This window comes from Podarcis tiliguerta (assembly GCF_965153285.1).
Source record: "Podarcis tiliguerta genome assembly, chromosome: 7".
Classification (NCBI taxonomy): Eukaryota; Metazoa; Chordata; class Lepidosauria; order Squamata; family Lacertidae; genus Podarcis; species Podarcis tiliguerta.
Window position 1 is genome coordinate 15,700,828 of NC_139540.1, and position 71,486 is coordinate 15,772,313.

Sequence of the window (71,486 nt, forward strand, 5' to 3'; positions counted from 1 at the left end):
ATCTTCCATCTTGCAATTCCGAACTGTTTCTAACTAAAACATTAAAAAAGAAAAGAGAAACGCTTTTCTTGTGCATCTTGAATTCCTCAGTAGCTTCAACCACCAGTTATTTGGGTCACTTTTTAATGGAGCTCAGAACATGTGTGCGTAGTGCGGAACATATAACGAAACGTCATTTTTATACAACACAAAAAAACAAAGTCAGTGTTTAGAGTTCTGGTTTTATAAATTTCTTTGTGAGCTTTCCAAACTTGTTTTTCACAAGATTGGTGTTTGTTTGTTTTTTAAAAAATAACCAGTCCAACATGCATATGCCGAGAGAGAGAGAGAGAGAGAGAGAGAGAGAGAGAGAGAGAGAGAAGGGCTGGAATTTTTAGAGATTATTTAAAAAAACAACAACCAAGCCTGGTATATGCACAATGAATTAAATATACAAATCAGGAAAATAAATGGCAAGTCAGTCCTCTGGTGGTGCATTAGCTGTGACAGCATTAATGGCAAGCACTCACCTTGGCAACTGAGGCATAAAAACGTAAGAAGAATCAAAGATCAACTGTGTGCTGTGTGAAAAAGCTCTTTCTTTTGCCTGTCTTGAACCTTCCTATCCACTGAGCTCCGTCCCATGGCTTGGAAACCTCCTATAAGTCCTCAAGTTTCTCATTGGCACAATGTGCCACAAGCACAAATGCTTCAGAAGCAGCAGGATTACGAGGCGGGAGAGTATTATTTAACTGGAGAGGCCTTGGCAGTTTATTTTCCTGGCACTCCCAGGCCAAACAGGAAATGCTTCTGCTGAACCATCCAGGCTGGAGGCAAAGCAGACGAAAAGGTTAATTCCCCTCTTCCTTTTGAGAAAGTCTCCCCGCAGCAGCTGTGGTTCAGTTAGTTGAGTCACAAATCCAGTTTGAACCTCCTGACAACAGAGCTCCCTCTCTCCTCACCCAACTTACTAGCCCAGGTTTAAGGCGTTTGTGACTCGAGTAAGGTACAAACGACTTCGCAAAACTTCAGAGCCGGCTTCAAGGCAAGAGGGAAACCTGAACGCACCAATCAAAGAGAGAGGGGGAGATTCTGTCTTCACCAATACAGTCATACCTCATGTTGCGTTTGCTTCAGGTTGAGCGTTTTCAGGTTGCATCCTGCGGCGACCCGGAAGTACTGGAAAGGGTTACTTCCGGGTTTCGCCGCTCGAGCATGCGCAGAAGCTCAAGATGACATCACAGACATGCACAGAAACGGCAAATCGCGACGCGCAGGCGCAGGTTGTGTTCCGCTCATGTTGCGAACGGGGTTCCGGAACGGATCCCGTTCGCAACCAGAGGTACCACTGTACATTTGGATCTCTTCGTCTCCTTTCCGGTACCCTTTCTCTGTGAAACATATGAAGCTGCCTGAGTCAGAGCAAAAAAAGTTAAAGGACCCCTGGACGGTTAAGTCCACTCAAAGGCGACTATGCGGTTGCGGCACTCATCTCGCTTTCAGGCCAAGGGAGCCGGTGTTTGTCCACAGACAGCCTTCCGGGTCTTGTGGCCGGCATGACTAAACCGCTACTGGCTCACGGAGGACCATGACGGAAACCAGAGCGCACGGAAACGCTGTTTACCTTCCCGCCAAAGCAGTACCTATTTATCTACTTGCACTGGTGTGCTTTCGAAATGCTAGGTTGGCAGGAGCTGGGACAGAGCAACGGGAGCTCAACCCACCGCAGGGATTCGAACCGCCAACCTTCTGATCAGCAAGCCCCAGAGGCTCAGTGGTTTATACCACACCGCCACCCGTGTCCCCTGAGTCAGAGCAGTGGTCCATCTAACTCAGTATTTTCTACACTGGCTGGCAGCAGCTCTCCCAAGATTTCAGTTGGGGGGTCTCTCCCAGCCATACATGGAGATATCGGGGATTGAACTTGGGACCTTCTACATGCAAAGCAGATGCTCTAGCACTGAGCCACAGCCCTTCCTTTGACTTGTGAAGCTGTTTATTGCTTAGGTCCCTGCTCCAGTCAATAGGACTCTGCCGCTTCCTCTCAAAATTGCACTCCAAACCCAATTACTACCTTTATCTTGTCTAGGCTGCCATGCCTAGACTGGATCCAGCCTGTTTCCTATCCAGAGCCCCTAATCCTCTACCAATTGCCCGTGTAGGTTGCATTTTCCCATTTCAACATTGGTTTCAGTCAGTGGCGATGCCTTCCTTTGGTTTGTGGTGTCTCGCAGCACAACAAAATGAGGCGATGCAAAGAAGTCAAACTGGAGACCTGGGATCAGTTCCATTCACATGATCTTTAAGAAACTTTCATTAGAAGAAAGCGTAAATGCCACACTTACAGAAAGCATAAATGGGTTAAGAACTTGCCCACCCAGGTGAAATAGTGCAAACATTTATATTCAAGGGAGAAATCTGCACAACGGTTGACCACAAATATACATTTTTTCCACACTGAGAACAATGCTTTAGAGGTGCTCTGCAATATAAATACATGTTGCTGAAACAAAATTTGTCAATGCAAGAAGCTATTGGCTTTCAAAATCTAAAGCTGTTTCTGATAAGTGCGGGAGACTGCAATATAAATTAGATCATATGAGTTTAGACATTGGCACTTTCCAGATCTTGCCTGCAAAAGTTGGAAAGGGGCTCCATATTGTTGCAGTAAGACACACAGGACCAGGAGAAGTAAGAAATAAAATCCAAGTTTATACAGCCCACACAGAGTTGAAACAATATGCCTGTTTTGTGCGTGGATCATATGAACTACAGTGCTAATCCATACAGGTATGTATTTTAAAACTGAATATAACTATTTCCCTTGAAGAAACACAAATTGTTTCAAAAAGGAATTTTGATACACAATTTAAATTCAGAGCTGTAAAAAATATTTATATTATCAGTCCAACAAATACCAGATAGAAAGAGCCCAACTTGAGATCTATTTGGTTATTGAATTAGCTAGTTGTCATGATTTCAAATCCAACCAATTAATATTCCTGGCTTGCCTTTTTTAAAAAAAGTACACTTCCATTCTCTGCTAATGTTAAAGCTTTGAGTACATTGCTTACCTAAATTTTTCCTCTTGGGCAAGAAATTTTTTCTCTAAAATGCTTTGAAGATTACAGGTGAAAAGTACAGTTTAAAAACTAAAGCTAGAGCCTTGTATAAGGACTGAATGAATATTAAAAGACTCCCCCACCCACCCACCTTTCCATAAATTACTTTCTTTTTAAAGTAATAAAAAAGGGGGAAATCAGCTTTCTGAAAAATATTACATTTACTGCCTGAATAGACATCAGTTCAAGAGCATTAGGAGAACCCACCTAGCATGGCTCCTGAGAAATGGTTAAATGATTTCAAGAGACTTTCACGGAAATCCCACATGGCGTTGGACAGATCTCTGGAATCCCAACACCTCAGAATGGAGCTGCCAGTTTGTGAAAAGAGCTAAAAGGGGCTCAGAGTGGTGGCACTTACAGATGTGAAGATCAAGGGAAACAGGGGAAAATTAATATGGGGTTGGATAAATTTCCTCCCTGGTTTTCCCACTGGAGAAACTGGAAATCTGGGGAAACATTGATAGAAAAGTTTACAACTTTACTCTTTCAGAATGGTAAGCTATTTTTATACTGTTTTAGAGGAATACTACTGAAGACCTCCTAGACTCAAGATTCAAAGGCAGCAGTTTGACACTATCCAATGGCCTCGAGAATTGACTGCAAAACCCAACTCGGGACCAAACCCAGGGAGTTGGTAACCCTAGTCCAGCACAGTCCCCACTGCACCTTTTGCCAACCTACAGATGTTGGGGAATGGCAACTGATAGGAGCTGGACCAAAACAACATCTGGAGGGAACCAGGTTGCCAAAGGATGCCGCACTGAAATAAATGGAGGTTGTGTTTAGCTGCTGATGTTGGCAGGCCTGCGAACACAGTTAGCTTTCAGGCGGATGCTCGGCGGGTTATCGTTTCATAGCTGCCTCCCTGTGTTTGCGTGTGTGCGAGAGACACAGCCCGTCTGCAGAGATGTTTGCTTTTCTTGCAAGCAGATGTTTAGCACCAAAAAAAGGAAGAAGTACGCAGTTGTCTGCCGACGATAACCCTATTCCATCACTCAACTTTATAATACTATCTGTAGCAGAGGGTAACGCTCCCGGGAAATCAGTTAACATAAGCAACTGAAAACTGGAGAAATAAACAAGCAAGTTTCCCCCCACCCTTGTCCAAATATATATATTATATATATTATATACACGCATATATAATTATGACATAGACTTCTTGTGTATGTTTGTGTGTGTCAACATCTTAGAAAAATATAAATGTGTTCCAAGCATCCTTTGCAACTCCACAAGTAGTACATCATTTGATCATCGGAACAAGTACGCAAACGAGACGGGATGCCCTTTAGCTGCCTTGTCGCTTCTAGTGCTATAGCTTCCATCTTCGTAGAGCCAGGGTAGTGCTGCACCCATAACACACAGTTGTTGCAAAGGCAAAGATCTGCAGAGGGAGGGAGGAAGCACCAGGTGAGTTTTCCTGTAGAAAATTGTCTGTTCCACTAGATTTCAAATTCCTCTTCCCTCCCAATCAGAAACTCAGATATATGAGCTAATCACCACATGGCTCCTTAAATCAAGGTTATGTTTGCCACAACGGAATGTCTAGGCACCTTTTTTGCAGTGAGATGATGATGATGATGATTATTATTATTATTACAGTCATACATTGGATCTCAAATGCCTTGGCTCCCAAACAAATCGACTCTTGAACGATCAAAACCCGGAAGTGAGTATTCCGGTTTTTGAACTATTTTTGGAAGCTGAACAATGCTTCAATGTACAATGAAATTGAAAAATCTACACAAGACATTCAAAAACCCCTAAAAACTCTGAAGCCCATTTTAAAATACAATATACTCCTATAGAGACTCCTTATACTGTGTTTAAAACCAGAATTGCATTTGGGTAGAAACTGTTTCTCAGGCGGCTAGTCCTGGTCTTCATAACCCTGTACCTTCTTCCAGAAGGCAGAAGCTGAAAGAGATCATTTCCGGGGTGCGCACTATCCTGCGCTATCTCTGCAGCTTTCTTAAGACACCTGGAAGCATAGATTTGATCCAAGGTGGGAAGAGTGCAGCCAGTTATTCTCTCTGCAGTCTTTACAATCCTGGACAGCATTGTTTTTCCCCTGACCGTGCAGCTCCCAAACCACACACAGAGACCATAAGTTAATACACTCTCCACAGTACAATGGTAAAATGTCATCAACAGGTCCTTTGAGAGATTGTTTTTCCGGAGGATTCTCAGAAAATATAACCTCTGCTGTGCTCTCTTCATCAGGTCTTTGCTGTTTTCTCCCCAGGTTAGGTCATCTCTCAACTCCATTCCCAGGAATCGAAACACCGAGACCTGTTCCGTATATTAATAATGGTTCCCCCGCCCATTATGTTTTATTGTAATTTTATTGGTGTTAGCTGCCCTGAGCCCAGCTCTGGCTGGGGAGGGTGGTGTATAAGTAAATTATTATTATTATTATTATTATTATTATTATTAGTGACCCCAACATTGACCACAGTGGCTTGCCCACCTCAGTGGCAGAGCTTCATGCTCTGGTACCGGGGGGGGGGGGAGAGAGAGCAGGCGGGGGCGGGGCTGGTCATGTCCTGGGGGCAGGGCATGCTGCCTGCAGGGGCGTGGCGCTCAGTGGGGGGGGGGAGGCAGCCGCGTGGCACCCTACCGGGATTGCGCTGCCGGGGTCAGTGCACGCCCCCTGCACTCCTCTTCCTCCGCCAGTGGCCCACCTCTTTCTCCAAGCTTTAGGCAGGAGCCTGCTCTCTTCCAACCCCAACCTCCCATTTCCCCTCATGTAAAAGGGCACTTAAAACATCATCACTTTAAAAGGAAATAGAATAGAATCATAGAATCATAGAATCATAGAGTTGGAAGAGACCACAAGGGCCATCGAGTCCAACCCCCTGCCAAGCAGGAAACACCATCAGAGCACTCCTGACATATGGTTGTCAAGCCTCTGCTTAAAGAACTCCAAAGAAGGAGACTCCACCACTCCTTGGCAGCAAATTCCACTGTCGAACAGCTTTTACTGTCAGGAAGTTCTTCCTAATGTTTAGGTGGAATCTTCTTTCTTGTAGTTTGGATCCATTGCTCCGTGTCCGCTTCTCTGGAGCAGCAGAAAACAACCTTTCTCCCTCCTCTATGTGACATCCTTTTATATATTTGAACGTGGCTATCATATCACCCCTTAACCTCCTCTTCTCCAGGCTAAACATGCCCAGCTCCCTTAGCCGTTCCTCATAAGGCATTGTTTCCAGGCCTTTGGCCATTTTGGTTGCCCTCCTCTGGACACGTTCCAGATAATAATGGGAAGAGCAACACATTTTTAAAGACCTGCAAAACTGCGCCAATTGGGTTGGTGGGATAGTAAAGTATTCCTCAGGTTTCACAAAGGAAAAGTGTGTGTGTGTGTGTGGAGAGAGAGAGAGAAATCTTGCTGAGAGATTCCCTGCACAACATGTTCTTTGATCTACCTGTTCATCAACGCCATTAAGGTGAGTCACCCTAAAATAATGTGGATGACATCAACTTTGGTTATATAAGTTTGGCATTAATTCTCCAAGGGTTAAAGGGAAAACGTAATCCAGGTTTCTTTCTAACGTTGGGACTGTGCTCCATAGATTGCTTAATGGCTTTGATGTCTCCCTAATGCCTTGGTAATAAAGCAGATCTATCTGAGCACCAGCCCCACCAAGTTCAAAGTGTATCCTTACGTAAGCATGCTTAGCAATGCAACCCAGGTTTTGTTCTTATAAAAAGATAACTAATCCCTGATTGTGAATGATATTCACACCTTTTGGGTCTCACAGGGCAGTGACTGAAGTGGATGTCCAAGCAGACATTGAGAATTTAGCCTTACTATACATTTTAGACAGGTTTAACTAGTCATGGATCCCTCCAAAGAATCTTGGGCGTTGTAGTCTGGTGAAATATTAGTATTCTCTAGTATGTCATTCTTAAAAACGTTGCAACAGGAGTAGTCTACACAGCACATTTCAGATGTTGTAGGACTCCAAGTCCCAGTGGCCAGGGATGATGGGAGTTGGACCACAACAGAATCTGGAGGACGCCATGTTGGCTACCCCTGACTTATAGCTTCCAGGGTTTCCTGGAGAGGAGAAATGATTACTAATCTGCATTGTGTGTTCTCAAAGGAAGCACATCAACTTTAGGGGTGGATTGAGGACTGGAGTACTATAGACGCCATAATGGGAGGGAGAAAGCTCAAGAGGACCCTTTGAAGAAACAAACAAGGAACAGGAGGAGAACCATGGATAGTCATGTGTCAGCGTTTGGCTGGCCAGACATCACCAGAAATGGCCCATGTGCCATGCTTGAATGAGGAAAGGGACCCAAGAAGGCTGGCTGGAGATTAGAGAAATGCTCCAGCCCTTCCCACAGCCTCTCAGGGGAAGGAGTGTGGCTCAGCGGAAAAACACATACTTTCCTCAGAGAAGGTCGCAGGTTTAATAGCTGGCACTTCCTGTTAAAGTGGTCGAGTTATAGGAAGCGGTGGGATAGATGCTGGAGGGTTGCTGCCTGTCCGAGCAAACTGCACTGGGCTTGATGGGCAAAGAGTATGAGCCAAAATAAGGCAGCTTCCTATGTAGCTAAGAGGGTCAGTCGCAACTCCTAAGGGGGCACAGCTCCTCTCCCTGCCCTGCCCCCAATTTAAGCACTGCAGAAGTGGCACAGGCAGCAGTAGTGAAGAGCAGTAGCTTGACCCATAGGGTAAGCTCAGCATCAATTCAGCTCCACATTATGGATTTCCTACTCACTCTTGCTCTGTTAACCTGTTTTGCAGCTTTGTAAACCACAGGCAAAACCACCAGGGTGTGGTGTTCTCTCTCTTTCTCTTTCCCTCCCTCCCTCTCATCCATAGCACTCACACTTGCCAAAAAAAAAAAAAGCCTGGTCATCACTAGTCAAGACTTCCCAAACAAGGAAGTGTCATAATCATGACACTATACAGCAGGGACGTCCAACTTCCAAGAGACTCACAGTATTTAAAAAAAAACTGGCAGTGATCTACCCATTGTCATTGGAGGATAGACCAGAGTGGTTGAGCTTTTTTTTGAGAAGCCAAGGTTGTTGAGGGATGCGGGTGGCGCTGTGGGTTAAACCACAGAGCCTAGGACTTGCCGATCAGAAGGTCAGAGGTTCGAATCCCCGCAACAGGGTGAGCTCCCATTGCTCAGTCCTAGCTCCTGCCAACCTAGCAGTTCGAAAGCACGTCAAAGTGCAAGTAGATAAATAGGTACCACTCCGGCGGGAAGGTAAACGGCGTTTCCATGTGCTGCTCTGGTTCGCCAGAAGTGGCTTAGTCATGTTGGCCACATGACCTGGAAGCTGTACGCTGGCTCCCTCGGCTAGTAAAGCGAGATGAGCGCCGCAACCCCAGAGTCATCCGCGACTGGACCTAATGGTCAGGGGTCCCTTTACCCTTTACCTTTACCAAGGTTGTTTTAGGAAGCAAAAATTGTTGAACTTTTTGGGTGGGCAGGGAGATCGACCTGGGGGGGTGGCGATCGACCTGGGACACCCCCGTGATCTACCAGTAGATTGCGATCTACCTGTTGGAAATGCCTACTATACAGCAACTAAGATTCTGACAGAGAGCAGAAAGAACCAGCTGCATGAGGAAAACCAGCAGCGCAAGCCATGGAGGGGTTGAACCCAGGTTTAGGCCTGGACTTCAAGCCTGAGCTGCAACCCCTCCAACCCAAGGCCTTCAAACTACCAGTGGCAGAGCGTGCTTTAACTGCGCCTAAAGCACATGTGTGTGCCCAGGGAGGGGGACGCGAAGGAACCTGTTGCATGACATACCAGCTCTCACCGCCAGAGCGACACCAGGCCTGTGCCACTTTGTGAAGCTTTGGAAAGCGGCTAGGAGAGGGCAGCCTGAGAAGAATGCCATGCGCCCCTTGCATGTGGCTTTGCCACCGAGGAGCTGGGATCGAAGGGCGCAAGGCTGTTGCGTCCTTTTCGCTCCGCCCTCCCTGAGCCAGCCCTGCTTTGATCAGATTCCAGCCTCGCAAGATAGAACAGGGCTGGCTCGGGGACAGCGGTGTGAGCAGCACACCTCCCCACCCCAAAAATGCACCTGGGAAATCGCCCTGGCAGCCTCCCCCCACCTGCAAACCACCAGAGACACCAACTTGTAAGTTGTTCTCCCCTGAGAAAGCTGCTCCTTGCACACTGAGCAACTCAAACTCCATGATGCCTTCTCAGCAGGTGATGCCCAAGAGCGCTTTCCAATAAATAATAATAATAATAATAATAATAATAATAATAATAATAATAATAATTTATTTATACCCCGCCCATCTAGCTGGGTTTCCCCAGCCACTCTGGGCGGCTTCCAACAAAACACTAAAATACAATAATTCATCAAATATTAAAAGCTTCCCTTTTAAACAGGGCTGCCTTCAGATGTCTTCTAAAAGTTTGTTAGTTATTTTTCTCTTTGACATCGGGTGGGAGGGCGTTCCACAGGGCGGGTGCCACTACCGAGAAGGCCCTCTGCTTGGTTCCCTGTAACATGGCTTCTCGCAGTGAGGGAACCGCAGGAAGGCCCTCAGCGCTGGACCTCAGTGTCCGGGCAGAACGATGGAGGTGGAGACGCTCCTTCAGGTATACTGGAGGCTCTCTACTTAAAGTGGGCAAAGCTTGGGTAGGGTACTCCCGGTGGAGTACAGGATCAGCTTGAAGGTGCTGGTTTTAACCTTTAAAGCCCATTACACCTAGGACCCTCATACCTACAGGACCGCCTCTCCTGGTATGCCCCACGGAGGACCTTACGGTCTGCAAATAACAACATCCTAAAGATTCCGGGCCCCAGAGAGAACAGATTGGCCTCAACCAGAGCCAGGGCCTTTTTGGCCGTGGCCCCGGCCTGGTGGAACACTCTCTCACAAGAGACTAGGGCCCTGTGGGATGTGACATCTTTCCGCAGGGCCTGCAAGACGGAGCTGTTCCGCCGGGCCTTTCGTCAGGGTTCAGTCTGTCTCATTTTCTCCTTGTATAAGAACAAGCACAAAGGAGGTTCCCAGCCCGCTCACAGGTGCTTATAATATCAGTGGAAACAGTTGGTAACAGCCTTCAATTTTAACTTGAAGATTGCCACTTGTCCAGTTTTAATCTTAATTTGTTTGAATTAATTGTGGGATGTATCTTAATTTATTGATAGCTTGTTTTTATACATTGCCTTACTTGTATGATGTTAGCCGCTCTAAGCCCGGCTTTGCCTGGGGAGGGTGGGATATAAATAAAAATTATTATTATTATTATTATTATTATTATTATTCCGGCCTGAAAAATATTAAATGTGGGCCTCCCCAGGGAAACCTCCAGGACAAAGAAGTAACTGCTCAGACACAGAACTTTAAAGCGTAGAGCACTGTCTAGGAACACAACACAAAAGGAAGCCTGAGTAAGCCCTCAAGGCATTGCAGTACAGTGGTACCTCGGGTTACAGACGCTTCAGGTTACAGACTCTGCTAACCCAGAAATAGTACCTTGGGTTAAGAACTTTGATTCAGGATGAGAACAGAAATTGCGGTGCGGCAGCAGCGGGAGGCCCCGTTAGCTAAAGTGGTGCTTCAAGTGAAGAACAGTTTCAGGTTAAGAATGGACCTCTGGAACAAATTAAGTTCTTAACCCGAGGTACCACTGTATCCCATCAGAGCCCTCTCATGGTCAGGAGAGGAAGACAGGTCCAAAGGAGAGAGAAGAAGAGGGAGAAACATGTCCCTTCTCCCCCTTTAAGGATGTGCCTTGATAATACTTACGGCAGCTGCGATGCTCAAGTTGTATTCGTGTTCACTTAGAAGCTTCTCAAAGCTAGTGGTACTGATGTTCCTGGTGGTGTCGAAATTGACGGTGTACTTCACCGGGTGAGAATGCAAAGAGGTGGTCGCCGCTTGCAGCAGAAAGGTCCCAAAATAGCAGACAAAGACACCTGCGTGGTAAATGAAATCCTGAAAAGGAACAAAAAATAAAAATAAAGAGTCTGTTCGAGTGGAACAATAAAATAAATAAAAGCAGGATTAATATTTGTTATTAAATTTATACCCCACCTCTGTTCCACAGAGCTCAAGGCAGAGGAACCTGCATCTTCCCCTCTCAATTTTATCCTCACAACCACTGAAAGGCTGAAAGACAAGGACTGGCCCAAGGTCACCCAGTGAGCTTCAGGACTTGAGCCTGCCAGGTCCTAGTCAGACACTCTAACCACTGCTCCACACAGCCTTTCTCTTTTGAAACGGGGAGGGCAACACACGTGGGTTTTTCCTTTCTGCAGTATGCTAATTCCTACCCACCCACCCCCCCACTCTGTATGCTCCATCTAGGGAAGCAAGAGGCATTATACACACATCTCAGTATTTTCCTGGGAAATACTGAAATTACAGAAGCCATCCCAGCTTCTGATTGGATGGCAGAATGTCCCAATTTCTCCCTCTCCAGCACTGCCACCGCCGAGTTCAGGAAGATCCTTCAGAGCTGTGCTCTCACATAAGCCAACTGATGCGCATGGGAGCCCAGCACTGAAAGGACCCATTTCCTGATTTTCATCAGAAGAATGTTGGAGGGTAATGTTATCAGGGTTCAAGGACACAACTCAGCCAAGCAAATACACTTAGGGGTCCAGTGAGGGCTGTGGCCTGGGGAGAATTCTAAGGGCCAGAGACAGCAGTCTAGAGGGCCACATTTGGCCCACAGACCCATAGTTTCCCAACCTTGAGTCATATGGTAGAAATAAAACAGGAATGAACTCAGGGCCTAACCCTGTGTTACAGGGGATGTTGACTGCTATCAGCCAATGTTCCTCTTGCAAAAGGAAAAATGGGATGTCACTGTGCTTAGGGTTTTGGTAGTTGCTCACTCCTGCAGCAGCTACCAAACAATATTGTCGGTAAATGCCAAATGTGTCCCAAATATTTTTCTCCCACCAGGGAAAAGATCAGGGATGGTGTAGGCTGGCAGATTTCCTCCTAACATTTAGCAAACTCCTCAGGTTTGCTTCTTTAGTTTCTCTCATATGAGTGAACAGCTGCTGTTCAACCCTACAGAGATAAAGTGATGTGTACTGCATTTGAGGTAGTTGGAAGGAGAGTGTGGCAAGATTTGTGGTTCCAGTGAGTGGAAACGCAGGCTGTGTGTGTGTGTGTAAATATGTACATAATGTGCCTCTGTGTGAAATCTCACAGAGAACCACTGCAATATCCTCTTTGAATATAAGGCCTTCCCTCCTCACACAAGCACCCACTCCGTCCATCATATAAAAGGGCATTCTCCTGGAGTATGATAGATGAAGCCACAAGGCGAGTCACAGAAATTCAATTACTGTTCCTGTCTTAGGAACACACAAGGGAACCAGGATCCTTTGAGGAAACAAGCAGCACAATAAGCAGTTTGTAGCGACTATGGACTAAGGACCACCATTCATCTCCTAGGCCTTCAGATGTCAGCTAGGCAACACCTTTGCTCAAACTTCTGGCCGATGAAGGGACCACATACATCCCGTATGAGTAGCCCAGTGTGCGCAGGTCTTTGTGGGTGTTTTCAGAAGGTAGATGATCTCATTTCCTCTACCCGCCTGGAACTTCCTCTGCCCCTTGGCAACCAGTACAATAAAGTTCTCTGTCACTAGTAGAAGGACGGAAACCTTTGCCAGAGGGAAAGGCATGTTTTTGTTTTATTAAAAACATTTTTGGGGGTCCAAATTCAATAACCCACACCATTATTTGGACACAGACAAAACCAGAAAACCACTGGTACAGAACTGACAAAATGAGGACCCACCCATTCCAATAGGGTGTTGCATTGTGGGACAATTAAAATGGCAGCCGTGACAGCAAGCCCACTGCTTCTTTCTCTTGATGACCTTGACACCTCTGGATCACACCCACTAGCTTCCCTATGCCACTCAGCTGTCTTGCCCCTCACAACTGCTATTCAGGGGCAGAGGAAGGGGTGTGTGGTGGGTGTGGGCCGCCCCAGGTGTGACCACTGAAGGGGGTGACAAATGGCGGGCACCACTCACCGTGGGGCCTGCAGAACGTCCGAGCCATGCATCTCTCCCGGGAGAGACACAGTGGCTTGGGGGCACGCAGGCCCCACAGTGCCGAAACAGTCCGCCCACTGCCTCCCCACCAGCTGTAGGGCAGCTGAATGGGAGGAGGCAGGCAGACTCTGGAGGCCCTGCGGTGTGCCCCACCCCTATGGGCGGCTCCCCCACCCCTGGGCGCGCCACCCCAGGCGCCCGAGCGGCTTCCTCCACCGCTGCTGCTACCTCCTCCACTCTGTAACGGAAACAAGGAATCCCAGGTGGAATCTACACACATATAAAAAACATTCTGAAAATGCTTTTTTGTGCATTTTATAAAAAATACATTGAATTTTCCATACAGCTTACCATCAACCGCCTAGTGTCACATTGGATATTGCACTTAAAACATTTTATTTGTAGCTGTATAGCTAAGTCCCCAGACTGCCAGAAAGTTTTGCCCCTATTCCCTTATTTTTTCCAGTTGCACCACTTAAGAGACTCCATACTAGGACACATTCTACTGACAGCTCCAATCTTCATAGAGAACAGCTCCCTCACTGGGATTGGCGCCCACTTCAGTGAAGCCACACTAAAGGAAATGTAAGGTAAAGGTACCCCTGACCGTTAGGTCCAGTTGCGGATGACTCGGGTTGCACGCTCATCTCTCTCTATAGGCTGAGGGAGCCGACATTTGTCCACAGACAGCTTTCAGGTCATGTGGCCAGCATGACTAAGCCGCTTCTGGTGAACCAGAGCAGCGCACGGAAACGCCGTTCACCTTTCCGCCGGAGCGGTACCTATTTATCTACTTGCACTTGACATGCTTTTGAACTGCTAGGTGGGCAGGAGCTGGGACTGAACAACAGGAGCTCACCCCATTGCGGGGATTCAAACCACCGACCTTCTTATCAGCAAGCCCTAGGCTCTGTGGTTTAGACCACAGCGCCACCTGCATCCCAAGGGAAATGTAAGTTAAAGGTAAAGGGACCCCTGACCATTAGGTCCAGTCGTGGCCGACTCTGGGGTTGCGGCACTCATCTGGCTTTACTGGCCAAGCGAGCCGGCGAACAGCTTCCGGGTCATGTGACTAAACCACTTCTGGCAAGGTAAAGGTAAAGGTACCCCTGATCGTTAGGTCCAGTTGCGGACAACTCTGGGGTTGCGGCGCTCATCTCGCTTTACTGGCTGAGGGAGCCGGCGTACAGCTTCCGGGTCATGTGGCCAGCATGACTAAGCCGCTTCTGGCAAACCAGAGCAGCGTATGGAAATGCCGTTTACCTTCCCGCCGGAGCGGTACCTATTCATCTACTTGCACTTTGACGTGCTTTTGAACTGCTAGGTTGGCAGGAGCTGGGACCAAGCAATGGGAGCTCATGCCGTCGCGGGGATTCGAACCACCGACCTTCTGATTGGCAAGTCCTAGGCTCTGTGGTTTAGACCACAGCATCACCTGTGTCCCTACATAGGAAATGTAGGTCCTTTTTTAATTTATGCAAAGGAAATGTAGGTTTGCATAAAAAGGATTCTGGGATAAGAAATCAGCTGCTTTTTTAAAAATAAGACCTTTTGCAGACACGGAAATGACAGGGATATGCCCTATAAAGTGTGGGAGAAGCATAGGAAACTGCCTTATCTCAAGTCAAACCATCTAGCTCAGTACACTGGCAGCAGTTTTCCAGGGTTTCAGGTAGGAGAAGGCGTGCCCAGCCCCACCTGGAGATGCCAGGGATTGAACACATGGTCTTGTGCATGCGAAGAAGATGCTCTACCACCAAGCTATGGTCCTTCCATCATTAACAATGGATTAATGGGAAGATGTATAACCACCAAACAAACAAATGAGGATGAATGCTCATTGCTGTTTATATTCTCCGCAGACAGAATCACAGAATCATAGAGTTGGAAGAGACCACAAGGGCCACCGAGTCCAACCCCCTGCCAAGCAGGAAACAAATAAAATAAATAAAAGACAAATAAATAAAGACAAATAAAAACAAACGCTGAATACAGACTGGGCCTTCTCTAACCACTGCATGAGCTTTGTGCAAGTGGTTCGGGATGAATGCTGAACAAACAGGTTGTATGAAGGAGCCCAAAGTGTGGGATTAAAGGCAATATGGCAATATAGCTAACTCTATGCTGCAAAATTGATGCAAAGGCCCGACGTAATTTAGGAATGGTTCCCTGGTGTGGGACATACAGCAGGCAGGCCTGGACTTGCATTAGCTGTCACAAATAAAGCCCCTGGTGTAAAACAAAGGTCAAACGAGCAAACAATTCTCCATGGCACTGCCGACTGGGGCGTGTTGTGCCGGAGAAGCCTGAAATCTGCAATAGAGCCATGGGCCTTTCTTGTTTGCTGTGCAAGCAAGGAAAGGATGAATGCAAACATACATGGAGGTGTTTGTGGCTTTCCAGATCAAAAGTGCTTTCAGAGTGCTCCCACTCTGCGCACACACAACAGACAAAGAGATGAATATAATGCCACAACAACACCGAAGGAACACCCAAATAAACCACCAGGGTTCCATCTCTACACTGAGGAGTAGGCGTTGACAAGCCTATCCCCAGCTGAAATTTGCTTCCATTGAAACTAATGGAATTGTTCACCCACGGGAGTGACAGAATTTCTAAGTGCTTCGATTTGGGTCTGAAAGGTTTACAATCTCTCCAGTGGCCCTGTAGCATAGTGCGGTCTTGAAAGCTGCTCTCCTCTGCTAGTCTGCACAGCCTCCACAGAGTTTCTGGGTTGCCGCCCATATTAGTCCTACCCTGAGTAGACTCACTGGAATGAATGACCATGAAGTAGTCACTTTCAATAACTTGCCTGGGTCTGCTCTGAGCAGAAACAGCATTGTAGACAACCCAGTGTCCACAGTACTTCAAGAGCAACACTAGGTGCACTCCAGATTGTAGAACCGTAGAATTGTAGAGTCTGAAGGCACTCCAAGAATCATTTAGTCCAGTGATGGCCAAACCTGGCCCTCCCACTGTTTTGGGACTACAACTCCCATCATCCCTAGCTAACAGGACCAGTGGCCAGGGATGATGGGCATTGTAGTCCCAAAACAGGTGCAGGGCCAGGATTGGCCATCACTGATTTAGACCAACCCCCTGCAATGGAGGAATCTCAGCTAAAGCATCCATAATAGATGACCATCCAATCTCTGCTTGAAAAGCTCCATGTTACTTGACTCCAGCTCTCATCATCTCATGGATGAAGGGCATTACGGATGCAACATCTGGAGAACATCACCCTGGCTACCCATCAGGAGGGTTTGACTTCCTTGAGAGCAAAGCATTTTTGTGGACCTGATCAGATGACATAAAACTGCATCAGCAGCCAATTTCTATCCACTCTCGTTCCAGAATATTAGCATCCCAAGCAATCATGCTCACAGCCATAGCAATATAGCCTTCCCCAAACCTGGGTCTCCAGATGTTTTGGGACTACAACTCCCATCATCCCCAGACAGTATAGGCAAATGTCTGGGATGATGAGAGTTGTAACCCAACAATGTCTGAGGACCCAGGAAGGCTCCTTTAAGTCTTCCTGGACATCAACTAGCCAGCCAAGGACATGCATGTTAATCACTTCCTTATGGCAGCATCAAGTTATGACTTGCATAAGTATGAATGAACCATTACAGAACAATCCCCACAGGGGGGGGGGGAGCCATATCACTCAGTGTCATGTCAAATGCACTTTTCCCAGTTGAGAGAGTTCACACATTCAGCAAAGAGCTGTAATGTGATAAGTGATGAACTCACACTTGTGAATCAGTGGTGATGTGCAGTTTACAGGAAATTTTGAATTGGAATACGGTAATTCACACTGTAAATTTTTCACTTTGAAAAGGCGGTTTCCTCCCCCGATGCCTTAGAAGAGAGGTAGCCAATGTTGTGCCCGTCGTACGTTATTTGACTACTAGAAGCGATCTAACGTAGCATGTTTATTTTACTTGTGCTCAGTAAACAAAGCTAAGAGCTTTGAAACGGCCAAGACTGGCCAAGCACTGTATCTGCAACTGACATCTATTCGTTACTGATGAATTTATGAAATGGAAAATGTTCTGCCTCGCGTAACTGCTAATTAGTCGTGAAAGATGCACAACTTTTCCTCCTAATAAAGCAGAAATTTACAAAATGCTAATGGGAAAGTGGGCTGTCACATTGTCACCTTGCAGCTATTTACATGCATCATAATAAACTAAATTGTTTCAGCATTAAAGGTAAAAGTAAAGGTACCCCTGCCCGTACGGGCCAGTCTTGCCAGACTTTAGGGTTGTGCGCTCATCTCACTCTATAGGCCGGGAGCCAGCACTGTCCGCAGACACTTCCGGGTCACGTGGCCGGCGTGACAAGCTGCATCTGGCGAGCCAGCGCAGCACACGGAACGCCGTTTACCTTCCCGCCAGTAAGCGGTCCCTATTTATCTACTTGCACCCGGAGGTGCCTTCGAACTGCTAGGTTGGCAGGCGCTGGGACCGAGCAACGGGAGCGCACCCCGCCACGGGGATTCAAACCGCCGACCATGCGATCAGCAAGTCCTAGGCGCTGAGGTTTTACCCACAGCGCCACCTGAAATAATGTTTCAGCATTATTTTACGCATTTGTTGAAGAAATCAGGCGCTCTAAGATGGGAGGAGAGTCTTCTTTCCAATGTTGCAATAGAGGCTTTAATAAAAAAGGCATGTCCCCTGCCCTCTCACACAAGAATGGACACCTCTCTTAAAAACTGAAGTTTATCATCCATCAGCATCATTATCATCATTTTTAATTTGTATACCGTCTTTCTATCTTACAATACTCAAGGTGGTTTACAAGCTGAAGAAAGAAAAAATGTACATCTTATAACAATCTAATGCAATACAAAAATGTGATAATAAAACATAACTTTAAAATAGGTAACCGATATAAAAAAGTAACATTCAACAATCATTAGACTAGTATTAAATAATATTATCCATGGCTTTGGGAGGTACTTATACAAAAAAAAACATCTATATCTATACCTCTAAGTCTATGTCTATATGTATCTGCTTTGATTTAACTGGAGGGACATTTTAAGTAAATTCTGATTGCTCCTATATATTACTGCTGCAATGCTATGCATCCATTACTTGGGAGTGAAAACAAAATATTGAGCTGTAAATGTTAAGAGCCCTAGGGGGACTAAAAGGTAGGTAAAGGACCCCTGGACAGTTAAGCCCAGTCAAAGGCGACCATTGGGTATGGTGCTCATCTTGCTTCAGGCCAAGAGAGCTGGCATTTGTCCACAGACAGCTTTCTGGGTCATGTGGTCAGCATAACTAAACCGCTTCTGGCACAATGGAACACCATGACGGAAGCCATAGCGCACGGAAACACCATTTACCTTCCCACCACAGTGGTACCTATTTATCTACTTGCACTGGCATGCTTTCGCACTGCGAAGTTGGCAGAAGCTGGGACAGAGCAAGGGGAGCTCACCCCGTCACGGGGATTTGAACCGCTGACCTTCTGATCGGCAAGCTCAAGAAACTCAGTGGTTTAGACCACTCTCTCTCCTGTGGGATCCCAGGACCTGGGAGAACAAGGTTCAAAACTTACTGGGTGGCCGTGGGCTACTCTCTGCTTCTTATCCTAGCCTACCCCACAGGGATGTCATAAAATGCAGAGAGGGGTGAACCTTCAGTTCCTTGGACAAATGGTGGGGTTGAAATCAAATAAATAAAATGTGTTTTTTCTAGCTTTGTTGTTTTGTACCTGCTAACAAACTTGAGACTGCATCTGCAAATTGGGTCCAACTTTCCAGAGAATGTTACAGCCCCTGAAAACACTATGAACTGATTTCTATTTAATAACAACAACAACAATGTGCTGCCTTTTAAATGCTTACCAAACGGTTCCAATCAATTGCGATTCTTTCTCTGTAACTGAAGAGGAAAACGCAGAGGAAGGAGATGGAGGTGAAGCAAGCCGTCACCGACACAAACATCACCCAGCCCTGCAGCAGCGGCAGAGGGACGTGGGTGGCGGATACTAGAATCCAGACAAGTGCTCCGAACAGCTGAGAACACAAAAGGAAAACACAAAACAAAAGAAGGTCTTAAAACTGAAACGTATGTGCACAATAATCACACTGTATTTACAAAATATGTGTCGTCCCGGACTTCAGAAAGTCGCCGTTTGCCAGAAGTGAGGCTTCCCTCCCTTCCTGGAGCATTGCCACTCCATTCTGAATATAGGAAGCAATAGCCAGACAACTGATGTGGGCAGCGCATGCCATGCACCAGGTTCAAGGCTTTTGTGTGTTGATAGACAGAGCCCTGAAAGATTTGGGCCCAGGATACCTAAGCCCAAGATTTGCCCCCTCAAAAATCCACGCCTGGAGCCATGGGCCCTCTGGCACTCCCCAACCACCCACTAATCCTCTGGTTTATGGTGGATCCAGTACTCTCCTGGCCAGGGATCAAATGACACAGACTGCAGGGTGGTCATTCTCAGCCCCTTCCGAAGGGCAAAGCAAAGGCTTGGAAGAGGAAACAGGGAGTACTTTGTAGGACTAAGTCAAAACGAAACGGCTCGGTTTTTTGCTAGCGCTTCTGCACACCCTGAAAAGCACACCTTTCCCCCTGTGATTTTTTCCCCAGGGAAGGCAGGAAAGGGTGCAGCAAGTGCCTTGGGTGTGCATGAGAAGAAATGTCCCTGTTGCCAAGGCAACTGGACCAATGATCCTTGTCATGCTGTGAGAGGAATCGCTGCATCCTGCCAGGGAGCCTTGCCTTGGCTGCCTCAGCAACGGAGATACGCTCGTGGGCTACGTGGAGTTGGGGTGTCATTGTGCTTGCTGTGTAGGGCATTTTGGTGAACCATTTCCACCAAGAACACTTTTGCAGGCAGAAATTAAGCGCAAACCCGTTGTATTACATACTTCTATCTCTCTATTCCTCCAGGGAACTCAAGGAGACATTCGCAGGGTTCTCAGACAGTCTCCCATTCAGGTACTAACTGCACCTGTTTAATTTCAGCCAAACTGTGTGTCCTTCTGTCCATACTTGCTGTATGTCAGAAATGCCCTGGGTTTGTTAGGCCTTGTAATAAACTTCTTAATGGTAAGAGCAGCTTCCCAATTATTTAGGAGGCTGGTGGGCTGTACCTCACTATAGGTCTTCAAGCCATAAGTCAGGGATGCCCCAGATCTGTTTTTCTTGGTGGAAGTAGATGGTTTTTGAGACCCCTTTCAATTCCATGGCTCTATGACCAGGTGCGGGGAAAACCTTTGGCTCTCTGGCTGTTGCTGAACAACTCCCATCATCCCTGGTCAATGCTGTCAAGAGCTGTTGGGAGTTGTAGTTCAGCACTGCCTGGAGGGCCAAGGGTTCTCTACACTGCAGTGGTCCATGATCTTGCTTGGATAATTCACTAACTCCGCCACCTATCTGCATGATCCTGTGCTCCTGTTTTACGCCTTCTGTCTAACTTGGGCTCTGCAAGGCGTTCGCTTCCCAATCACTAAATATTTATGACCCTACTAAGCAAACAAGGAGGGAATTTACTTTCGATCTCAAAGAGGGAAACGCTGTTCTGCTCTTAATCACTTGCTTATTCTGGAAAACTCTAGGCACATACAAGATAATCCTATGCATGTTTACTTGGGAGTAGGTCCCAGCACATTCAATGGGGCTTACACCCAGGTTATTTGCATAGGAATTTGCAGCTTTGGATTTCAAGCAGGCAATCTTGCTCCATATCCCTGCATCTCTACCAAGAGAGAGCAACACAAAAGTCAATTCATTTCACAATTGCTCCCTCCTCCACTTCCCTGTCTCTGAGGAGTTACAATTATGGAGTGCAAAAGACAACTGTCCACACAAATAACATATGGATCGCTTCAATATACAGTGGTACCTCGCGTTAAGTACTTAATTCGTTCCGGAGGTCTGTTCTTAACCTGAAACTGTTCTTAACCTGAAGCACCACTTTAGCTAATGGGGCCTCCCGCTGCCGCCGGGCCGCCAGAGCACAATTTCTGTTCTCATCCTGAGGTAAAGTTGTTAACCTGAGGTACTATTTCTGGGTTAGTGGAGTCTGTAACCTAAAGCATATGTATCCTGAAGCGTATGTAACCCGAGGTACCACTGTAGTTTAGACGTACTTTATTTACTTGTGAACCAGCAAGCGTTTTAATGTTTTTTTTTTAATTCCTACAGCAAACAATTAGCATGCAAACTTGTACAGGAAACATGAATTTTAAAGAGAAGGGAGAAAACAGATTGAAATCCATTACTGAAATTATTTGTGTGTGTGCAGCGGTGGGAGAGAGTTGAATGAATCTACCCTACAATTAAATGGCAGGTTTTAAGAGAGGGAAGCCTGTGACTGGATTTCCAGTTTGGCTTGTTAGGCAAATGGTATATGATGGACTGTCCATTTTATGAATCACACTCTGGATTTAAAGCGCCTTCATGAACCACCATTAAACTCCTTTGGGGGGTCTTTAGCAGGTCCAGGGATGTGGGTAACAGGGAGTGGAAGCATCGTGGAGCTGAGCGCATGAGGAAGAATGAAGTTCAGATAGGCGCATGTGTGATCCCGAGAAATAATGAGAGCAGTTGAGAATAGTAGGGAGAGGTGTTCCTGTAATGTGGGTGTGTCTGAGGAAGGTGTAGCAGACTGGGTACATCCACACAGGTGAGAATAAGAAAAAAAACAAGGTTGCCAACCCGGTTTTTTGGCTGGGCTCCTATGGATTTTAAGAGCTGCACAGAAGGAAGAAAATTTTCTCGTTGCTGCGGGAAATGCTACTCTTGAATTTTTGCATGCCGTTACAGGGGCCGTGCCAGAGGAACTCTGAAACTAAACCTGGCTTAGCAGTGTCTATGATAGCAGTGTCTATGATAGCACAGAAGAGGTCTGGAGAACCTGTGGACCACCTGTGGATTTCCATCGTCCTCAGCCACTAGCTATCCTGGCTAGGGCTAAGTCCAACCACATTTGGGCAGGCAGAGTTCGCTATCCATGGTACAAGAAGGTTGCAATCTGTAGTTGCGATGAGCCACACCCAATACTGGCTGTCACCACATACTCTGAGGCTGCTTTGACAACAAGCCAGTTAACCTTGAATGGAATGGGTGTGTGAACTGGTCAGGATGAGAGAGTTGCAGTGGAGAGGGATACAACACCTGATGAAATTTCCTCTTCTATGGAGTGCCCTGTCTCTTTTGCATCTGGCCACCTTGGGAAGGCTGGATGCGGGTGGGGAAGGGGGAGATTTGTGGGGAAGGGCCATAGCCCAGAAGCAGAGCTTTGGATGCATGCATAATGTCAGAGGTTAAGGTCTTGGCTCCTCCTTAAAACATCTCTGACTTTTACTTTGAGACCCTGGAAAGCGGCTGCTATTCAGACAGCGTGGGGCTTATACAGATGAGCGCCGCATAATCAGGCAAGACAGGAAGCTTTTAACTAAGATGGCATGGGTCCAAGTAAGATGTGTAGGGCTGGGAAGAGAAATAAGGATTAAGTGAGCAATTAAGGGGGCTCTAGGAATGAGGGTGTGTCGTATGATTTAAACCCATAACTGGCCCTAATGCAGCTATCATTTCAAAGACCAAGTAAACATGGAACATCGATTGAAGACTATATAATTTTTTAAAAAATCCAAATCAAGGAGGAAATGTGAAAAGCCGTAGCTAGGAAAGATTTGAGGGAATAGATAAAAACAATTCTAAGAAGTGGTTAGGGAATCTCATGACCAACAGCTGTGTTTGGTAAGCAACAATTGAACAGGTACACATTTCACCCTGGTGTCAGTTTAGATATTTCTCTCTCTCTCTCTCACACACACACACACACTTATATTCCACCTTTCTTCCATGGAAGAACTCAAGGTGGGGGTCCATCTTGGCAATGACCAGGTGCAGCTCTGCTAAATTCCAGCAAACTATGTGCCCTGGTTTGAGAGGGGGGCAGGTGTGGGACAGACATGTCACCTGGTGCATTTTTTGCTAGGGAAGTGCTAGGAAGAGAAAAAGCATGCATGGGAAACATATATTTTTCAACCAATGTTAAAAACTGCAACTGGTGGTGGTGGTTGTTTTTTAGCGCCCAGCGAGGCAACACAACTGCATAAAATCCCCTCCGACACAATCATGGCAGAGAGATCCCGGAGTGCTCTCTTTCTGCCTCCCACTTGTTGCTGCCGCCCCGATCGCCTCTCTTCCCACCCGCGCTCCCCCACTTACGATCTCCAGGCAGATGAAGGCCCCCGAGTAGGTGCGCAGGATCTCCAAGCCGGAGGGCAGGGTGATGCGCGGCGGCGGGTAGTAGGCGGTGGCGTTGGGGGGCGGCGGCATGGCGCCCCCTCGGGAGGAGATCATGGTTCCTCCGGGGTAGGTGGGGGGATCCCAGAGCAGGGATCGAGCGATCGGGCGAAGGAGGGAGGGAGGGAAAGAGAGAGAGAGGCAGCAGAAGCGGCGGCGGCGGCGGCAGCAGGAGCCCCTGACGTGGCCGCGGCCAGGTAGGGAAGGAAGAAGGAGGGACCAGAAAGGGAAGCGCGGAGGCGCAGGTGGCGGGCCGGGAGAGTGTACTCGCTGGGCGCCGCCCCGCCGATCGCCCGCCCCTTTTCGCCGATCGCCGACGCGGCCTTGGCGCCCACCTTCCCGCGTCCGGTGCCGAGCTAGAGGGGGCTCCGTCTTGATCAAGGCAACGCAAACACACGTGCGCGCGCATGCACACGCACACGCTTCTTCCACACGCCTCTTTAATCAGGGCAAAGCGTGTGCTCGGCGCTGTACAGGCTGACACAGACTTGGCCTGCGTCCGGAATCTTGGCCGTCTCTAAGCACTGAGTCATTTTTAAGGGCTTTTTTTCCTGGAGCCCGATTTGTGTTTGGGGGAAGGCTAGGAAAGAAGGAAGGAAATAGAACTTTGCACTTTGCACACGCTCAGGAGCATAGGAAACTGAGTCGCACAGTTGTCCCGTCTAGCTCTGCATTGGCCACATTGAGTGGTAACAGGAATATCCAGGATTTCAGGCGCGGATCTCTCCCAGTCCAACCCAGGGAACGCACCCGGAAATTTACGCGTGCAAAGCTGATGTTCTGCTCTTGAGCTAAGACCCCTTTTTAAAAGCATTGTGCACCCTTGCTTGGGAGTGAGACCGGTTGAACTCGATGGGGGCTTACTTCTGAGTAGGGAAATGCTGTTGAAGTGACCCCCCCCAGCTCAGTCATACTCAAGAGCAGACCCCTTGAAATCAAGACTTCAACAGGTCTGCTCTGAGCTGCAGCAAAAACCAGCCAAGAACCTGGTGGTACTGTAAAGATTAGTACAAGTTTTATTGCGGCCTGATAGCTTTCATGGTGTGGGAAACCTTTGAGCCTCCTGATGCAGCTCCCATCTTCCTTGGGCATTAGCCATGCTTGCTGAGACCGATGGGAGTTGTAGTTTAGCAACATCAGGAAGGCCAAAGGTTCCCCACCCCTGGCCTAGATGCATGGAGTGTTGGCCGCCATTGATATGTAAATATATGCATGTTCCTGTTGTGTTAAAGGTAAAGGGACCCCTGACCATTAGGTCCCGTCGTGGCCTACTCTGGAGTTGCGGCGCTCATCTTGCTTTATTGGCCGAGGGAGCCGGTGTACACGTGTCACGTGGCCAGCATGATGACTAAGCTGCTTCTGGTGAACAAGACCAGTGCACAGAAACGCCGTTTACCTTCCTGCCAGAGTGGTACCTATTTATCTACTTGCACTTGGACGTGCTTTCAAACTGTTAGGTTGGCAGGAGCAGGGACCAAGCAATGGGAGCTCACCCCGTCGTGGGGTTTTGAACCGCCAACCTTCTGATCGGCAAGTCCTAGGCTCTGTGGTTTAACCCACAGCGCCACCCGCATCCCTCCTGTTGTGTTACTATTGTAGTAAAATAGTAACACAGTAATCTCTTACTGTTTTGTTCTCTTCCTGTTCCAATTGTGCCTTTGAAAGCGGGGTGAAGTAGCCAAAGATGTGGGAAGAGCAGCCAGCCAGGAGTCCGAACTAGGTTGTCCAGATGCAAAAGAGGACAGGAATGATGCTACAGATGAGGGAATTTGCATCTCGCCTCTTGCATCTTGTGTATGCAGCTTGCAGGATGCGTAATGGTTACCTAGTATCCACATGGATGCTTCTTCAAGTGGATAAGATGCTCAGTCTGCCCCTTTGCACATTACAGAAGTGGGCTTTCGCACATTCCTCACAATGGAGATTTGGGAGTTGTCGTTGTAGCTCCATGCGGATATATGTGTTTCACGTTCATCAGATACTATTCAAGGTTCAGCAGCGGAGCAGAATTCCATCTCTCCACCCATAATTCGAATGAATGGGGGAAAGTCTTCTTGTCCATACGGAAGTTAGGTTTCCAGGATCTGCTTCAGACTGCAGACCTTTCTGTGTGTATGGACGAGGCGATAGGTTCTCCTTATGTCCTTATGTTCCAGCAAGGAAAAGCGCTCTGCAGAAGCAGGCTTGTGAGCTCACAGGCATTGCTGACCCTGGTGTGCCTCTAGCATGGGTAGGCAAACTAAGGCCTGGCAGCCGGATCCAGCCCATTCGCCTTCTAAATCCAGCCAGCAGGCGGTCCGGGAATCAGCATGTTTTTACAAGAGTAGAATGTGCCCTTTTATTTAAAATGCATCTCTGGGTTACAGTGGTACCTCGGGTTATAGACACTTCAGGTTAAAGATGCATCAGGTTACATACGCTTCAGGTTACAGACTCCGCTAACCCAGAAAAAGTACCTTGGGTTAAGAACTTTGCTTCAGGATGAGAACAGAAATCACGCGGCAGCGGGAGGCCCCATTAGGTAAAGTGGTACCTCAGGTTAAGAACAGTTTCAGGTTAAGAACGGACCTCCAGAATGGATTAAGTTCTTAACCCAAGGTACCACTGTATTTGTGGGGCCTGCCTGGTGTTTTTACATGAGTAGAATGTGTGCTTTTATTAAAAAGGCATCTCTGGGTTATTTGTGGGGCATAGGAATTCGTTCATTCCCCCCCCCAAATATAGTCCGTCTGTCCCCCCCCCCCCACAAGGTCTGAGCAACAGTGGACCGGCCCCCTGCTGAATAAGTTTGCTGACCCCTGCTCTGGAGACTTACAGGTATTCATCCAGGCTCTGTTGATGAAGCAAGATGCATCTCTCCATGCAGATGCATATGTGAATCCCTACCCATGACCACCAGTTCTTACATGCAACTCTTTGGGTTTTTGCATCTTTTCTTCCTTTTCTTAGGGAAATCAGCTGATGGTTTTCAGTGGATTGGAAATAACTGAGAACTGGATACCTTTCTCTTTGCGGATCTATACGGGGGGGGGGGGAACGCTATAAATAAGTCAGAAATAAAATAGTTCTAACAAAAGGAAAAAATGCTTTGGAAAATCACATAATTTAATTTTTTTACTCTCCAGCGCCATCTGGTGTTGCATGTTTGTAACGCATTCAAAAGTTGTTCTTTGACAACTGAGTCCTCTCTCTTTTCTTTCCACCCTTTGCTAAGGATGATGTATAATCTAGAGCAGTGTTTCTCAAACTTGGGTCTCCTCTCCAAGTTTTTATTGGACTACAAGTCCCATCATCTCTGACCATTGGTCTTGCTAGCTAGGGATGGTGGAAGTTGTAGTCCAAAACAACAACAACAACAACAGCTGGAGACTCAAGTTTGGGAAACACTTATCTAGAGGCACGTCTAGGCTTTCACTATTTTCAGGTAGGATTCAACCACATAACAGCAAATTAAGATTGTGCAGTTATGGTTGACTGGGAACTCATGCACAACAAATCTGCTTTATCCAAAAGATCGGTCTATTTGTGGCAGGAAAATGCACTGGAGAGCATGGGATAATGCCTGCTATGATCTGGACTGGACTGGTTGGCATCTATCTGCCTTGGGAGACAATGGAGGAGTATGCCTTTAGAGGTGAAGTCAAAGTGCTGAAGAGTTACAGCGCCTGCTGTGGCTGTAGAGACCGATGTGGGAGAGACATGTTTTGTTGCAGCTGGGGCAGGTGAAGGCATCCAGTTTTGCTTATACAGCTGGGGCAGGTCTCTTCCAACTCTATGGTGTCTTCCAACTCTATGATTCTATGGTTGTGCTGATACAGGTGCGCCATGGTGTTTCTTTCTGCGATCCTCCCAGCGGTCATTCCTTCTCTGGTCACTGCTATACAACCTGACTGATCGTCTCCAGGCGCAGAAGAATCTCCCCCACAAACAAATCGGAATGAATGCTCAATAAACAGGCTATCCGGAAGCACCGTGGGTTGTGCTTGTGATTGCAATTTGAGAGAGAGCGACAAAGGCTGAGTTTGGGCTGTGTGGGCAACTTAGAGTGTTGACTCTCTCTCTGGAGATCTGATGGGGGGGGGGCTGTGGACTTTGAAGTATTCAACCTGTGCCTCTGTTGCATAGGCTGTGCACAACCTATATATTTGCATATACAGTGGTACCTCGGGTTAAGAACTTAATTCGTTCTGGAGGTCCATTCTTAACCTGAAACTGTCCTTAACCTGAGGTACCACTTTAGCTAATGGGGCCTCCCGCCGCTGCTGTGCCACTGCCACGCGATTTCTGTTCTCATCCTGAAGCAAAGTTCTTAACCTGAGGTACTATTTCTGGGTTAGTGGAGTCTGTAACCTGAAATGTCTGTAATCCGAGGTACCACTGTATATATTGTGTGGATGCCTGATTATCGTCTTCCAAAGCAGCTACTCTATTCCAAACTTAAAAATGGAAAGTGTAATGCTGGTGGTCAACCAAAGAGGTTCAAAGACTCTCTCTGGGCAAATCTTTAAAAATGTAGTGTAAACACCAACAACTGGGAAACAATGGCCTGCAAGCTCTCCAATTGGGGAACAGACTTTATCAAAAGTGTCATGGGCTTTGAAGACACTCGAACTCAGGACACAAGGGAGAAACGTGCTAAGAGGAAGGCACGCTTGGCAAATCCACACTGTGATCAACTCCCACCCGGGAACCAATGTCCCCCACTGTCGAAGGACATGTGGGTCCAGAATTGGCCTCCACAGTCACTTACAGACACACTGTTAAAACTGTGTTTATGGAAGATAATCTTACTCAGCTACGAGCGATCACCAAAGAAGAAGAAAAAGAAGATATATTTGCAAGCATTTAAAAACACCAACAAGCCTCTAATAATAATAATAATAATAATAATAATAATAATAATAATAATTTATACCCCGCCCATCTGGCTGGGTTTCCCTAGCCACTCTGGGTGGCTTCTAGCAAAATATTAGAATACAATAATTCATCAAATATTAAAAGCTTCCCTAATCAGGGCTGCCTTCAGATGTCTTCTAAAAGTCAGATAGTTGTTTATTTCTTTGGCATCTTATGGGAGGGTGTTCCACAGGGCGGGTGCCACTATCTTCTAATGGATGCCACACCTGGGTAAGTTTTGTGTCCTTGGAACTTCTTGCTACTCAGAGAGCTGGAATGAGTGTGTGTCTCTCTCTCTCTGTATGCATATACTCTGCCTAGCCACATTCAACAAAATGAAGGGAAATGGGATTAATTTGAAAGCCTTGGGCTATTTTTCTCATTAAATGGAATGAAAAAGACTCCTGGAAGATAATCAGAGGCCTGTTCTCCAATCCTGTTTGCAGCACTCTGCTAGGGTTCAGGAACCTCCAACAGGATTTCTCATTTTTGTACCCAGTATACACACGCACACCCTGGTAGGTGTGGCTATAATAAGTGCCTGTGACTGTGTATCAGGTTTCAAGATCCTTTTAAAAAAATCTTTATTCATCTTACTCGTGTTGCGCCAAACCAGCACACCACATTCTGGTTGGACTGCATAGTTGCAACTATCTACGGAGTCATGTTGCAATTTTCAAGCATGAAAGAGGTGCTTGGTAGTAATAAAAATGATACAGCATAGGTCTGATCCTGAACTGGGATAGGAATTACCCTGACGTAGAAACTCTGGTTTCTGGTGTAGGAGGGTTTCAGAGATGAGCCGCCAACAACGAAATTGTGTCAACGCTCGAAAAAGGATTTAAAGGAGCTTGCTCCAGACTAGATGAGTCTCTGCTCTGCTCTAGCAGGGCTATTCTTATGTTTTTAAGCGGAGGCTGTAAAATACATTTATGTGTAGATAAAAGGCAACCCTTTTGGAGCAATAATACTAATCATAATCATAATTTATTATTTATACCCCACTCATTTGGCTGGGTTTCCCCAGCCATTCTGGGCGGCTCCCAACAAGAAATTAAAAATACATTAAAACATCAGTCATTAAAAACTTCCCCAAACAGGGCTGCCTAGATGCTTTCTAAACATCATATAGTTGTTAATTTCTTTGACATCTGATGGGAGGGTGTTCCACAGGGTGGGTGCCACTACCGAGAAGGCCCTCTGCCTGGTTCCCTGTAACTTTGCTTCTCGCAGGGAGGAAACAGCTAGAAGGCCCTCAGAGCTGGACCTCAAAGGAGGAATAGGATGGGGAGAATTAAAGGAGAATAGGATGGGTCTTGATCGTCTGGAATGCACTACTGCAAAAGCACCACTCAGAATGCATTCAGACCAGGCACAGACAAACTCGGCCCTCCAGATGTTTTGGGACTACAACTCCCATCATCCCTGACCACTGGTCCTGTTAGCTAGGGATCATGGGAGTTGTAGTGCCAAAACATCTGGAGGGCTAGGTTTGCCTATGCCTGATTCAGACATTGCGATTATTGTGTTTGTTTTCCTGGTTAGATTCTATCCTGGATTCTATCATTCTGTTTACACAGCAGTGCCTGCTGCATTTTGGAACTGCGGTTTTTTGATCAATATGCCACCATGTTGCCATAAAATTCATTCCAAGTGAAAATTCATTCTACCCCACCTGGTGGGCTTGCTGTGATGCAACAGCGGGCATCAGTGGGCATCAATCTCCACCGTTCTGTGCCTCCAATAATCACCCACAGGAAATATCTGTATGCTGGAATACCATCCTAAATTTTGTCGCATGGTGAGGTCCATAAAAGCAGTGGGGAAATTGCGGCACAAAACTCCCACGATTTTCCAGGTTAACCAAGTTGCAAACTCCCCCTGCCCTTCCCCTTAATATGCATATGAGCACTAAACTTCACTAGTCTTTGTGTTGTGTGAAAAATCACATTGAACACAGAAGTTAGGTTAGGAAATTGTCGTGAAAATGGAATCGAGTGCTGCCTCAATGCACAGCTATGGTGTTGCCTATATGTTGGTTGCATTGATCAGTCCCAGTTTATTGAGAACAACAACAGCAAAAGGGTTGCTCCAATGGAATTTACCGTATTTTTTGCTGTATAAGACTCACTTTTTCCCTCCTAAAAAAGTAAGGGGAAATGTGTGTGCGTCTTATGGAGCGAATGCAGCCTGCGCAGCTATCCCAGAAGCCAGAACAGCAAGAGGGATCGCTTCTTTCACTGCACAGCGATCCCTCTTGCTGTTCTGGCTTCTGAGATTCAGAATTATTATTTTTTCTTGTTTTCCTCCTCCAAAAACTAGGTGCGTCTTGTGGTCTGGTGCGTCTTATAGAGCGAAAAATACGGTAAATTCATCATTGCAGATTTTCAGCAATAATGCTTGCCGGATCATGTCCTTCTACGAAGGAAGGCAAGTGAGGAATGTCATTAGACAGGTTTCCCTTGCAGGTGGCAGCTGTTCTGTGGTCCTCTGCTGGCAGACGGCAGCTGCAAGTCTTTTTCAACTGGGCACTTAAGCCAGGAACACACTTGCTTGGGGCATTCAGACCATAGTCCCATGCAGATGGTGTGTTCCAGAGAAACTGGTCCTCCGTGCTTCTATTCACGGCTGTTTAATTTCAGTTTTGTGCTCCTGAAATCCAGCAGGGCTGGAGTTCTGCAGCAGTGAAGCGGCACAGCCACAAATCAGTCCCTGCCAGATTTTGCTTTCGTCAAAGATAGCCATCTCATCAACGTCAAAATTTAACGGCGACCCAGTACCCTGCCGAGATTTTGCAGACCACCTAAAATGAATAAAGTTCACTATCACTGCAACTTCTCTTCCTTGTGCATACGAAGTGCACTGTTTCGTTTAACCCGGCTGTGAGGAAGCTTTGGCTCTTTCAGATAATGCTGAAGTACAACCAGTGGCGTAGCGTGGGGGGTGCAGGGGGGCCGGCCACACCGGGCGCAACATCTGGGGGGCGCGCTCACACTCGCAGCTCTCTGCCCCTACCTGGCTCAGTGCTAAAATCCACGGGTTAGGGGGCGCAAATTACTTGCCTTGCCCCGGGTGCTGACAACCCACGCTACGCCACTGAGTACAACATCCATCAGTCCATGTTGAACTCCCCCCTGGAAAAAAGGACCTTTTCACAATGCAGATTGAAGGCATGGGGACCCTGATCTGGATTGCGACTGCAGTGGGCTGGGCTGGGTGGTGAGCAAAGTTTTAAAGATGCCATACAATCAGCTTCCAGAATTTGGGGGGGGATCATGACTCTTGGGCTTGCCAATTGGAAGCCTGCGGTTCGAATCCATGTGACGGGGTGAGCTCTGTCCGTTGCTCTGTCCCAACTCCTGCCAACCTAGCAGTTCGAAATCACACCAGTGCAAGTAGACAAATAGGTACTGCTGTGGCGGGAAGGTAAATGGCATTTCCATGTGCTCTGGCTTCCATCACAGTGTTCCGTTGTGCCAGAAGCGGTTCAGTCCTGCTGGCCACATGACCCAGAAAACTGTCTGTGGACAAACACCAGCTCCCTCAGCCTGAAAGCGAGATGAGTGCCACAACCCCATAGTCGCCTTTGACTGGACTTAACTGTCCAGGGGTCCTTCACCTTTAACTTTTTACCTTTTGTTATATATGCATGCCATATGAACTTCAGCAGGAATGACTTCCACACAATGGACACGTTCCTGCTCAATTAAGCCCTTTTAAAAGTCCTGTTGGTTTCAGCTGGAGAGCTCGGCCTGTGTTTAACCTTCCGGTCAAAATCACTGAGGCTGTATAGGACTGGAATGTTTGGCACTGGGATGCCAAATGCACACTTAAAATTAAACACAGGCGTAAGTACTGAATCATCTCTTAAGAATGGCCATTCCTTTCTACAGGCCTGTGCGCCTTCCATTATAATATTTGTTAAGGGTTTCTCTGTTGATCACTTCATTGTTTCTTCCTGCTAAACAGGACTCTGCAAGTCGTTCCAAGATTCCACCCTTTTAATGAAAATCAAGAGAGTAAAACACGGGCTGTGAAACTGCATGATGCAACATCGCAGTGGGGAAATATTTTGGGGATGGCTAAGGGTGTGGCAGGAAGGCAGGCAAGGTGCAGCAACAACACTTGAGGGGAAAATGCATTTGCTCTGCCCTGGAGTTGTCACATACCACACAAATCTAGCATCAATACGGATCAATATAACCATCACTGAACTGGAAGACCTCTTGGCTATATTTAACACCAAGGAATGAGCTCCCAAAACATTAGTGTGCTTTTTCAGGGTTGCCATAGGTCCAGTTTTTCCCGGACAGGTCTGGAATACTGCAGTCAGCAGCAGTGTCCAGGCAGAAATCAGGAAAATTTCCGGGACAATCTGGACGTATGGCAGTCCATGGGTTGGGCTGGTCTGATGTGAGAGAGTGAGAGAATTTGTTAAGAGGAGTCAGTCAAACAGTTGAGATAATCAGTCAGAAGGTATTAGGAAGGTATAGGCCGGTAAGGAAACTAAAGTTAAGATACTGGCAAGAATATTACCTGAGAAACCATAAACTTGTTAATGTTTATAAAATAAACTTGTTTATTGGGTTCACTTTAAACAACTGTCTGGACTCAGTGTTTTACCTGAGAGTAACGGGTTGGTGGCAGTGGGGAAGCGAGCACAGTGGTGGCACAGGGATCAATAGACTGTTAAATGTCTGGGGACCCTGTGTGATTGCCACAAAATCGCCATTTCCCCATAAAAATAGCTCAAAACTGGCAGTTTTTAAAAGTGATTTTGCAAAAAAAAAAAAAAGAAAAAGAAAAAAAGCCCAACAGCTTTGGGCAAAACTAATAAAAGCTCAACAACTTTGGCCAAAAAAACCACACACAAAAACACAGCTTAACAACTTTTCAGTCCAGATTTTCGCTGTTTCAAATATGGCAACCCTAGTGTTTTTGAGCTTGAACACATATTGCAGGGGTACCACATGTAGTTCTGCCAATACTGCCCTTCAGTTGCTCTGGACTACAGTTCCCATCAGCCTCTGCCAACATGGCTAATGGTCAGGGATGATGGGAGTTGTAGACTACAAGTCTACAACTTTTGGAGGACACCATGTTGACTACCTTCATCTACTGAGTAGAAGATACTTCATAAAACAATTGCATCTAAACTTCTTTGCCTAGGGCATTGTGGAGGATGCTGTTTCACTGTTATTTGCTCAAAAGGAAAAAGAAAACAGGGAGGAGGAGAAAGAAGTTGTGTTATTTCTGCCAGGGACACTTTTGGAGAATTTCTCATTTTCCTGCAGAAATTTGGTGAAATGGCCCCTCCAGTTCCTCTGCCCACAAATAGGATAGCGATTTTTGAGAGCCCATTCACTCACAGTTGTTTCTGCTGTTTGTGAATGACTGTCTTTCATTGGTATGGTTGCAGAAATGAGGCGTGTGATTCACTGGAACCAAAGGCTGTGTGCAAAACTGAAGAGCCTTCACCCTTGTTCTTACTCTGTCCCCAAGCTGACAGCTGATGCCTTTGACAAAAGAGGCAGCTCCTGCATTTGAGGAACAAAGTGCACAGCTATATCCGAAGCTATTCATGTTGGTGAACGCATCAGAGAGAGCTTCCAATATTTGGATGGTAAAGGCCTTGGTTATATATCTTAGACTTGCTCCATGATCCTCTAGGGATTTACCTTTGGCTTCACTGCTCTTGGTTATATGGCCTGGGAAAGTAGCCCAAGGCTGAAATCTTATGCACAGCTTACAAAAGGAGCTCTCGGATTTTCTGCTGAGCAAACATGCTTCAGATCCAGTTGCAATAGGCATGGACAACTCAGTGTCCAAAGATGATGTATTAATTTCTCTCCCTCTTGTGTTTTCTTGGTGCATCATAATGGGGTCCTTCTGATTAACAACTAGACTTGGACAGTACTTGGTCTTTTGCTATTTTGTCATTTTTGCAAGCCATGAGGCTGTTCCTATCTTCTCTTTCATCATCTCTACCGCCAGTAGTTCTAATTTGGCAGGCAGATGCCCGCTACTAGTCAACACCCATCCCAGGAAGCTCGTGACTCAGGTGATATCTCCTGAACTAACCTGTGAATCAAGTTTCTCTGCTCATTTAAACTCACAATTATTGTGATTCATTAACTAGCTCTTGGCAAAAGTCCCTAAGAAGAACAGGAAACTAATAACCCATTCCCCACCCACGAGGGTTGGAATTAGGGATGGATGAGTCTGTCAATCTTGGTTTCTCTCAGTTTCTCATTTTTCCAATCTTGACTTCCGTTCTCTGCATTTCCACATCTTTCTGCAGTTTTGGTTTTTTAAAGTCCTTGTGAAAATTGATCAGGGTTTTATCATGATTTTTGCCAAACACAGTGGAACCTCAGGTTACGTACTGTTCTCCTTATGAATGCTTCGGGTAACAAGCTCTGCTAACCCGGAAGTAGGTCTCCTGGTAGCGAACTTTGCCCCGGGATGCAAGCAGAAGTTGCGTGCCAGCGGCGTGGCAGCAGCAGGAGGCCCCATTAGCGAAAGCTCGCCTCAGGTTAAGAATGGTTTCGGGTTAAGAACAGACATCTGGAACGAATTAAGTTCATAACTGGAGGTACTGCTGTATACATATTGTCAAAGCAATTTCCCCTAACACATTTTGTGTGTGTTATTTTCACCAGTATATAAATATGCACACTTTTTATGCCAGTATATATGCATTTTTGTGCACATCGCTTGGTTGGAAAACTGTGTCGCAAGATTCGGAGAAGCGTGAATTTTTGGAGTGTTTCAGTTTTGCATATTGTTTTGCAAAATGCGAAGTATGTTGGTTTGCCTTGAAATTTGAACTGAATAAAATTTCTCCTCAATCTCTAGTTGGAACAGGGAGATGAGTGGGAGGTGGGTGCCTGTTTCTTAGGTGATTGTAAGAAGAAGAAGTGGGATTACTGTAGAGGACGACTTATCATGCAGTACATCATAGTGCACCATGCTATAGTCTTTATTGTGTCTTAACCTTCACAACAATTCTGTGATATAGTACATGGCATGAGAAATGAAGCCCCAGGAATAATCTCACTGACAACGCACTGAAATTTATTAGAAGCAGCCAGGCTGCTGTGTCGGAGGAAGGGTAAAGTCCTAAATATACTTACGCTGGAACCAACATGCAGGGGAATGAGTTCCAGTTGTGGTGGTAGAACAGATTGTGCTACAGCCAGTAAGGGATAATAATTTTGATTGCTTCCGTGTAGAAAAACAAAATCAATCCTGCCTCCAAACAGAAAACCAGACCTTTACTTGTTACACTGGTTCTCTATTTGCTGGAGTTTCTAAAATACAATAATTAAGAGGGGAGCAGAATTCATAAGCATTCACTCCACCACCTGCTCTCTGAAACTGTATTCTATTCTCATTTTTCTATAGGTGTAGACCAAGCCTAAGTCCTATTGAACTTGGTGGGACATACCCCCAAGAAAAGCCACTTAGGACTGGCCTGTAAGTATTCTGAGGATTGGTACATGATAAGGACTTGCATACATCAAGGATGCCCTTTCTTCTATCACTTGTGGCTTTGGCACTCATCGTGTTTGCCAGTGGTTGTCTATAATCAGGCCTGTGGATGAGCTCCAGATGTTGGAAGCAAGGAGAAAGGACGAGAGGCAACAGCTTAGGATGCTGTGTCTGAAGATAATGAGGAGACCTAGCAGAAGGCCCAGATCTCAAACTTCAGTACTAAAAGATTTATTGAGTAGTAAATATCCAAATTATAGTGTCATCGTTAATGTCCCTCCAGAGTTTGTTGAACTCCAAGGGCCATCAGCCCCAGCCAACATAAGGATGAGGGGATTTGGAGTCCAACAATTTATGGAGGGCCACCAGTTCTGTATACCTGGTGTATTGGAAGCAGATTCCTCTTCTAGACTCTTAGTTCAATAGCTGACCAGCACAGGGTGATCCACAGATTCCCTCTGGTGCCTACTTTCTCTTCTTTGGGAATTCGCAGACAAAGTACATCGTGTGATGGCACTCCGTGTCATTCCACTGCCCGGTGCTGAGCATTTCCACGCAGTCTTCCTGCCCGGAGGTGTCCTGAGGTTCTCCTTCCTTCCAATTGCTGTAGCTCTGCAATGGAGTACGGTCAGCATACACGAACTGCCCTTCGTTCTCCATGTCGCTCAGGCCAATGAAGACTCGGAAGAGGCCACTTTGGGATACATAGTCAGAGATCACGGCGTTGGCAGCCTCATCCTTCGGCATCGCTAGAACCCCATCTCGAATCCTGCAGTGAGTGAGCGCTTCCTTGTAGCTCTTTTCTTCCTGTACGATGTAATAGTATTTCTCCTCTGTTTCCCTGATACCTGCTAACACTTGGAGAAGAAAAACCAAAAGCCCGTTTTAGCAAAGCAGACTTTTTCAGGATATCCTCAAAAGCCCCAGATCATTATTGTCGTGGTTTATTAAATTTCTACATAACCCTGCATCTGAGGATAACAGGGGGATTTATAATATAAAAACGAAAAGATACATATCAATCAATCAAATATTTATTACGGTCATAGAACAGCATAAGTAGGGTGGGGAACAATCATTTAAAATCTGTAAAACATTTTGGAAAGCTAACATTATTAAAACAGAAGGTATATATAAAAGACTATTAGATTCTAAAAAAGACTAAAAGAATGTAAAAGAAGGGTTAAGAGCATTAAACGGATGTGGAAGAACATAAAATGTTAGTATATAAAAGGCTATGGTATAGTCACAAACAAAAGCAATAAATTCCCACCCACAGTTTAAAAGGCCATAAGTTGATTAATTAGCCAAAGGCCTGGGAGAAGAGGTATGTTTTTGCCTGGCGCCTAATTACATTTTTATGCCACCTTTCCCAAATGGCAGTTTTAGAACCAAGGAAATGAAACATACCATTCTTCACAAACTTGATGGAACTCTTGAGCCGAGCAACGTTGATGTCCAGTTGTCCAACGACTTTGCGATATTTCCCGCAGTCACAGACAGCACCTAACCCCATATAGGTATATAATCAAATAGGCTACCCAAAGCATCAAAGTGAGTAAGCATTACATAGCTGTTTAAAACAGATGTACATATGATAAAGTCAGGAAGGACCCGGGTGTGGTCTTATGCCACACACAACTCCTGGGAAGGAGTTTCCCCATGCAAGCTGCTCTGAAGGTTCTCACAACCCGTTCGCCTGAGTCAGTTTGGGGTTGCAGGGGTAATGACCGAAGGAAAGAAAGAAAACCCCTGTTGCAAGACTGGAAGTCCTTGTGCTGATTTCTACTAGTGAAATGCATTAGTTGAGTCCATCCCATGGAATTGCACCAACCATTTGCAGCACCCAAAGCATGGAGACATGTTGGCTAACCTTTAACTAAGGTTAAAGGGGACTTTTGAATTTTGGTGCTGGAGGAGACTCTTGAGAGTCCCATGGACTGCAAGAAGATCAAACCTATCCATTCTGAACGAAATCAGCCCTGAGTGGTCTCTGGAAAGACAGATCCTGAAGCTGAGACTCCAATACTTTGGCCACCTCATAAGAAGAGAAGACTCCCTGGAAAAGACCCTGGTGTTGGGAAAGATGGAGGGCACAAGGAGAAGGGGACGACAGAGGACAAGATGGTTGGATAGTGTTCTCGAAGCTACCAGCATGAGTTTGGCCAAACTGCGGGAGGCAGTGGAAGACAGGAGTGCCTGGCGTGCTCTGGTCCATGGGGTCACGAAGAGTCGGACATGACTAAACAGCTGAACAACAACAACAAAGGGGACTTTTGCCATGCGAAGCCAAACTATGGCTCAGAAGCATGAATGCAGAAGCATACAGGCTGTGCGAAGGGAAATAGAGGTCGCCTTGCTCCTCCCATGCCATTTTGGTACTGTGCCACACTGAGCTAAGCCATAGTTTGTTGTAGCATGTCGTCCATTTTCCCAGCCAAACCATGAGCTGTGAAGCAGAGGACAAAGCTTGCATTTAGAAGCAGTCTTGAGACTGGGAACCCTTATAACACAAGGTCCTCATTTCTAAGACCCCCTTCCCTACAGACCCTCTTGGGCGCTAAAATTGGCAGAAGGGGCCGTCGTGGTAGTTTCACCACACTCAGAATTTCGTGGGTGGGTGTGTCCCTGGAAAAGGCATTCCTCGTGGTAGCTCCTAAATTGTAGAATTGCCTCTAGACAGGACAATGCATGTGGCATTTTCAGTGTGGAGTTTCTGTTGTATGGTGAATGTGCCCTTTTTTACCTCATCCTTTGACACCTGAAAGTCATGTTTTTAGGATCCAGACTGCAAATTGTTTCAAACCCTTTTTAATACTGCATTTTTAAATTGCTGCCACCCAATCTGGGACCTTATGGCGAAGGGCAGCTATGAAATTGAAATAATCATTATAATGCTTCTAAGTGTGTTCAGTCAAATGCACTCGGAAGCCCCCCTTTTTGTTTAACACCGGAAGGTCCGGGGTAGAATGTGCAATGGGACAATTTGGACATAACAATCCTGGCTTATTCAGCCATTGCTTCTTAATTCAGGAACGAGCATCATGTGGAGAATGAGCTGCAACGAGGCTCCAGCTAACAGGTTCACACTCTTCTCTTTTACCCACAAGGTAAAACAACTCATGTTAAACAACAAGGTTAAACAACTCATGGTTCCACATTTTGTCAGGGGACTATGGTTTGTTTAAACTCTAGTGAGGGTGCAAACCAGACTTGGAAACCAAAGAAGCCCTGTTCAGGTGCTCAGCCTGAAATGCGAAGGGCCCTGAAGGAATGTGCAGGGCTAGCTCTGCCCCTTTGGTGACGCTGTCCCAAGGCTACACATGATTGGGCACATCTGAAGGAGGCTAACATCATGGCAGAGTTATCACAAAAACCCTGACTGGCCAGAATTCCTGCCCCCATGTTGGAAATTCTGTTGCTCCTTTCAGATTCGGCAAGCGACACACTGGATTGGGAATACTTCTAGTGTACTTGATGTCATTGAGAGGCGCAGAATTAATCACACACGTTCCAATGGGCCTCTTTGCATGTTTGGAAGTGAAAGCCCGGATAGGGCTAGTTTGATTCTGGTTTGTTCTTACAAATGTTTGGAGGTAACAGGAAACCGTGGCTTCCATAACAACAGCAGCAACAACAAAAACTTCCACTCTCCTCTGGTATGTGAAGGGGGGGCGGACCTGCACACATGATGCTCATCACAGCATGTTCACATAATGGAAAACATGCTTTCTCATTATATATGAACCAGGCCTCTGACTTGAAACACGGCAGAACTTTTAACGTGGGCCTGACTCCCACAGCAGCCCAGCGGCGTTAGTCAATGTTTTGGCAAAAGCATGTTTATTGCCGCTGTGTGTCCTCTGTCTTTTATAGGTTTCGACGTGATTATTTTACAGTCGTGTTTTTAATGCAAGCTGCCTCAAGCTCCTGTGGGAGTAGGGAGGATAAAAATACTTTTTTTTGTGGGCTGGGAAAATAGGCAAGCTGTTATGGAGGAAAATGCAGAAAGCGTTTTTGTTTTCTGCCACCTGCAATCTCAACCTGCGTTCTGCTGACTTTTGCTTCTGTGTCTGCTGGAGTCAGGTGAGGCTACGGGAGAGCAAGTAATTTCTTTTTTTTTGTGGGGGTGGCTTTTGTACACTGTTACTGACCACACTCTAGAGCAGCTGTGAGGAATCTTTGCTCCTCCAGATATTGCGGTTGAACTACAATTCCCATCAGGCTGAGCAAGCATGGTCAATGGCCAGGGATGATGGGAGTTGCAGTTCACGTCAGCAACATCTCGGGGAGGACAAAGGTTCCTCACTCTTCCTCTGCGGCAGTGTTTCCCAAACTTGTGTCTCCAGCACTCCCATCATCCCTAGCTAGCAAGACCAGTACAGTGGTACCTCAGGTTAAGTACTTAATTTGTTCCGGAGGTCTGTTCTTAACCTGAAACTGTTCTTAACCTGAAGCACCACTTTAGCTAATGGGGCCTCCTGCTGCTGCTGCGCCACCGGAGCACGATTTCTGTTCTCATCCTGAAGCAAAGTTCTTAACCCAAGGTACTATTTCTGGGTTAGCGGAGTCTGTAACCTGAAGCATCTGTAACCTGAAGCGTATGTAACCCAAGTGCCACTGTAGTGATTCCCTCCCCCTCTTTCTTTTTTCTTTTCCTTTCTCCTCCTGCAATGAGGCTACATTTTAATATTTTAATGTTTCAATATTTTAATGTTGTATTTTAATTTTGTTTTCAAGTTGTATTCATTCAACATATTTTTATTATTGCTTGTTAGCTGCCCTGAGCCCGGCCTTGGCTGGGGAGGGTGGGGTATAAATAAAAAATAATTATTATTATTATTATTAGTCAGGGATTGTGGGAATTGTAGTCCAAAAGCAGCTGGAGACCCAAGATTGGGGAACACTGCTGTAGAGTTTTTGGTACTGACGACTCTTTGGTAACTGTCCTCTCTTGCAGCTGTATTGTCTAGTGGGCTTCTGTCATTTTGCAGCTTGGGCCTATTAGCATACTGTAATTTCAAATACACACAGTTTATCACAGCCATGTATTTGGGATGAACGCTTGTTGCAAAATGCTGAGGACCGTTTCGCTGGACTGCTTTAGTCCTCAGCACGTGCTTCAGCTGGGCTGGCAAGAAACACCCAAAATATTCAACCTTGCAAACTGGCCTTGGATTCTGTTTGGGCCTGGCAAAAAAAGGCCAAAACGAAAACACCCCGGCAACCTGTACTCCCGAACTCTTTCTAATTCCCCTGTTGAAAGGAGAGGGATTAGAGTTACGTTACGCAAGATCTTTCCTTTGTTTGCATAGTACTCTCTCAGCTTTAGGGAGAATGTCAATATGTGCTTTAAAAAATAATTTGGTGCCCTTAAGAAGGAAAAAAACTGGATTTAGAACAGAAAAGCCCTTGTGTGACAACAACAACAAAAAGAGTTATGTCTTTCTTTAACAAAAGTTTTCAGTGTGTTAAGATAACAGAAATCAGGACTTAATGTGTGCCAAGGTTTTAATGTTGCACCACTGACCCGGGGTTTTGTATATAACTGTTTGTTTGTTTGTTTTCTATCTCTCCTTTTTCTCTGCCTGCCTTACACTGTCCTGAGAATTTACAGCCTGCATTCCTGGATGGGAGGCCCTCACTTCACTCTCTGCATTCGAAGAAAGCAAGCCTCCATCTCTTTCTGCCTGCCACCCCCCTTGGTCCTCAGGGCCCTCGCTGTCACTCCGGGAAGGAACATTCCTAACAATCCCATTGCCTCTCCCTGGCCATTCATAGAATCATAGAATCATAGAGTTGGAAGAGACCACAAGGGCCATCGAGTACAACCGCCTGCCAAGCAGGAAACACCATCAGAGCACTCCTGACATATGGTTGTCAAGCCTCTGCTTAAAGACCTCCAAAGAAGGAGACTCCACCACACTCCTTGGCAGCAAATTCCACTGTCGAACAGCTCTTACTGTCAGGAAGTTCTTCCTAATGTTTAGGTGGAATCTTCTTTCTTGTAGTTTGAATCCATTGCCGCGGGCCACCTCCCTTGGGCAACTTCTAGCAGTTGCTGGAGAGTGGGCAAGGAGGAGGAGGAGGAGAGGCTGTAGCCAGTGAGGCCCAGCCCTATGACTACGAGGACCAGGCAGAGGGCAGGACTGCCCTGGGCAGGAAGAAAAGGGAGCAGAGTAGAGCGCAAGGAGTCTTGGTTTTATTTTAAAACGCTTTGTGTGTCCGCGTCTGATGTTGTCTCTTTCTAAAGTTTACAGTGGTGCCTCTGGATGCAAACACGATCCGTTCCGGAGCCCCGTTCGCATCCTGAAGCGAACGCAACCCGAGTCCACACGTGTGCATGGGTCACGATTCGCCACTTCCACGCGACGTCATTTTGAGTGTCTGCGCATGCGTGAAACCCAGAAGTATCGCGCTCCGTTACTTCCGGGTCGCCGCGGAGCACAACCCGAAAATACTCATCCCGAAGCTACTTCAACCCGAGGGATGACTGTAATTGTTGGTGTGTATTTTTCAGTTGTGGGGAGTGAGAAGTGTCTCTATTTTCATCTGAGGAATGCTGGAGGGTATGAACTCCCATCATCACTGACCATTGGCCAGGCTAACTGGGCTGATGGAAACTGGGTGGCCATATTGGGAGAGCCGCAGATTCTCCATCCCTGGCTTACACGCACCGAGGAATCACTGCCCGCAGACAGGAGCTGCTTGGGAAGCCAAAAATAAATCGAAACGGCCTACCTGCTTTGCCCTTTCCTCCAGATACACCAGATAACCCCTTCAGTCCTTTCTCACCTGATTAAAGGAAGAAAACACAGGATTTACACATAAGAAAACAGAACTGCTCTGTTGAGTAATGTTTGCTGAGTGGGTTTGAGAGATGGACAGGGCTAATAATAATAATAATTTATTACTTATACTCCACCCATCTGATAGGGTTGCCCCTGCCACTCTGGGAGGCTCCCAACATAATAAAAACACAGCAAAATGTCAAACATTAAAAGCTTTCCCGATACAGGGCTAAGCGGATGTGCCAAATTAAACAGGTCTGCTTCAACCCTACCGGCCCGTTCGGATGGGAGTAAGTTCCACTGAGCACAGTGAGACTTATTTCTGAGTAAACACACGTGGAATAGCTCTCTCGGGCTTTTGTTTTAGTGGACAAAGCTGCGAGCTTTTAATAGCTGACCCATTAAAAGTTCAGAGGCTTCGTGGCTGGATGGCGCCTGGTACTGCCTTCCTGCATGCGTGAGCAGCAAGTAATGGAGACAGATAATAGTTTTTCATACAGTTGATGAGGGTATTGTGAGAGAATCACAATTGTTTGTGATGTGCACACACACACACAGCCATTTCTTGGGAATCTCGCTATCGTTTCCAACTGAAGAGTTCTGAAGCATCCCGATCCAAACCCGGCAGGTTGCTAAATGTGTCATGACTGCAAACCACACCTGTGTTTCTTAAAATATTAATAGCAGGCACTAGTGGGAAGGTTTTTTTTGTTGTTGTTTTTTGCTGGAACCTCAGTGTGTGGGATGGGGAGATTTTTTCCCCCCTTGTTGCAACCTCAGAAAAAAATAAACCCTCCCCCAGCTGTTATTAGCCCCGGGGTGGAAATGTCCCACTTGCCCAATAGGAGTATCCATTTATTTATTTATTTGTCATTTATTTAAGGTATTTCGAACCTGCCCTTCATCAGAACTGATTTCAGGGCAGAGTACAGTGGTGTTATGCCATGAGATAAATCTCATTAAAATGATTACAAACCTGAAATCTGTGAAGTGCAAAAACAGGTAAAAACAGCTGTAATTAAAATCAGAAATTCTTTTTTTTTAAAAAAAAAACACAGCACCCCTACAAATCCTTGCAAACTACAAACAGGCATCCTTCATTCCTGAAACAACCAACCTATGAATGTCTGGGAGAACTAATAGGCTTTCTGTTGACATGAAAGATGATTTAAGTGCCAAGCGTACCCCTAAAGGCATCCCCCAAGGAGGATGGCACCACAGATGCACAGGTGTTCTGTAGGAAATTGCTCCCCACCCCAGTGCATACTATTAATTTTTTAAGAAAGACAGATGTGGTTTGTTGTACCTGCTTAGGGCCACGTCTGGTTTGCCTCTAACAAGGGGATTGTCAATGTGGTGCCTGGTGGTATGAGGAAGCTCAGTAGCACCTCCTATGGTGCCTGTGAAAGCTTTCTGTAAATATTCCCTCACAAATTCACAGTGCGTGAGAAACTGTTTCCTCTTCCTGCTCAGTTCTTGCCTGTAAAGGGCAAGCAGGGAGGCACATCTGGTATGCGTTATAAGAATTTTAATGTCTCAGATACAGAATAAATTTTAAGGTCTCAGATACGGAATAAATATCCATAAATGCACACATATCTAAATATATGAACCATGTGTCTGAAATAGCATGGGGGAGCAATCCTGAAGTCATTTTGACTCATTTAACCTCAAATATTCCTCTGCAAATGGGGAAAGCCTTCCCATTGTCTTTTTGCTTGCAAATCCTGTCTTTAAGGGCGTATTTGTATTTGAATAAGGTGAGCCTGTGACCTGGATTTGAGGACTAAAGTATTAACCATCACAAAAGAATGGCCAGCCTGCCCAGGTAATGCAATCAGTGCCCATTTTCAGGTATCCTGGCAGGCAGGATTTCTGCTGTAGACCACCTCCTTCTATGATGTATGTTGGATGTTTTGGGGGGTGGTCTTGGGCTACAGGGTGGACAATTTCAAAAGTTGTTCAGGGTTCTCCTCCCTCCTGCGTGTGGTGAGTGGGGACCCTGTTGCAACAGTTCCCTGAATAAAGATCAGGCTTACTAGCCACTTTAATTCTCAATATACTCTGGTTGGCCTCTGTTATTTTCTCCTACCTATAGGGAACCCTCTTAAGGACTCTATAGGGGGTCTGGAATATCCCATAAGGGAAAGGGGGCAGAACACATGGAAAATGACAAAGTTCGGAAAACAGCAGGAGAACATTTCCCTCTCTCTGGACATGCTACTGGTGGCTCTAAAGTTCCCGCTCTCCAAGAGAAGACCTTCAGAGGAATACTTCAGCTTGAGTGTGCTGAACGGGCATTGTTAGCTAGTTTGATTCTATTAATTTAGGATTCAACCGATACCAAGAGTTTCTTTCTGACCACAGGTATTAAATTAGCACACTGAAGCTAGCAAATTGGGTCCTCCCTTAAAGAGGGCATGTATTGCGGCGAGACCTGGACAACCGACAGCTTGTGCTGTGGGTGGGTACAACTGGTTAGCCACAACACCCGATTGGTAGGTCCCTCGAAGCTGGGTACAATCTGGCCAATGGGACGCAGTCTAAATGGTTCAAGGGACCTATTTATGCCCATGCACGTGACCCAGAGCTTCCTCTTTCAGTGCATGCATTCGGAACACCCGCCCACCTCACCTACTTTTAGGGCTTGTTGTGCTTGACCTTGCCATGCCGTCGTGTGTCGTTGGGACAGGGGCACAGCAGGAATTTCCCCCACTTGACTGATTGGCTGGTGCCATTTGGGTTTTGCCTACCGCGTAGCAAATCGTCACAACTTGTAAGGTTGTGGATAGGCTCTGCTTCAGGTGATAGGGACACTCTCGCCATCCCTATGTGAAGAGTATTCCGTTAAAGGAATTCAGGAACTTGATGGTTTGGTCAACCCCTGTGAGGGGGTTGTGCCCGTGCCTGAGTCCAGGGGGACATTTGGGTGGCAGAGTTATTCTGTGCCCGGCTGTCCGCTTATCCGGGTGTTCACCCTTGGCTGACCTATGCTGGAACCTTGGGTCAGCGCTACCTGCATGGCAGGGAGCTAGTCAAACCAGAGCCTTTTCAACCAGTCACTTTCTGTAATCAATAAAGTTGTGGCCTAAATTCTGCCAAAAACCAAACCAAAAATTTGAGTCAAGTGTGAATTTATTTAGGGGGGAGGTTTCTGGGTATGAACACGCAAAGAGTGTGTTATTGTCAATCACTGGTGTCATGAATGGTCACTGTGTGCTTGACCATTGCATAGAAATGCCAAAGAAATGAATAAATGAATTCATATAAGATGAATTTTCGAAAACTTTTAGGCAACCCTGGTAAATCTCAGGTCTTCTTCTCTGCCAGTCATGGGTTGAAGGCATAATACCTAATGTAATTCACGACTTTCTTTTTTCTTCTTTTCTTTGGCAATAAAAGCCATCTGTTTAATTTGGGAAGCGTAAATAGCAGATGTTCCACATTTTGCTCTGTGCCATCACAACACATTCCAAAAGTATTAAAGGCAAACCTACCCTTTCTGCCAATCGGTCCAATTTTACCCATGATCCCTTGGTCGCCAATATCGCCAATGGCTCCTTTGTCTCCTGTGAAGGAAATACAGTGACAAGTTCCCGTTTTATTCATTCTCATGCCATTTTCATATGACCTTATATAACTAAATGACCTTACTGCCTTCTTCCGAGAGGACTTCTGTTCTTGTTAATAGCCGTGTGACAGGCAGAAATTCATCAGGGCAAATCTTTCTCCAGTGCAGTGATGGGAAAGATTTCCCTTGTTACATTTCTGATTGTCGCTCAGAGGCCCTTTAAGGGGTGGTGGTGGCGACAACAACAACAACACCACTGTTGTTTTTTTAAGAAGTGGGGACATTTAGTTTCCTCCAGCAAGCCAAGGCTTCAGCCATGACGCTGAAGCCATCTGTAGAGCTGAAACTGTGAACATTCATGCTTTCCCTTGTTTCCCAGCTGAACAGGAGGTTTCCCATATGTTCTGAGAGCCCAATCCAACAGAGGGACTGTCTTTGATTCACCGGCACTGGAGGTTCTGAGCCGACTGGCAGCAGATGGCTCTGCGCACCCGCCGCCGGCACTCTTGCAGAAGAAACAGTATGAAATTTCAAAGCTTATTTGCCAAACTAAAAGTTCCCAGTTGAGGAGCCTGGAGGCATCTTTTTTTTGTTTTTTGTTATGTTTTTGTTTCATAAAGCTTTTTCTTTTTCTTTTTTAAGGACGATGCTGAAACCAGAATGTGACAGTCTTAATCCACAAGCCCCTTTAGGAATGTAATTCTCAGCGCTTACTGATTACCAGCAATGTGCTTGCCATAATGATGATGCTCAGGTTGTGTGTGTGTGTGTGTGTGTGTGTGTGTAAAAGGAGCATTGATGGGTGGTGTTGGTAGTCCAAAAAGCATCTCGACGACACTAAGTTGAGAAGGCTGTTATTTATGCCTCCTCAGAAGCAAACCCCACTGAGATTAAAAGAGTCTTGGGCCACCCTTTGCAAAAACTGGATAAGTGGGACTTTCAAAGGATGGCTGTGTTTCTGGAGGGGGAAAGGGAGACCTTAATGCAGAGATGGTTGCCCCACTCCATGGCAGCTCTATGTCTTTTTAAAATATACTTTAGACCCCATGTGCACTATATAGTGGTACCTCGGGTTACAGACGCTTCAGGTTACAGACTCCGCTAACCCAAAATAGTACCTCAGGTTAAGAACTTTGCTTCAGGATGAGAACAGAAATCGTGCAGTGACAGCGGGAGGCCCCATTAGCTAAAGTGGTACCTCAGGTTAAGAACAGTTTCAGGTAAAGAACGGACCTCTGGAACGAATTAAGTTCTTAACCCGAGGTACGACTGTACTTTAAAGTAGTATCGTGCCACTTTAAACAGTCATGGCTCCATCCCTGCAAGAATCCTGTGAACTGTGTTATGTTCAGGGTGCTGGGAGCTGTTAGATCTCTAACCCCCCCCCCCCTCACAATTTCCAGGGTTTCCTGAGAGGAGGGGTTGATTGCTAAATCACTCTGGGAACTATGCTCCGTGAGGCTGGCGGGGGGAGATAGGGGTCTCCTCACAACTCTCAGCACCTTTAACAAACTACAGTTCCCAGAATACTTTGGGGAAAGACAAGACTGTTCAAGAGCTGTATGATACTGCTTTAAACATATAGTGCAGACGGGGCCTTAGTTTCACAACACATGAGAGGAATGTCCCAGCGTCTTCCTTCAGCATCTCCTAAAGCTGCAAACCACGTGAATAAATGGAGCAGCCCTGTTTTTGTAGAGGCGGCAATTTAGGTTCTTTTAAGAGCCAATAAATGTGTATGGCAGGCAGCCTATCTCCCCCCACCCCACGTCAAATCCCATTTTTGCAATATGAAGCAGCGTCGCACCAGAGAGTGTTTTATTATAGCTGCGTATTGAACGTATTTCGGTCGTAAAATCTTATTGATCAAAAACCTGAAGCGTTTAGGCCATTATAAATGTGTGGACAGAATTTATACGGCCATTAGTTGCGCCCAACTAGCTGTCTGAAGTACGAAGCAATTTTGCCGTGAAATTTTACGCTGAAGTCCACAGCCAGCCTACAGAGCTGGCATGGGGGCCATTGGTACAATAAATGGCCTGTTTAGCACCTTATGTTCTTTGGTCACCCTTTGCCCTATTTTATCCAACTTCCTAATAGCTCAAACTGTGGCACCTCCTCCCTACACCTTGATGCATAATGTATTTGATGGGTGCTCCCTTTCTGTCTCCACTGTGAGGCATCTCAACATGTGGCGAGCTGCTTCCTCTAAACAAACTGCTTCCTCATTCTGGTGTCCTTCAGATCTTGTTGGCCCAGTGGTGTAGCATGGATTGCCAGAGTCCGGGGCAAGACAAGTATTGCTCCCCCAGAGATCAACAGCTTCTTCTACAGAGCCAGAATCAGCTTCCCTCTGCAGATATTCTGGTGTGGCAGGGACACTCATTCTCCCTTGGCACGAACTTCTCCTCCTATTCCATGTTGTCGCTGGCACTGCCAGCACCACCAGCTGCCAAGGGGGTGACAGAGCAGGGTGGGGCTCTTCTGTACCGCCTGCTGATAGGCTGGAAGGAAGTGTCAATAGCTCGGCAACCTACCCGAGTGGCAGTCGCAGCGACCCATGAATATCAAGCACACTAGAGAGACGAATGGGGGTTGGTCAGGAGTGGGGGCCTGCAGAGGGCACCCTAGCAACTGGCTGCCACCCAAATCCATTCCTCAGTTCATCCACACAAATATTGGGAGGTTTACTGTGTGAGGGGGAGGGTGCGCTATTTTTTAAAATATTATTTTTCCTCTTCTTTTTTCCTTTTGAAATTTTGCACCCCTAAGAATTTTGCGCCCAGGGCAACCACCCCTGTGGCCCTGCCCACACGATGCCAATGGAAGCACCAGGATGGTGAAGGCTGCTCTCAAGTCTCAGTAGGCCCATTCAGTTTGGCCAATGGGGCTGTTCTCCACAAGCCCTGCCCACCTGCCCCACACCAAACTGACATCAGATGTGGGACAGCCATGGCTGCAAGGGAAACATCTGGGAGGCTTAAAGTGTGCTTGATTGTTCCTCAACCATCAGGGCTTGCTTTTGGTGCTGAATTTGAGCATCTCACCCGCTGAAGGAGGCCACAGAGAATTAAAAGCCAAATGGCTGGTGTAAAAGAAATGTTTTTGCTGGTGCATAATGACAGCAATGATGGCATCGGGTTTGGGGAGAGCATTCCACAAGCAGGGAGCCACCGCTGAAAAGTCACCGTTCTGAAGTTGCATCCTAATGCACACAGAAAAGAGCCTCAGATGATGATTGCAGGGTCAGAGTTTATTCTTTTTTCCATTAATCCAGAGGCATAACTGAGCACTTGTGAGAGCATTCTAAAGACGGAATGAATATGGGAAGGTGGAGGGGGCAAAAGACATTTTCAGGGCACAGCAAATAACCACGCACACCTTTACCTTTGGGTCCCGTGGGGCCGAGTTTCCCATGCTTGCCCATTTCTCCTTGGTCTCCCTTTTTGCCTTCATCTCCTTCAAAAACAAACACACAGGGTGAGTGGGCAGAGAGGGGAAAACAGACACTACATAAGTCATATGATACAGCTCACCTGCCCCACACCTGATGTCAGGTGTGATACAGGTAAAGGCATAGCTGCAAAGGAAACAATCAGACACCTTAGAGTGCTGTCTTAATTCTTGCACGCCAGCATACTGTTTAAGGCATAGCTGTCAACTTTTCCCTTTTCTTGCGAGGAATCCTATTTGGAATAAGGGAATTTCCCTTAAAAAATGAGGAAAGTTGACAGCTATGGTTTAAGGTAGAGGATTAGGGCAAACAGAGGACGTGCCAACCCTGCTGGCAGTGTGTTAGCCAAGTTGTTATTGTCAGCAAAAGAAAAAAGACTAAACTATGACCACCTTGAATTGATTTTTTTGTCCCTGGAAAACTATCCTCTCCAAAGAACATTCTCTCAACACAGAGTTTGAAGATGTACCAAGAGTTGACTCTTGCTGCCCTCTCGTGGTGTCTTTTGTTGGTCTAAAACACACCCATTTCCTTTTTCTAGAGCTGTGTAAAATTATTCCTTGAAATTCTCCACCCATGGGTAGATCTATTATGAACCTAACAAAGTTTAACCTTCAGGGCCTCTGATCTCAGAGGGGGCCCATAAGTGACTTTAGTCTGCCTACAGCTTGACCTCACCCCTGAAGGCACAGTCCTCCATTGTCTCCCGAGACCAACAAATGCCAACAACAACACCAGACCCACTTTGAGTCGCATTGAATTGAGAGATTAATTTTTGTCTTTGTCTATATTTCAACAAAGGGATGCGGGTAGCGCTGTGAGTTAAACCACAGAGCCTAGGACTTGCTGATCAGAAGGTCGGCGGTTCGAATCCACGCGACGGGGTGAGCTCCCGCTGCTCGGTCCCTGCTCCTGCCAACCTAGCAGTTTGAAAGCACGTCAAAGTGCAAGTAGATAAATAGGTACCACTCCAGCGGGAAGGTAAACGGCATTTCCGTATGCTGCTCTGGTTCGCCAGAAGCAGCTTAGTAATGCTGGCCACATGACCTGGAAGCTGTACGCCGGCTCCCTTGGCCAGTAAAGCGAGATGAGCGCCGCAACCCCAGAGTCGGTCACGACTGGACCTAATGGTCAGGGGTTCCTTTACCTTTACCTTTATATTTCAACATTCCCAAAGCTTGAGAGTCGGGTGTAAAGGTGTGGCAATCTGTCGTGGAACAACCCCATTGAAGAAGATAACTGTGGTTACCCAGAACTCGTTGCTGGTTGTGAAGGGGTCCTCATAGAATTGTGGAGTTGGAAGGGACCATGGGGGTCATCTAGTCAACATGACAGTTCAAGCTTCAGGGCCCCCCAAATGTAGGTCTGCCACTGCCTGCACCCACTTTGCTGGCAGATTGGTAGCAGGAAAGTAGTAGAACTCCATTTCTCCAGGTGGATAATAAATTATCCCAATGGTGATCCTTATATCATGTCTGGTGGGGATGTGATAAAATTTAAAAAATTTGGGGAAATATACCGTACATGAGGAACTGGAAAAAATGTTCAAAACAACAATTGGTAGGAAGCTAGAAACATTGCTTTTAGGAATTATAACAAATGACATCCCCAAAGACATGAAGAGAATCTTTTTTATATGCAACAGCCGCCGCAAGGGTTATTGATCGCAAAAAATTGGAAATCAGAAGAAGTACCAACATTGAAAGATTGGCAACATGTTTTTTTGAAATGACTGAATTAGCAAAAATGACGGCAACAATTAGAACGCAATCTAATCAAAATCTCAAACAGGAATGGAAATGTGTAGAAGAATACATGACCAAAAGATGCTCCAACAATAATTTATTGATATGTATAGACTGATTTCACAAAGTTAAGCTAAGCAGATATATAAGATTGAATGTTTAATTATTAAGATACAAAATTACAATCGCAGTAATAAAGTTACAAAATAATAACAAGGAAGTCACGCACGGGTGGAGGGAAGACACAGGGCAAGAAATAAGAAATGGATAAAATGTTGATACATAATGAAATGTGAAAATGTGAATTTACAAATATAATGTATATGTATCACTATGTAAAGATCTCATATACGTATTGCAACACTAATAATAAATAAATAGACTAAATAAATAAATTATCCCAATGGTTTCTGAGGGCAACTGCGCTGCCAAGAGGCACACACACACATACACCGCTCATCTCAACACCAGTTTGCTACTGAATACCATTTCCTGGGGCAGGAGGGACAGCGGCATTGAGGGAGTACTGTTGCCTTTGTGCCTTTGGCCAACCCAAGGCATAGAGGCTGCACAGATCAGCTGTGGAGAGAGGCCACATTCTTGCGTTGTGCACTTGCATGTGTGCTCGAGCCAAAATAAAGGTTAGCCTTCATTACCTGCTCTTGGGGCTTCTGTAGTTGAAGGGAGACCCAGACCGAAGCCACAAAGATCACCAGCGTGACTTTGGGCCTGCACTCTTTCTCCCTCAGCCTAACCTACCGACCTCACAGGATTGTTGTGAAGATAAAGTGCAGGGAGGGGCGGACCTCTGCGCCTTGCACCTGCACCAGAGGGTCTCAAGCTATCATCTGTAGAACATAGGTGGCCTGGAAGTCCCATTCTGGTGGCATGTGGAAGGGTAGTCAAAGAGTTGAGAATAACCTGTACTTGGCTCTGAAGCTGATTTTGTTTTTTCCTGACTCAAAAAGTTCATAGAATCATAGAGTTGTAAGAGACCACAAGGGCCATCGAGTCCAACCCCCTGTCAAGCAGGAAACACCATCAGAGCACTCCTGACATATGGTTATCAAGCCTCTGCTTAAAGACCTCCAAAGAAGGAGACTCCACCACACTCCTTGGCAGCAGATTCCACCGTCAAACAGCTCTTACTGTCAGGAAGTTCTTCCTAATGTTTAGGTGGAATCTTCTTTCTTGTAGTTTGGATCCATTGCTCCGTGTCCGCTTCTCTGGAGCAGCAGAATACAACCTTTCTCCCTCCTCTATGTGACATCCTTTTATATATTTGAACATGGCTATCATATCAGCCCTTAACCTCCTCTTCTCCAGGCTAAACATGCCCAGCTCCCTTAGCCGTTCCTCATAAGGCATCGTTTCCAGGCCTTTGACCATTTTGGTTGCCCTCCTCTGGACACGTTCCAGTTTGTCAGTGTCCTTCTTGAACTGTGGTGCCCAGAACTGGACACAGTACTCCAGGTGAGGTCTGACCAGAGCAGAATACAGTGGCACTATTACTTCCCTTGATCTAGATGCTATACTCCTATTGATGCAGCCCAGAATTGCATTGGCTTTTTTAGCTGCCGCGTCACACTGTTGGCTCATGTCAAGTTTGTGGTCAACCAAGACTCCTAGATCCTTTTCACATGTACCGCTCTCAAGCCAGGTGTCACCCATCTTGTATTTGTGCCTCTCAAGTTGATTTCACAGGCATCCTTGTTACAAGACGACTGTTATTAAAATATTAGTAGGAAGCTGTCTTATCAGAGCGTTGGTTGATCTAGCCTGGTGTTGACTACACTGCCTGGCAGACACTCTCCAGGGTTTCAGACTGAGGAATATTCCCAGCTCTAGGTGCTGGTTTTGATTTTTAAAGCCCTTTGTGGCTTAGGGCCCTCGTATTTACAGGACCGCCTCTCCTGGTATGCCCCGCAGAGGATCTTAAGGTCCATGAATAATAATAGTTTAGAGGTCCCGGGCCCTAAGAAAGTCAGATCATCCTCCACCAGGGCCAGGGCCTTCTCAGTGATGGCTCCGACCTGGTGGAATGCTCTGTCCCATAAGACCAGGGCCCTGCAGGATTTAACTTCCTTCCGGAGCACCTGTAAGACAGAGCTATTCTGTCTGGCTTTCAACTTGAACTTGGCCTGATCTTTTATTCCCCTTCCTTCCCTCCCCCTCCCTTTTTTATGAAGATTACCCGCTCTGGGATCCCACAGCTAATTCTCCCCTGGTCTCCTTGCTGGCCCAAACAGGACTAATTTATCCAGCTAGCCCTGGTGATCATCTAATGTTTATTGGATGGATTTCCCCCCTAAAGTGATTTTTGAATTCTGAATTTATTGTTATTCACATTTTATGCTGTATTTTATGCTGTTTTTTGTTGCATCAATTAAGTGTTTTAAATTTGTTATTAGCCGCCCTGAGCCCGGTTTTTGAACCGCAAAGGGCGGGGTACAAATAATTTTTTTTATAATTTATTATTATTATTACGTAGCAATACCAGACATTAAACCTTGTGTGTGCAAGCCAGATACTCTTCCACTGCAGGTTGCAGAATGTGGCTTTTCTTGTTGCAGAGTTTGGCACGGAATTCGGATTTTTAATTAAATATTATTTAATCGTCATTTCTAGCACAGAGAACACATAGGTCAGAAGAGAAGGGAGTGATGACAGAGACCACAGGAACAAGAGTCCGGCCAGCCTGGAGAATGTGGGGTGAGGTCCTTCTGCACTTCCAACGGAGCTCAGAACGTGGAAAACTCCTCTTCAGACTGAGGTCACCCTTTTCCAGAAGCAGAACTGTGCAAGTGCCACTATTAAGTCTGGAAGATGGTCAGCAGCAGCAGCAGCGGTGACCACAAGAAGCAGGGCTTGGAGGCACTGGCTGATGTCAAGGAGTTTATAATTGACATTTGTCAAAATAATGAAAGGGGAGCCTTCCAAAACACACCACACAGCTGCAGGGTGAACTCCCATTATTCCCCTTCAAATTGCCTTCCATTCCAGTTACTGAACACATAGGACCCAATTCAGATTCCTTTGAAGTTCTCAGCAACAAGCCCGCCAACCTTGGCTGAGGTCACCCATTCCTTTTCTTTTTGACGCAGCGCAATTACTTCAATATGTTTCCGGAGTCGCACCTCTCCTACGTCCTCAGGAGGGTTCGACAAGGACGCAGCATGTTGCACTTTGGATAGTGCTTGAAACAACAACACGACTCCTTCAACACGTTCTAGGGGTGTTGCCGTGCTGGTTCGTTACAGACAACGTTGGGAGGAGTCGTGAGGCACCTTTAAAAATGGAGGAAGATATTGTGGCGAATGTGCTTTGGGTGATGCCATGCATTTGTCAAAAGGGGACTGTGCTGGCGAGGTCCGTGTCCAGACCGGGGTTGAGGGTGTGGTGTGTAGGCTTTCCATCAAGGCTGAAGCGGGGTCCAAGGTAAGGAGTCAGGTGTGGTCAGGAGCTCTGGCAGAAGAGCAGGACAGGGTGCCGGCAGGAACAGGTTACCAACAATGTTGCTCCCACAACCTGGGACTGGGCTGGCTGGCTTTTATCTGCCCTGAGGCATAGGGTGGCCCTGGCCCACAGGTGACTCGCCTCTCCTGGCCTTAAGGTGAGCACTCCTCCTGAGAGAACTTAGTTCCCTCCGCCTCTCTGCTCTGAGCCTCTGCAGCTCAGGAGAGGCTGGAGGGTTACTGGACCCAGAGGCAGCCTCACCTTTCCCTGACTGGGCTGGGAGAGGAGCACCTGCAGGCAATGGGTCCTCGATCACCTCCGGAGCCAGAGCAGATTCAGCTGGTGTCTGCTCCTGAGGATCCGGCACAGGTGAGGACCCTTCAGGTACAAGCCCCAGCCCCGGCTCAGCCGGTCCTGGAGGCGGGGACTCCTGTGCAGGCTGGGATTCCTCAGGTTCAACCTCTGAATCTGATTCCCAGGCCATCACAGGGGCTCTGGCTTGTGAAATAAATTGATGATAGTCTTTTGAGGATGCCGTATGAATGTAAGAAAAGCCTTTCCGGATGAGACCAAAAGCCCATTCTGTCCAGCATCCTGTTTCACACAATTGGGCAATTGTTTATTCCATTAGATGATGATGATGATGATGATGATGATGATGATGATGATGATGATGATTTTATTTTACTTGTACTTCACTCATCTGACTGGGTTGCCCCAACCACTCTGGGTGGCTTTCAACTTATATAAAAGCAGAATAAAACAACAAACATTAAAAACTTCCCTATACAGGTCTGCCTTCAGGTGTCTTCTAAAAACAACTGATGAACTCATTTTACCGGTCCACAATAGACCCTGGAGAAAAGGGTGGGGTATAATTGCAATAAATAATAAGAAACAAGAGCCAAGCAAGGCTGTTCACCTGAGGCCTTGGGGAACAGCTAGCTTGCAGAGCAGAGAGCACACTGAACTAGCTGTATCAAAAGTTTGACTCCATGCAAGACAGCTTGGTGTGTTCATATGAAGGGATCTTGTATGTGAGGCTAACTGCAGTTTGGAGTTGAGGGTGAGTGAGATCAGGGAAGCAAGGTGGGATGAAAGGGTTAACCGACTCTCCTGCAGCTGCTTTTAGGTGAAAAACAAGACCTGGATCTCTTCTGGCTTGATCCTTAATGTGTTAATAATCTCCCAAGTACTGCTCAGTGGATGAAGTATAATTCTTCACTCATTTCTCCATGCTCATAGCATTCCTGAGAATTAGGCCAAGACAATGGAGGTCACCAGACCACCAGTGGCCTGCAAACTTTATTCAGGTGCTCTGGACCCCTGACCATTAGGTCCAGTCGTGACAGACTCTGGGGTTGCGGCGCTCATCTCGCTTTATTGGCCGAGGGAGCCGGCGTACAGCTTCCAGGTCATGTGGCCAGCATGACTAAGCCGCTTCTGGCAAACCAGAGCAACGCACGGAAACGCCATTTACCTTCCCACCGGAGCAGTACCTATTTATCTACTTGCACTTTGACATGCTTTCAAACTGCTAGGTTGGCAGGAGCAGGGACCGAGCAACGGGAGCTTACCCTGTCGCGGGGATTCAAACCGCCAACCTTCTGATCGGCAAGTCCTAGGCTCTGTGGTTTAACCCACAGCGCCACCCGCATCCTCTGCAGAATAACTGCATTAAATACCCAAGCTTCCTTTATGACTAATGTACAAAAGACACATCAAACCAGGGGAACCCACCTTATTAGAGTCTCGGTCATTTTATTTCTTTGATAAAGAATTTAATCGTTTCACAATTATTGTATGAGCCTGGAAAAAAGCTGCAGAGGCCAAGGTTGGTCTTGCTTGCAGGAAGTGAGAGTAGCACATTTAATATTGAAACAGGGCTGTTGATATTAAGGTCTGCAGTACAGGTATCTCTCGTGGCCACCTGAGGGCAGCCTTGAATATCTATTAAGCAAGGGGTTTCATCAGTCCTTTTTATTAGGCACTTTTTAATGCCGACCATATCTTCTCAGAAGCGAGTCCTATTTGATTCAATGCTGCTGACTCCCAGGTTAGTGTGCTTAGGACAGCAGCCTGAGCCATTTGCTCTTATCAAGGACTGACTTTTAAAGCCAGCGTGGGCCACTGAGATTATCAGGCCTGCCCTGAGTAATCCTTGCAGTGTATTTTTAGCCCACTGACTTTTATCACAACCGTAACTTCTGGATGAACACACAGAACTGAGGAGGAAATGCACCTTGTTTAGTGGCTTGCGTGGCGCTTTGCAGAATACAAACATAAGCAAAAGGCAGGTCCCCTGCCCCAAGGAGCTTACAATCAGAAACTGGTGGGGAAGATGCTGTTCAATGTCTGAGGTGTTGTGCTCCTCTTGGGGCAGCGTGGAACCTGGAGCACTTATGGGAAATGGGAAGGAAATTCTAGTTTTGGTATTGTATCTCCGTCTTTACAAGACTGTTTGGTTGCATTTATGTTGTATTTCCTATACACTTAGGTAAAGGGTAAAGGGACCCCTGACCATTAGGTCCAGTCATGACCGACTCTGGGGTGGCGGCGCTCATCTCGCTTTATTGGCCGAGGGAGCCAGCATACAGCTTCCAGGTCATGTGGCCAGCATGACTAAGCCGCTTCTGGCGAACCAGAGCAGCGCACGGAAACACCGTTTACCTTCCCGCCACAGTGGTGCCTATTTATCTACTTGCACTTTGACGTGCTTTCAAAGTGCTAGGTTGGCAGGAGGTGGGACTGAGCAACGGGAGCTCATCCTGTCATGGGGATTCGAACTGCCGACCTTCTGATTGGCAAGTCCTAGGTTCTGTGGTTTAACCCACAGCGCCACCCGCGTCCCTTATGTATATGCTTACTGGATTTTAAAATGTGAAGTGGTTTAAAAATGTGTTTCAGTAAGCAAAAAAATAAAATAAAAATATGAGGGTTCCATGTGTACCACAGTGAGACAGACTAAGGGAGAGCTCCTACTCACGAGGAGTTGGCGTTAAGCAAGTAAGCCGGGATAAAGTTGTGCCCCATTCAGGAGCAAGACAGCTGCTGGCTACGCAGTTCCAAGCCTCTCAGAGCGAAAACAAGTCTTTAAAATAGAGTTTGGCTGTAAAAACATCCTATTTGCCAGGTCATGTGATTGAGCTGAACAGAGTTAGGATCCTGCATAAGCCCCACTGCTTGGTTTTGATACTGACATATTCCCAGAATGGTCCTTTTTTTGCCAAGACAACAAAGCTGTGCTGGTATATCTCTGGGACTGCTCTTCCTATTGAGACATTTCTCCTCTTCTTGTTCAACTGAAAACTACCCCTTAGATCTATACGGTGGAAGTGAAATCATAATCATAGAACACTGCTGGAACTGAGGCAATGTGGGAAAAAGAATAGTTGACTCTCTCCTCCAATTGGGTTGGCAGGATAATTAACTATGGACCCCAGAATTTCGGGTCCCCTATAAACCTGTGCCAAAGTTTTGCAGTTGTTTTGCAGAGGGAAAAAAGCCATGTTTCGCAGCACCCCACAAACTGGGTAATTGATACATCAAACACAGGGTTTGTAGTCAACACCATCAGTGTCCAAATCACCTCTAACCAGTGCCAACAGTTTTGCAGCAAAAATCCCATGTTTTGCAGCACACCACAAACTGAGTAACTGCTCCTCAAACCAGGGGCATAGCCCTGGCGTTAATTCAGGTTAAAATATTTCCAACTACAGGGGGCGGGGAGGTGCTTCACCCTTTATAACCCAAACAAACACTACAAACAAACACTTCTGCTCCATTATAATTTACAGTACTTTACTTTTCCCCAACCAGATGCTTAGATCAGGGATGGGGAACTTTTGTCCCTCCAGATATTGCTGGACTCCAACTCCCATCAGCCCCAGCTAGCAGGACCAGTAATCTGAGATGATGGGAGTTGTAGTCGAGTGAGAAAACAAAACAAGACTGGAGAGCCACCTGCTTCCCACCCCTGGTTTACATAATAAAACACTGATTAAGCGTTGTAATTTGTACAACTGACATTTGAATTATTCTTCCACAACCGGCATTGTCTATCAGATTAAAATGCAAATAAGTCTCCCGCCCGCTCTGTGAAGGATTATAAATTTTTATTTATACCCCGCCCTCCCCAGCCAAGGCCGGGCTCAGAGCGGCTTACAAGCAATAATAAAAACAAGTTCAATGATTACAACTTAAAAACAACATTAAAATACAACATTAAAATATTGAAACATTAAAATATTAAAATGTAGCCTCCTCGCAGGAGGAGAAGGAAAAGATTGGATTGCCAACTGACTAGCAAAATGCCTGAGCTTGGACCTTTAGCGGTACCAAATATGATGCACCAAAATATAAGCTCTCACTATGATTAGCTGCAGAAGCCTGCAAGGTCTTCTGCTCTTAAAGGCACAGTTGCAGAAGCAGCCAAAAAGTTGGCAACCTTCCTTCCCCAATCCTATGTGACACAAGAGCTGGGGGGAGAATCATAAGCAGTGTGTTGGTTTCCCCTGGAGCACACACTACTGTGTCTCTTCAGCAACAGCAAAGCTGTTTAGCACACAGAAGGCTCACCTTTCGGTCCTGGTAGAATGGTATGGGTGGAACAGATCTCCGTCGCTGACCGGTTGTCGTCATCCAAACCAAAAATCTGCACTAGGAGGACAAGAAAAAGCAACAGGGAGGTTTTGTGTTTCCAAAGTTGGTTCTTCATGCTGCTCGCGCCGTTCAGCTCCACAGGAAATGCCCTTCCTCGTTCCAGCCTTAATAATTGCTAAAATAAGATTTCCCATATAACTCTGGAAAGCAAGCTCAATTGAAGATCCCGCTTGATTAGAGCTAAATAGAGAAAGGCCATCAAGAGGCTGTGTGTGTGTGTGCGTGTGCTAGCATACACTGTGCAATATATTTATGTAGCAGTGACAGTTGTTTATTAAAGTTTATCTCTTGGCTGTGAAATAATTAAGTGCACTGGCCGGAGGAGATGTCTTGAATGCACAAGCCGGCCTCTGCATTTGCCTGCTGGAATCTGAGAGCTGATTTCTTGTGTTTGTCAGAGAAATATAATAGAAAAGGCATTAAGGCAGCCATTCTAAAGACACTGCCTGGAGAGTAATCCCTAATGGGACTCTAGTATGTGTAAACACACCTTGCACTGTAAGGCTGACACAGCCGTCTCTACCATTGGACAGAGAGAGACATGGGCACTTCAGAAAAAAGGATGCTGGAGAGTCAGGGAGCAGAATGAGGTGTTGGAGGACAGAGCTGCCTATGCCATTGCCTGCTAAGGTGACCTGCAGTGGAAGTCCCATTGCCATTCTGTCACATCTGTGCATAGAATGCGAGAGAGGCAGTGCCATCTTGCTCTTTGCCTCAGGCTGCAAAATGGCTTGGACTGGTTCTCAGGGGACTCAGCTACATTAGTAAAAAAAACGACGTTTTGAATTCGTTATAAACACACAACACCAGACGGTGCCAGAGAGCAAAAAAAAATTCTATGCAATTTTTACATAGCATTTTCTGCCCCTTTGTTATAATGATTTGATTTCTGACTTTTTATAGCGTTTTCCCCCCTGTGTGTAGATCCACCCAGGAAGCCCTGCTGAACTCAGACCACATCTGCACGATATGTTTTAAGCAATATTTGTGGGGTCTTGTCATCTGGGCAGCTCAGGACCTCCATACAAACTGCCCAGGCTTGTGCCCCAGGGAGGTGCTGGTAACACAGCAGTTTGCCTTCACTCCCGGAGGCACATTCCATTGTCTCTCAAGACAGACGGGTGCCAACAACAACACTTTAAAAGTCATGGCTTCCACTGGAGAATCCTGGGAGCTGTAGATTGCTAGGGGTGTTGGGAGTTGTTAGGAGACCCCTGTTCCCCTCGCAGAGTTGCATTTCACAATCCCTCTAGCCAGGAGATTCTGTGAATTGTACCTCTGTGAGGGCAATGGGGAGGTTCTCTTAACAGCTCTCAACACCATTAACAAACTTCTGTTCCCAGGGTGCCTTGGGGGAAGCCATGACTGTTCAAAGTGGTATTATAAATAGTGTTGCTAGGGACTCGATAATATAATTAGTTCCTTGTTCACAGGACCAGCATACAAAAAACAGAGTGTGGCGGTTGCTTCAAGCAGCAGATATTGGTGGTCATAACAGGGTATCAAATTGATGGTCATTTAATTCATGGATATATAATTTCTATTGCCTGAGAAGTGAAGGGAGGCACTTCTGCGATTTTGTACCTTAGCTGCCAAAATAACTTGACCGGCCTTGGGTGCGATGCCCCCTTAATGCATGTTTGCATTTGCTGCTGTTCCTCAGACAGCAAAATGTCTTGAGCCAGGCCTGCCTGTTTACGTTTCCTCTGTAATTCTGCTTGTGGGCTATTTTCTCCTTTAGAAGCATAAAACGGACACTCCGTAGGCACACAGTCCAACCAAATAAGGGCCAGTGGAGATGTGATGTTGTTTCTGTTGACATACGAAGTACAGTGAATGCTTGGGTTGGGAACGTGAGAGCCAGTGTGGTGTAATGGTTAAGAGCGGTAGTCTCGTAATCTGGTGAACCGGGTTCACTTTCCCGCTCCTCCACATGCAGCTGCTGGGTGACCTTGGGCCAGTCACACTTCTTTGAAGTCTCACAGCCCCACTCACTTCACAGAGTGTTTGTTGTGGGGGAGGAAGGGAAAGGAGAATGTTAGCTGCTTTGAGACTCCTTAAAGGGAGTGAAAGGTGGGATATCAAATCCAAATCCAACCCGCATCGCCGTGTCTGCACACGAGCAGGTTGCGATTCGGCACTTCTGCACATGCGCAGGCAGCGAAACATGGGAGTAACCAGTTCCAGGACTTCCGGGTTCGGCGCGGTGCGCAACCCAAAATCGCGCAACCCAAATCATCTGTAACCCAAGGTATGACTGTAGTGATGATGGAAGGGGGGAGAGAAGTTTTCCCCATGTGGGGAGGAAGGAACATGCGGCAGAGGACTGCTGTTTTTTGTTCAGTACAGAGGTTTTCAGCCTTTTTGAGTCCATGGCTTCCTCCCTACATTCTTTCTGCGGCACCCCTGTGGGGCTCAGGAGCCCATTTGTGTCACCCCCTGCCTGCTGAGCTGGCAGCCTCTCACACTTTTTCAAACACCCTCCCTTGTGGGGTGCTCCCTCAGCCCCCTCTCCTTGGGAGCCCTCTGAGCAGTCGCTGCAGCCCCCCCCCCCCGGTCTCTGAACCGCCTCAGCTCCTGGCAAACCAGCACCCCCTGGCCAGCCCCAGAGGCAGCAGTAGCCAGGGCTGCTGTTTAAAGACTATTTAGTTAAATATGTTAAAGTAACCTAACTGGAAAGCTTGCAAATACCAGATAGGCTTAGGATTTAAATATGCAATGTGATGAATTAATATGTTTGAAGTTGAGTTGTAAAGAAAGAAAGATGTTAAGTGATTAAGTTAAATTTTTAAGAATCTAGATTTTGGAAAACCGTTAAAATGATATACACTGAAATTCAACCAGGGGGATACGAGGAAGTCACTTAACAATGTTATGAAGTTTGGTTTAATTACGATTGAGATGTATGTCTGTCTGTCTGTTTGTTTGTTTATTTGTTTGTCTGTCTTAAAAAAAAATTATGGAAAATTAATTTTAAAAAAGGAGCCAGGGCTGCTGCAGCAAACAGCTGTGCAAGCCTTTAGGAGCCAGATATGTGAGAGGGCAGCAGAGGAGGGAGGGAAGGAAAGAGGGACAGAGGCCAGTGTTGCCCAGGGCACCCCTGACCATCATTCAAGGCAACCCAGGGTGTCACGGCACACTGGTTGAAAACCACTGGTTTAGTAGATTTCTATCCTGCTTTCCAACTGGAGTTGTCAAAACAACCAAAAACAGCAAAGCGAATACACCAAGAACCTGAAAAGGTTGCCGACCCCTGCTGTAAGGTGATCGATGTACACGTCCCAGCTTAGTTTGTTAAAAGGCAGCTCTTTCCTGTGTCAGAGCTCTTAGATCTAAGTTTAAAATAAACGCTAACTTCCACGACCCGATAAAGCTCTGAAGAGAAAAACTACCCTGGGAAAATATTTCCTGCTTCGTTTCCATAAATATTTATGCAATTCCTTCTGGAGCACCCGTTTCGCCTTGAGAAAAGTGAACACACGTCTTCCTGTCGCAAAGTTAACTGTTTAGATTTGAAGTGGTTTGCTTAGGCTGGGGGAGATTTAGGGGCAAATGCTAATGCCCACCTTGAACAGGTTCAGAAATTTTGCGATGGTGCTGGAAGGCTGTTGCGTGTGAGGGAATCTAATAATAAACGTGTGTTGTTTATTCATGTTCACATTTTTATCCCCTCCTTTTTCAGTTTATGGTAGATAGATAACAGTGCAAGGAATAGAAAGACAGCATAAACATTAAAGGGGAAATCCTCTGGGAAGACCTGTTGAGATCAGCAGCTTACAGTGCAGAGGATCTCCAGCTCAGATGGCTGATTCCCAGATTCACCAGCTTGGGTCCCGCTTGTGGGCTTCCCAGGGGCATCTCGTTGGCCACTGTGAGAACAGGATGCTGGACTAGATAGGCCTTTCGCCTGATCCAGAAAAGAGGGTCTTTTTATGTTCTCATACCCCGAGAGCCGAAGAATTGATGCTTTTGAATTATGGTGCTGGAGGAGACTCTTGAGCTGCAGACCCATGGGCTGCAAGAAGATCAAACCTTTCCATTCTTAAGGAAATCAGCCCTGAGTGCTCACTGGAAGGACAGATCCTGAAGCTGAGGCTCCAATACTTTGGCCACCTCATGAGAAGAGAAGATTCCCTGGAAAAGACCCTGATGTTGGGAAAGATGGAGGGCGCAAGGAGAAGGGGATGGCAGAGGACAAGATGGTTGGACAGTGTTCTTGAAGCTACCAGCATGAGTTTCCACTGCGGGAGGCAGTGGAATGCAGGAGTGCCTGGCGTGCTCTGGTCCATGGGGTCATGAAGAGTTGGACACAACTAAATGACTAAACGACTAAATGACTAAACAATAACAACCCCCGAGAGCAGCCACTTTCTTTTGTGCCATGCCCCATTGCATCCATTTTGTGACTGGCACCCACTGCACTTAATTTGTAAAATCAAATTAAACAAGACTAACAGGATCAGCTGCCCGAGGCAGACACCTCACTCTGTCTAATGGTGGGGCCAGCTCAGTTGCTGCAGTTTACCTGGCCACCACTGGGCTAGGTTGTCTGATGCAGCAAAGCAGTTCTTACTTTCTTATTTACCAGATCAGAGAGATTGGCAGGCTAGCGAGTGAACCTTAAGCAAATACAGTGGTACCTCGGGTTAAGTACTTAATTCGTTCTGGAGGTCCGTTCTTAACCTGAAACTGTTCTTAACCTGAGGTACCAATTTAGCTAATGGGGCCTCCTGCTGCTGCCGGAGCACTATTTCTGTTCTCATCCTGAAGCAAAGTTCTTAACTCAAGGTACTATTTCTGGGTTAGCGGAGTCTGTAACCTGAAGCGTATGTAACCTGAAGCATCTGTAACCCAAGGTACCACTGTACCAAGTTTCATTGGAGGACCACTGAGCAAAACATTTTGGAAATGCCCGTGTAGTACAGAGGTTAGCAGAAGGTAGGTATGAATCTAATGGTAGATCTTTGGGTGCCTTTTTTTTGGGGGGGGGGAGTCTTTTCCACCTGGCTCTGGCTGGTGGATCTAGTTGGATTAAAAACCCCAAAATGTATCCCACAAGCCTGAAATCTGTCCACCCTTGATATAGCAGATGTAACTTCAAAATGTTTCCTTAAGGGTCAAATTAATATTAGATACAACAGCAGATCACAGGAGAAGCTCAGAGCTAAATCTGTTTTCCAGCTATGTATCACAAGCCAAGATTTCGTTAGGTCCCACAGGGACAGTAATTTTCCTTCCACTGGAAACCCAAGAGGAGCATGTGTTCAAAATCAAATGAAGGAAAGCTCCATTTGATGTATAGCTGGGGTGAAAATCCAGATGTTGTTGGACTACAACTCCCCTAATGTTAGACCATTGGCTTTGTTGGCTGTGGATGATGGGAGTTGGGAATTCAACAACATCTGGAGCACCACAGTCTCTTGCTATCAGGCCATAGGGCAAGTGGAGCCCTTTTCATAAGTAGTTCCACTTATAAGTATGTCCTTCAACCTGCCAGTTGGGACGCTGGGACGCCTGCAAGTAATTTCTCTGCTGCTGTTTTGTGTGGCTGGCCCTACCATTAGGCAAGGTGAGGCAACCACCCTCAGGTGGCTCTGTGTGCCTTATGCCAGTCATACACTCCCTTAACTATGCCATCCCATTCAAGTAAATTTCAAGTGCTAGTCCAGTCAGCTTCTACTCATGGAGGAGGGCGGGTGGGGTACAATCTTGCCCTTTGCCCCAGGCAGCAACATGAGAGTAAGGTGCAGACTGAGGGGGCCTATACACCACCATACATTTAAAGCACATGACGAAGAACCCTGGGAACTGAATTTTCTCTGTCACAGAGCTACAATTCGCTGCTCTCTTAACAAACTACAGTTCTCAGGATTTGGGGGGGGGGGTGGACGTCATGTGCTATAAACAGCCCCCTGCTCTGGCCCCTGCGGTGATGGAGGACCCATTGCCTGCAGGTGCTCCACTCTCAGCCCTGTCAGAGGAAGCTGAGGTTGCCTCTGGGTCCGGTAACCCTCCAGCCTCTCCTGAGCTGCAGAGGCTCAGAGCAGAGAGGCGGAGGGAACTAAGTTCCTGCAGGAGGAGTGCTCGCCTCCAGGCCAGGAGAGGCAAGTCACCTGTGGACCGGGGCCGCCCTATGCCTCGGGGCAGATAAAAGCCAGTCAGCCCCAGTCCCAGGTGGCGGGAGCAACATTGTTCCTGCCAGACCCTGTCCTGCTCTTCTGCCAGAGTTCCTGACCTCACCAGACTCCTTGTCTTCAGCCTTGACGGACAGCCTACACACCACACCCTCAACCCCGGACTGGACACGGACCTCGCCGCACGGTACCCCCCCCCCGGGACCAGCACAGTGTCCCATGTTCCCAATTATTTGGAGCGCCAATTTGTCTAGCACAGAGTGTCGTTTACCTCTCCATTCCCCAAGTTCTTCTCTGTCTCGGTTCTGTGCATGCATTTTTAACATTCAGCAAGCTAGGTGCCCAAAGAACGCTGCTTTGTAGGCAGATACACAAAAGTTCTTTTTTAATGTCACCTTCCATACCCTTGCTGACCTCCCGCTGTTCCCGATTATGTTTGGAGAGGGATGGCCCTGTGGTTGAATTTCTAATTGGCTGTGTGCCACGACTGGTGCTGGGAATTACATTTTGGTGGTGTGAGGTGGGATAGGAAAATGGCACAGGGATTCCCAGGGGGCATGGCATCATCAGCACACACACCGCGGTGTTATGTGCTGGAAGACGAGCTATTTCTGAGCATCCATGGAGGAAGCTTGTAATTACAGCGCTCATTCAGAAGGTCACACAGAGGTCAGATTGCGGCACGCTAAAAGACGAACACATTTTACTACTACACAATCGTTTGTGGACCAGGATCCACCTCATTCATTTGTTTATTGCTTTTATATCCAGTGGTACCTTGGTTCTTGAACCTAATCCTTTCTGGAAGACCGTTCAACTTTCAAAACGTTCGAAAACTGAGGCGCAAAGGGCTTCAATTGAGAAAATTGAAAAACCCGCAGCAGGAGCCGTTCGACTTCCGAGCCATGTCCGAAAATGGAAGCATTTACTTCCGGGTTTTCAGCATTCGGCTTCCGAGATGTTCATCAACTGAGACGTTTGAGAACTGAGGTGCCACTGTGCTTCCATTCGTCAGAAGATCTCAGGTTTGCAAAACAAAATACAAAACAAAACACAAGTAAATAATTAAACCAAAATAATAACCCCTCCCTTCCCACAGACTCATTTAAAAGGCTGTATAATAGTAATCGGGATACGGGTGGCGCTGTGGGTTAAATCACAGAGCCTAGGATTTGCCGAACGGAATGTCGGCGGTTCGAATCCCCATGACGGAGTGAGCTCCCGTTGCTCGGTCCCTGCTCCTGCCAACCTAGCAGTTGGAAAGCACGTCCAAGTGCAAGTAGATAAATAGGTACCACTCCGGCGGGAAGGTAAATTGCGTTTCTGTGCACTAGTCTGGTTCGCCAGAAGCTGCTTAGTCATGCTGGCCACATGACCCGGAAGCTGTACATCGGCTTCCTTGGCCAATAAAGCGAGATGAGCGCCGCAACCCCAGAGTCAGTCACTGCTGGACCTAATGGTCAGGGGTCCCTTTACCTTTACCTTTATAATAGTAATCAGCCAAAGACCAGTTGAAGAGGAACATTTTCGCCTGGCACCTGAAAATATATAATGAAGGTGCCAGGCAAAACTCCATGTGGAGAGCATTCCACAAACTGGAAACCACTACAGAAAAGACACGTTCTCAAAAAACAAACAAAACAAACCAGAGTCCTTTCTGCTGGGAATAACCCAGACTGAAATTCCCAGGTGTCAGAAAAGGTTGTTCATGTACGCAAAAACTGCGGCCTGTGTTTTGATAGCCATAAAATGGAAAGCGAGCGAGGTCCTAACTAAAGAGGATTGGCAACTCAAGTTGATAGAATATGCACAACTTGTAGATTTAACATACAGAATAAGAGAGCAAGAATAAGAGCAAGAACATATGTTTTAAAGAAGATTGGAAAAAGTTTATTGAATATATGGAAAATAACTGTGTACAGCTGAAAATGCTGGCAGCATTAAAGTTAAATTCAACAGAGTGAATAATTCTTGATGGATGTCATAGTGGAAAATTGATTTGAATGGTTATATAGTAAAATATGCAGGGATGTAAGATATGCAAAATGAACCAAGAGAAGGGAAGAAGGGAAACCACAGGATATTTTAAAGTTTGTAAAATGTTTGTTTGAAATTGTAAAACAGAAAATTTAATAAAAATTATTATATATATATAAAAAAGACACATTCTCATGTTGCCACCCTCTGGACCTCACACAGAGAAGGCACATGAAGAAGGAGCTCAGATGATGAACGCAAAGTCTGGGGCAGTTTATATGGGGAGAAGCAGTCATTGAGGTCAAAACCAACACTTTGAATTGGGCCTGGAAGCAAATTGGCAGCCAGTGCAGCCAGGTCAGGATCAATGAAATGTGCTCAAACCGTCTTGTCCCAATGAGCAACCTGGTTTCTGAATTCTGCACCAGCTGAAACTTCCGAAATGTCTTCAGTTTAGATTAATAAAGGTGGCTGGTGTAAAATGGTGGGTAAGTAGTGAGGTTCATAGGGAAACGAAATGTAAAAAAGTACAGATGGCGATAATTCAATTTTAGCTACAATGCGGCAACACTTTTCAACAGCAGTGTGATAGGTAATAACCTGATCACAGCAGCGTTAAGTGGCAAAACAATCAATGTAACTATGCAGATTAGCATCTGTAGGCTGGCCCAAGACAAATTGACACTTAGGGTGGATCCCAAAATGGCAGCCCCTCTCCATGCCAGGGAAAAAGGGGTGAGGGAAAATCTACCTCAGGAACAAGGGGAAAAGAAATATCAACAACAGGATCTTGTTGCCCCTGGGAATCCTGCCGCCTGAGGAGGTCACCTCACCTTGCCTCATGGACGGGCTGGCTCTGAGTCGAAAAGTAAACCATTGTCTCTGTTCAGACCTAAATAAATTGTAATTCAGTAATCCCGTTGGAATTCTGACGCCAGATAGCAAAGGAGGCATCTGGAGGCAGTAGACTGGATGCCGGGGTGTGCATGAGACTGAGGTGATGGCAGAACAGCAACAGGATAAATTATAGGCAGAAGGGGAAATGGCAGGGACAAAAGATGATTCAGGATGGCTAAAAGAAAATACTTCTTGCGGTACATAATTAAACTATAGGGTGAATATGCTCCTGCAGGGGGCAGTGTTGGCCACTACCTTGGATGGATTTCAAGGTGAATTAGGCAAATCCATGGAAGATAAGGCTGTCAACAGCTGCTAAGAGTGGTGCCTATGTTTTACCTTCACATTATCTCTTAGAGATCTCCAGTTCCTATGACTGAGCTTTTTCACGAAACCACTGCAAGCCTGTGGCGTGGACCTGACCAATCAGAACATTGGATCTGTGTTTTGATGTGCATCCAGCTACAGAACTATTGTTGACCATGTCCTGTCAATGGCCATATATGTGCAACGGCACCCATCCACGCCGCTTCAGCCACATTTCTGGGCTTGGAACTCTTCCCCAAATGCCGCTAGGCAATGCCCACATATGGCTATGGAGCGGCACACTCCATGCCTGGCGGGGAACGTGGTATGAAGGCTTCGCGCTAGTGTGGTAAGCCAATTCCTGTAGGGTTCCGATCTCCACCAGAGATGGATTTTGCTTGGCAACCGGCAGCGAGAGCAACCAATTGTGGCTCGACCATTCTCCGGCCTCCTGCATGCTTCACAAGCAAGCACAGCACCAGAAAGAATTTCCCCAAATGTGTGTGTGTGTGTTCTCCTCTACAGAGTATCAGCTACAACCGGCATGAGTCAGTAACCCGCAGAGTCTTTCCCCATCATGTGTGGGCGACAGGATACCCACCACAGCACAGCACTTTGCTTTCTCTCCATCGCAGCATCATTAATGTGGACTTCTTTCATATGGACTGGGCACTCTGACAAAGTGTATCTTTATCCTCTGTGGTAGCATTCCAAATTGATGTAGCAATACATGGACTTTGAGACTTATATGGTCAGGAATGAGAAGTCAGCTTCCCTCACCTTTAAACATTGCTTTTACCCAGCGATGCGCAAATATTTTACTGAAAGGACCCTCACAACATCTTCTGTTCTTGCCCCCATCCTCCAACCCGTAAATATGTATTTCGCATCAACTCACAAGACCAGTGGACTGTTTGATAAGTTGGATATTCCTGAGAGCAGCCTTTCTGAACCTTGGGTCCCCAGAGGTTATTGGACTACAACTCCCATCGTCCCTGACTGCTGGCCCTTCTCACTAGGGATGATGGGGGTTGTAGTCCAACGGCATCAGGCAACCCAAGGTTGTGAAGGCTGCCCTAGAGTTCCAGATTGATTGTTCCCACTCTAAAAATCAGGGACAGTAGAATTGCAATACCTCTCCTAATTTCACCACACCTTTAATGGGATGCAAAATTGGGGGGGGGGGGGGTTGGAGATGGGGAGGGGAGGGGCATGACAAGGGGCAAAGTGTTTGTCCCACTTAGGGGTGGTAGCTTCAAATTCCCTGATGCTATTGAGTGTCAGTTTTCTTCAGAATCTCTTCTACCCAGAATACACCAGGGGGAAGGAAGGAAGGAAGTAATAGTTCCATTTCCTGCTTCTGTCCTCCCTCTAGTTTCAGAATAGCACAAAACTTCCTGCTCTTGGCATAGGCAAATCTGTAAATTCGGTTTCTCATTTTTCCAATCTTAAGTTCAGTTCTCTACATTTCCACAGCAGTTTGCAAACTTATTTTTTTAAGTCTTCGTGAATATTTGTTAGCATTTTAGTGCAAATTTTTCCAGATACAATATACACATTTTTTTGTAATATACATATCTTTGTAAAGGAATTTTCCTAATATATGCATTCTTATGCACACTTTACCCCAGTATATATGCTTTTGCACACATTACTTGGCTGGGGAACTGCATTGCAAAATTCAGAGAAGTGTGAATTTAGAAGAATGGCTGAGTTTCATTCACATATTGTTTCAGAAGAGTCTGTGAACTGAATCAAATGTCTCCCCCATCCCTATCCTTCCCTCACTCTGGCATTGTCTGGGTATGAGGGAACTTTGACGGTTTGTGCAAACCTTTTAGTAATATTCTCTCCGCTCAGTCACCAATTTGAAGCCTCAAAAGTTCTGTTAAGCACTTTCAGCTCTATGACTGACTTTTCCGAGTCAGAGATGTAGTATTATGAACTGCAGAATATCTATATTTTATACTATAGTGGTACCCCAGGTTAAGAACTTAATTCATTCTGGAGGTCCGTTCTTAACCTGAAACTGTTCTTAACCCGAGGTACCACTTTAGCTAATGGGGCCTCCTGCTGCCGCCACCGCATGATTTCTGTTCCCATCCTGAAGCAAAGTTCATAACCTGAGGTACTATTTCTGGGTTAGTGGAGTCTGTAACCTGAAGCGTCTGTAACCTGAAGCATCTGTAACCCGAGGTACCACTGTACAGTTTTTATTTCACTGTGAGTGAAGCCGAAGACAAAAAATTTGCCAGAACTTAATTAAAATTGATTTGACTGCCTGAGGCCAGATGAAATTTATTTCTATTATTTATTTGTTGAAATTAAATCCCACCCCTCCTCCCAAAGCAGCCCAGGGCAGCAAACCAACAAGTGATAAAACAATCTTTGAAACATCTTTAAAACAATTTCAAGACAGACTAGTAATATTATTTAATTTATATACAGCTTATATGCCAAAATGGCTTCAAAGTCATTTACAACTATAAAATCCATCCATGATTAAAATACACAGTAACTTTAAAAGATCATCAACTCTTCATATCTATATCTATATATAGATACAGATATAGATATATATAGCTATATATATCTCACAGAGAGCGAGAGAGTAATAAACAGCAACAACAATCAAACAGTATTTTTTTGACCTGGACAGACACTGGAGTTAGTCAGTTGCATGAGTCAT

The 71,486-nt window shown here is 46.2% G+C and overlaps 2 protein-coding genes and 1 long non-coding RNA gene across 3 annotated transcripts; 1 reads left to right on the plus strand and 2 right to left on the minus strand.

Moving 5' to 3' along the window:
• The first annotated feature begins 1,590 nt into the window (after positions 1-1,590).
• Positions 1,591-2,240, plus strand: LOC310682263. Its single transcript, XR_014513825.1, has 2 exons — positions 1,591-1,662; positions 1,876-2,240. It is a non-coding gene; the product is annotated as an uncharacterized lncRNA (long non-coding RNA).
• Positions 2,241-3,001: 761 nt separating this feature from the next.
• On the minus strand, positions 3,002-23,472 carry MAL2 (mal, T cell differentiation protein 2). The gene is made up of 4 exons (XM_083450756.1): positions 23,337-23,472; positions 18,992-19,162; positions 10,850-11,038; positions 3,002-4,488 (listed from the first exon to the last, which is right to left on the minus strand). Exons 1-4 carry the CDS (start codon positions 23,469-23,471, stop codon positions 4,417-4,419), a joined length of 567 nt encoding a protein of 188 aa, XP_083306882.1. The 5' UTR covers position 23,472; the 3' UTR covers positions 3,002-4,416.
• An 11,796-nt stretch (positions 23,473-35,268) lies between these two features.
• Positions 35,269-59,719, minus strand: COLEC10 (collectin subfamily member 10). Its single transcript, XM_083450721.1, has 6 exons — positions 59,400-59,719; positions 49,554-49,625; positions 46,093-46,164; positions 42,546-42,599; positions 37,215-37,310; positions 35,269-36,661 (listed from the first exon to the last, which is right to left on the minus strand). Exons 1-6 carry the CDS (start codon positions 59,536-59,538, stop codon positions 36,270-36,272), a joined length of 825 nt encoding a protein of 274 aa, XP_083306847.1. The 5' UTR covers positions 59,539-59,719; the 3' UTR covers positions 35,269-36,269.
• Between the last annotated feature and the right edge of the window lie 11,767 nt (positions 59,720-71,486).

Coding starts and splice junctions, on each gene's coding strand:
- MAL2 (XM_083450756.1), bottom strand. CDS start 23,471: ATGATCTCCTCCCGAGGGGGCGCCATGCCGCCGCCCCCCAACGCCACC. Junction 19,163..23,336: donor CCTTCATCTGCCTGGAGATC/GTAAGTGGGGGA, acceptor TTGTGTTCTCAG/CTGTTCGGAGCACTTGTCTG. Junction 4,489..10,849: donor ACTTGAGCATCGCAGCTGCC/GTAAGTATTATC, acceptor CTCCCTCTGCAG/ATCTTTGCCTTTGCAACAAC.
- COLEC10 (XM_083450721.1), bottom strand. CDS start 59,538: ATGAAGAACCAACTTTGGAAACACAAAACCTCCCTGTTGCTTTTTCTT. Junction 49,626..59,399: donor CATTCTACCAGGACCGAAAG/GTGAGCCTTCTG, acceptor TTGTTTTTGAAG/GAGATGAAGGCAAAAAGGGA. Junction 37,311..42,545: donor TGGAGGAAAGGGCAAAGCAG/GTAGGCCGTTTC, acceptor ATATGGGGTTAG/GTGCTGTCTGTGACTGCGGG.